Source organism: Aphis gossypii, chromosome 1 (genome assembly GCF_020184175.1).
Source record: "Aphis gossypii isolate Hap1 chromosome 1, ASM2018417v2, whole genome shotgun sequence".
Classification (NCBI taxonomy): Eukaryota; Metazoa; Arthropoda; class Insecta; order Hemiptera; family Aphididae; genus Aphis; species Aphis gossypii.
This window is the reverse complement of record NC_065530.1, coordinates 9,200,270-9,263,211: the sequence shown is the minus strand read 5'-3', so window position 1 is coordinate 9,263,211 and position 62,942 is coordinate 9,200,270. Positions and strand designations below refer to the sequence as shown.

General features: G+C 30.3%; 5 protein-coding genes across 6 annotated transcripts; 2 read left to right on the top strand and 3 right to left on the bottom strand.

Moving 5' to 3' along the window:
• Positions 1-3,331: 3,331 nt before the first annotated feature.
• LOC126555856 (uncharacterized) lies at positions 3,332-11,173 on the bottom strand. Of its 2 annotated transcripts, none has more exons than XM_050210774.1 (4): positions 11,034-11,173; positions 5,880-6,082; positions 5,034-5,261; positions 3,332-4,280 (listed from the first exon to the last, which is right to left on the bottom strand). In XM_050210774.1, the coding sequence occupies exons 1-4, from the start codon at positions 11,051-11,053 to the stop codon at positions 3,814-3,816; spliced, it is 918 nt and encodes a 305-aa protein (XP_050066731.1). In that variant the 5' UTR covers positions 11,054-11,173; the 3' UTR covers positions 3,332-3,813. The 2 variants fall into 2 exon arrangements, with proteins under 2 accessions (XP_050066731.1, XP_050066732.1); XM_050210775.1 differs by having other exon boundaries at positions 5,049-5,261.
• Positions 11,174-14,861: 3,688 nt separating this feature from the next.
• LOC114123548 (uncharacterized) lies at positions 14,862-16,708 on the top strand. Its single transcript, XM_027986563.2, has 2 exons — positions 14,862-15,480; positions 16,036-16,708. The coding sequence occupies exons 1-2, from the start codon at positions 15,174-15,176 to the stop codon at positions 16,239-16,241; spliced, it is 513 nt and encodes a 170-aa protein (XP_027842364.2). The 5' UTR covers positions 14,862-15,173; the 3' UTR covers positions 16,242-16,708.
• A 6,801-nt stretch (positions 16,709-23,509) lies between these two features.
• On the top strand, positions 23,510-24,963 carry LOC114123545 (uncharacterized). The gene is made up of 2 exons (XM_027986560.2): positions 23,510-23,981; positions 24,254-24,963. Exons 1-2 carry the CDS (start codon positions 23,645-23,647, stop codon positions 24,652-24,654), a joined length of 738 nt encoding a protein of 245 aa, XP_027842361.2. The 5' UTR covers positions 23,510-23,644; the 3' UTR covers positions 24,655-24,963.
• Positions 24,964-26,802: 1,839 nt separating this feature from the next.
• On the bottom strand, positions 26,803-36,108 carry LOC114123544 (uncharacterized). Its single transcript, XM_027986559.2, has 4 exons — positions 35,259-36,108; positions 28,818-29,012; positions 27,567-27,718; positions 26,803-27,477 (listed from the first exon to the last, which is right to left on the bottom strand). Exons 1-4 carry the CDS (start codon positions 35,620-35,622, stop codon positions 27,136-27,138), a joined length of 1,053 nt encoding a protein of 350 aa, XP_027842360.2. The 5' UTR covers positions 35,623-36,108; the 3' UTR covers positions 26,803-27,135.
• Positions 36,109-38,908: 2,800 nt separating this feature from the next.
• On the bottom strand, positions 38,909-42,586 carry LOC114123541 (uncharacterized). The gene is made up of 2 exons (XM_027986557.2): positions 41,961-42,586; positions 38,909-40,823 (listed from the first exon to the last, which is right to left on the bottom strand). Exons 1-2 carry the CDS (start codon positions 42,427-42,429, stop codon positions 40,504-40,506), a joined length of 789 nt encoding a protein of 262 aa, XP_027842358.2. The 5' UTR covers positions 42,430-42,586; the 3' UTR covers positions 38,909-40,503.
• Positions 42,587-62,942: the final 20,356 nt, after the last annotated feature.

The following is a 62,942-nucleotide window of genomic DNA, read 5'->3' as shown; positions in this document are numbered from 1 at the left end:
ATTATGATTGGATATTAATTTATAATTATAAACTATTTTACATTATTTACTCAAAAAAAAAAAAAATTTATAATGGGAAATTTGTATTGAAAATTGATTATTTAAGTATTAACTAGTCAGCTTATATTTATACGAAAACGAGTACTCAAAAACGTATTACCTAGTTAAAAATAAAAACATACAATGCTTATTTGTATTATTATGTACCTGCTTATATATTAATATATAGGTAACAATTTATCGTCGATACGAATCAATAGTCAAGAATGCAATAAGTTCAAAGTTGTGGATAATCGGTCAATTTTGATCTTAATGTACATGATTAATGAGATACAATTTTGATTTAAGCTATAATCATTTTAATAATACCAATAAACATTATAGGTTTATTGCATATTTTTGTTGTGAGTTTTTCGTTATATTTAGGAATTTAAGCATTTATTTAGAACGTACGTTTTATATTTATCTTTTTATTTTTTATTGCACCACAGCTATGGGGCAAAGCATGAACGCAATTTAACTTAGAATAGAATTTATATACATCAGTAAAATTTTTTTTGTAACATCTTTTAACAAATTTAATTTTAAATATCTACAAATAAATCATAAATTTCTCATATCGGTATAATTTATTGAATTTATATATTGTATATTATTAAATATTTTAACTTTAAGTACAAAAAATTCATGTTTTACTATAGTATGGTAAGTATACGGTGTACTTAAATAAAATAAGAATAACAAGTTACACAATGCATCTAATAATTATTACATTACTAAATTTGTTTTCATAAAATGTTTTTTTTTTTTTTTGAGCACCCAAAATTTTTTTTATCGACACTTCAAGAAAAATACTCAGACAAATTGAAAATGTCTATTGTCTATAAATAGCTCAAAAAAGGTCAAACTATTTTGAAAATTTAACCGTATATAGATAACACTAATACAAACATTTAGCAAAAATGTTAAGTATTTATAATGGTTCGTTTATAAAATATATGTAAAATTTCCCGTTTTCCGTCCCTTTTTGTTTTTAGTTTTTCCCAATTTTTTTGAAAACTAATAAGCTATATATTATAAACTATTAACGTTAGTAAGTAACATTTATTGCTCTTACCACTTATAATGCAATGATTGGCATACAATTATCATTATTTTTTTTATAATTTTTAATTGTATATATAATGTATATTATATTAAACGTATATACCATTTAAGGTTATTATTTTTTGTAGAAATTATAAGAAAGTGTGTTATGACATAATATTATACAGAACTGCACTGTTAAACAGAGATGTATTCGAAAAATAGCCTATAGTTTGGTTTTTCTTCTAATAAAACATACTCCTTATCCAAGTGAAATTCAACTAGAATTAGTGTATTCTACCTTACACAAAGGAAGTAATGCCGTGACCTTTTACAAAATTTTACATCTAAGTCCTCTAAAAAAAAAAAAAAATAATTTTTAAAACTAAAATTATTCAATTAATCAAGTCATTAATGGGTGGCTACTTAAATTATGCTTCTCATATTAAGATATATTACTTCTATAATATAAACTTATTCTGCTAATTTATTTACAATGTTTCTGCCTAAAGTTTTTTTTTCTAAAAAGTTGTGATTTAGTTTTTATATTTTTACAATGACATTTTGTATTCAATATATGCATTCAAAAATAAATTAAGTTCAAATAAACAATAAATGTTTTGACCAACTGAGACACCATTACAATATTTAATATCTAATTTCAAATATTTTTAAATGTGCGACCTGATGATTTTGAACACGTCACATCATTTATCAGTTGTTTTTAAATAACAGTTATGGCGATTTGATAATGACAGTTTTTGCCTAACACACGTGGAATATAGAAATTTATGAATCATTACTATTTAAAAATCCTAATTATATAACATTATAATACCTTAATACCTATATTCTTAAATTAATATTGCAAAATTATTATTAATAACTAATTAAAGTATAAAAGATGAATAGTACAAAATGAATCAAAAAAGAAAAGTTATAACAAATTTATGCATTTTTAGATTTTCTACAGTCTTAAAAATATAAAATAGTTAATGTACTTTCTATGGCTCATGCATACTATACTTTAACGAAAGTTAAATCAATAATATTAAAGCTATAGTGACCGATAAATTATGATACTATAAACTGGCGTATATTTTAATTATTTTGATAAATCTTTATTTGTTAAATTAAAATAATTAAACATGAATATTTTTCATCATGGGGTCCGTCATCTACAAAAGGTTAAGAACCACTGAACTAATGTATTAGGTATATTAGGTATAATATTTTATTGTACTGCCGATTATTTTATTTTATTATTTTTTCACAAATTTGCAGGTACCTAATAATTTTTATAAAAATCACATTTTTGGATAATATCATATTAAGTTCAGTAAACTTTTTATAATTATAAATTTTAAAGAAAACTGTACTGGCTGAAAATTGTGCCACCCTCAGTTGGATCATTACCTATTTTTTACCAGAGTGCAGATCAACGATTTAATTTAGGTAAAAAAAATATAATTTGACTTTTCTCCTTTTTTTTTAACCAGTGATTCGGATTACCTAGGAAAGACTTTTTATGAAAAGGTTAGAATGAAATTGGAGTCGTTTGAGAAAGCGTATGAAGATGATAATAAGGGCTTCCTCTTCTATTCCTAACCCAAATCATTATGAAGCCCCAAATAACTTTATGAAAATAATTATGAATAACTTTTATTGAAGTCTGAAATAATTTTATACCTACGTTAGGCTACGTGGCTACGTCCTACATGTTTCGTAAAAATGTGGCATTGTAGCAACTTATTTATTATTATATTTCAATACAAATATGTACATATAAACTAAAATTTATGAATGTAGGTATTGCGTTCATATTATTAAAATAATATTACTAAAAATACTAAAATAAAAAAATAACTTAAATTGTATTTAAAATATCTGTAGATATCAGTGGTGCACAATTTTTTTTGATCCACGACCCCCAAAATTATTTATTTTGATAATGTGACCCTCTTTCCTACCAACATTATGTAATTGTATAATATATATTTGTTTAATAGTCTTAAAGACTACTCTTAATGTATACAGCCTACAAACATTTTGTTCATACAAATTAAATCGTTAATTTTAAGCAACTTTAATATTTTATCTAATGAAAGACATTTATAATGCATTCGAGGATCTATATCAAATCGATTGACGGATATTAAACACGAGCAAGAGCATACACATATACGACTATTCCGATGTACAAAGTTTAAAATAATATGTCGGACCCGTTAATAACGTAAACTGGTTGGTTTTATAATTATTATTTTTTTTTTTATTATTCTTAATCTTAAATAAAATATAAAAAATATTGTACGACACAACATTGAGCACAATCAGTTATTCATAATAATAATAATAATAATAATAATAATAATAATAATTGCGATCGGAGAACGCGGTAGAGCTGCAGTAATAATAAAAATATAATATATTATACGCTTATTATACTATGTATTTAATATATAAATATATATATATATATGTATAAAAAAGGCGATAATAAAATAAATAAATAAATAGTTTATAATGATATGATGATATTATAATGTATATAGCTTTATTCAATTACGAAGTCTTAGACGGGTTCCCGGGAGACCGAAAATAATATATAATAATATCTTGGTTCATGCGATGAAGTTATATAATATAGTTGGTGGCTGCGGTGGGGTCAGCTACGGCTGCTGAGACCCGACGGGATCGGTCGGTCGGGAAACGAGCCGGGCGCGTTCAGAGCGCTTCGTCTCTGGGACCGGAATCGTGTTGCACGGCGGACGACTGTGACGAAGCTGCGGACGACATCATCGCTGGACCGCCACTCACGCCCCTGACGTGAGCCCTGTACGCGGCGAGCTGCGGGTAAGGCACGACGTCCGGTTGGGCGATGCTTCGCGCGTACGGTCCGCTGTTGTCGTAGCTGCCGAACGTGTCGGCGGCACCGGGCGCGGCGTACTGGTGCGAGTGCGTCATCACCGGCTGCTTGACGATCTCGTACGTCGTCTTGGACGATCCACCGTGACCGCCGCCGCTGAACAGCTTCTTGAACGCCACCAGAATGGCCAACGTCAGTGCGATCTTGCTCACCAACAGAGCCTTGCCGGCCAACAACGCCAGGCCTTTGTACGCCATGGCCAGCAGACCGCCTTTGAGCATCATCAGATACACTTGGCCGCCCTTGTCCTTTTTCTTCTTGCGACCTGCAAACACATCCAACGGACGACGACACATATTAAACCAAACGAAAAACGTTATTACAGGATCTTTTTTTTTTATTATTATTTTAATAAATTTTAAGACGTTTAGTTTTTTTTTTTTAATCGTTTAAGAGCCCGAGAGTTTTATTAGACGGGGCTTACGTTTGATTTGACTTGACCCGTCTAACTACTCGTAAGTACCCGTTTTTTGTAGTATGATTTATTATAATACGCGCTAATAATTTGTGTCGTTAATTGTTTGTCGCAATATTTTAGCTTTTAAATTATATTTTTAGTAATATTATTTATAGATTTCTTAAAATAAATTTATTTCCGGTGTACCTAACTCCGCATTTTGTATATTAGGTTAAAGGAAATATTAATTAATTGGATCTTGCACTTTTTAATATTTATGATTTTGATTGAAATCTTGAAATCTGTCCGATCTCTTGAATTTCGAACGTCATTTATAGAAGTAGAAAAGGTATTTACTTTAATTTGCTTATTCGCAAACAGGGCACTAGTCCAAAAACAGCAAAATCCTACATATCTTAAATTAATATACTGTTATTATTACTACATTAAAATTGCAGTATACGATAAAATTCATAGTTTACCAGCGATTATATTACACAGTTGTGGTTTTATAAACTTATTGAAATATTATAATTTATTTTATCATTATGTCTTGCAATATTTTTTAATGCACGATCTACACAATGTCAGAAGTGTATTGTATGCTGTATATTACATTACCAGTTAAGTACACACCATCATCGAGGTCCCTGCCTTCTTCGAACATCTGTGGCATGGACAGCTGGAGCGATCTTGACCTGGCGAACCTGGACAATTTTTCATACAACATCGAATCCACATGTTTACCGAAATCGGCTGAGTTCTCAGGGATCACGTTTTCAGCTACTTCGCTGTTGTCTACTTCTAACGATCTGCCGTTGTTTTCAGATTTTTTCACCAGTGATATACCTAAAATAGTAATACAGTATATTGTTATAAACGATCTCAATGTTCTTCCCACAAAATATATCGAATTACGTAAATAGGTAAGTACAACAATTTCATAGAAATTAAATCGTATATTATAAAAGTACAATCGAACTCAATGTCCACATTAGCAGACGACGTTAAGTATTTGAATAAAAGTGAAAACGCAAATGTCTTAACATGCGTGAAATTAAACAACGTTAACTGTTAAAATTCATTGGAAAAGAAAATATACATGCATCTGACATTTAAACGTATTTTCGTTTTTAAAGGGAAAACAGTGATTCATGTACAGTTCTTGAACTAAACGCATTGTCTTAGTATATAATAATACTATAATAGTGAAATAAAGTACAAACATAAGCGCTTCCGTATGTGTAACAAATCTAAAATAATTAACTATACACTATCTATGCAATACTGTTATAATTAGAACGAAAATCGATTCGACCGCATATAAATAGTATTGTATAAATATACGTCTTGATTAATAATATACTTTAAATTGAAAGTATAAAGCTTTACCATAATTCAATAACCATTTTTTTGATATAATAATAAATTTATTGTAATAACAATCTTCAATCAATTACACGTTACCGTCAGTTATTTGAATGTTTTCCATATGAATGGCTCTGTCCAGCATCCGGAGTGCCCGACTCTTCAAGCACACAACCATTTCCGGTTGGTCCGAACACTGTCTGTACGCATTAAACATCATCCGAAAACCAGAAACTTCGGGAGTCGAAGACGGTGGCCCTTCTGAACTGGCCATGCACATTGTACAGCCCAAGACTGTTAACCTGCATATGAACAAAAAAAAAAAAAAACAGACCGGTGTTAAAAATTATATAATATATTATCCTTTTAATAAAAATAGCAATTGAGCTCATTTTAGTCAATAGATATAAACCTGCATCATACGGTAAAAATTAATTTAACACATTTTACTAGAAAAAAAAATGCATTCAACATTGCAACGGACATAATAAACTTTTTTTTCATACGTTTTTAACGTGTTTCCGATATCAAGTTATTATAATATATCTATTATACAGACGTATCGTACATTTGTCTGTGATTAAACGTGTAAATTCCATTCATTTGTAAAATCATAATCGTAAAATAATATATAATAAAAATATGATGGTGCAAAAAATCTTATTGACCTACATGGGATTTCAAAAACTGAAATATTGTATAAATGGATTTTGTGCAATTCATGTATGTCAGATTAAAAAAACTGTCAGTGTTTTTTTTCTTTTTAATCAAAGCGAATAGCGTATTTATACGCTTTTTATTATCATATTTAATACTCGCCTCAATTTTTGAGCTGAGATATTTGAATTTTACGTTTTAGTTATGGATATATAAATAGTAAATACATATTATATATATTCTATATTTTTAAATGTATATTTATGCGTAGGTACTCAATAAACATAATAATTGTTTAGTAATAAACAATCACATACATAATAACATATAATAACAGAAAATTTAATTGCATATTGTCTATAGTGAGTACTGAGTAAGTATTTAAAATAAGCTAAGTGTCCATAACTTATGGATTATTATATTATTATAAAATTTTCATAAATTCATAATATATTAAGTAAGAATATATATCAAAATAATATAATTTAAACAATTCTCAGAAAATGAACTCATAAAAAAAAAATGTATGTTCATTTATTATTGTTGAATTAAGATAGAGATTATCAGACATAATATTTTGAATTACCATGACAATATTCGGATTGGACATAAAAAAATCTGTAAGAAAAAATTCTTAAAAATAAAATATAAGTGTTAATATTTGTTGTATAAGTTTATTTATTTATTTTTTTTTAACAGTGTTATAATTTACGTCATGTTAAACAACATCATATTATGGTTTTTATAGTTTTCAGTCAAATTATTAATATTGTTATTTTATTCGTAATAAAAAATATAATATAGTATTGTTAGTATACTTATCCGGGTATCTACTTATAAATTCAGTTTTGATTAAATTAAAGCCATTTATAAAACTGTTAAACTGTTACCGTAAACTTCAATAATACGAAGTATTATATTATTATTATTATAGTAAAATATTGTTCATAATATTGATAGTTAGTAACAATTATAGTTATGATCTAAGTATTATAATCCTTTCACTAGGAAAAACAATTTAATCCATTAAAAAATTCTTAACTATGCATAAATGTGCATTCACTTTCCTCAACAATGCTGGTATTATAGATTTTCACGGAAAATAAATCATTTACATGACAGTGAATTTTTTCCATCGTAATATAAAAATGCGACTCGCGTAACTGTCGACGAGTATATTGGAATTAGAAAGTATTAAAATAATATTATCATAAATACAGGACACAGCACATGGACATTTCGGAATCGCATCGATTGACGTTTAGGAAAACATTTTTCTGGACACCACATGAATACGGTTGTTTTGATCGTATTCTATTTCAAGTATGGTGGAATAAAAGCATCTATAGTTTACTACTACGCGTGTCAGGATACTGCAGTGAAAATATTGTTAGTTAAATAAAATTTGAACGTCACGTTATTTATGTCACCCCTAATGACGTTTATTCGCATGTGCGTGAGTTCGCTCATTATTATATTATAGCATGTACGATACGACGTCAATCCGTAATTATTATGAAAACAATGTCAATCGCTTTCGGGTTTAAACACCGAATCGCCAAAATATTGTGTTTACATGGTCTAATTTGTTTAGTCGACTTTTACCGCGAGCACGCGCGCAAACTCTGATGTGTCTTTGCTGCGTGCACGACGCATGAGTGTATAAGTAGGTAGACGGGCGGAACAAGTGGTATTATAATAATATTATAATAGCAGAAGTAATAATAAAGATGGGAATAATAATATGATAATAATAACGACGACGACGATAATAATGATGCGTGTATACGGTTAATTTTGCCACGGTACGGATACGCGCTTTTTCGGGTGACGAGGCAAAGTTATTGTTTATTTCCCGCCTTTTGTCTCCGGTATTAATTAATCGACGCTTTTATTTAAATTGTCATTATGCCTCACACCGCGTGAACCGCGAAGCTTGTGTGCAGACATTCCGATAGGGACGACGAGACAAACCTCAACGGTTCACTAGGCCAATACCCCGGCGGCGAAAATCTATTTACAACGAGAAGTCGCGCGCGTGCCCCGGCTCAGGTTTTCCGGCGAAAAACAGCAGTGAACACTACACCCGAAAACACGCGCCGCGTGGATTACGCACAAAAACGTGTATACAGAAAATTAGAAAACATTCTCATTAACAACTACCTGTACAGCATTCGTGTGCGATGCCTGTACAATACTGTGGCCTACAAGTATAAGACGGACGTTTCTCGACTGCACTCGGCGGTGGCGTAATGAATTTCACTATAGTGATCATCGGATGGGCCAAGAAGAGTACATGTCTAATGAATTTGTCTCACATATTTCGCTACAGTTAATCATATACATAATGTATAGGTATGTATATTCGAAATAGTGTGTCTGGCTTGAAACTGGACAATACGCGATAATATCGTGTCGGACTTCCTGTTTTTTTTTTTTCATTATCATTACTCATTATTATCTTTTACTAAGTATTTATAATACGTACAAGAGTTGTCCATCAACGAAAAAAAAATCTCTACGGATGACCTAATTTAAAATGTATATATATATAAAGTATAAATAATGTATTCAATTTGTAAAGACATCATCGTATAATACAATATATATTATCATTCACGTGGATACAAGGAATTTGTTTATTGTGCACACGCTCGGCTCGTCGTTTGCGCATTGATACCACCGTAACGTAGAGTTTAAATCGACCGAAATGGCCACAGTTGTTTAGTTTATTGTAAATGAAAAAAAAATATACTTTTCAATCAAATATGTTTGTTAGTAGTAACATATTTTGAGTGCATGGTTGGGAATAAACAAAATCAAAAAAAAAAAAAAAAAAAATACAATTCGTAATAATTATTAGTATCTTAATAAAAATGTATCGTTTCAATTGAATATGTGACTAGATTGTCACAGAAGAAATAAAATATGTATAATCAATAATTTAAGTATAAAAGAGTATAATGAAAAAATAAATAATAATCATCGTAATATTTCCGGGAAAAATAAAACTAAAAATTATTCACATAATATCCAAGATAAAAAATAAAAATAAATATGTTTTTAACCTATTGTTTTGATTTAATACAATTTTGTTATCCCTTGTAATGTATATTAATTGATAACCTTTATAAAATACTTTTATATTATACGAAAGTAAAACAACATAAAAATTGTAGTTTTATTAAATAACATATAATGGAACTTAAATAAAACAAAATATGTATACATGTCTTTTAGTTTTTTTTACATGTATTTCATAAATAATTAATAACCTAATTGTACAAGATACATAACGCACTCGTATATGTACCTAATTATATTCAAAAAAAAAAAAAAATTTTAGTACCTATATTATTACTATTTAAATTTGTTTACTTATAGTTTTTTAAGAATACATCTAAATTATCTTCAAAACAAAATAAAAAGAAGTATATTATGCAAAAACGAAAAAGATGTAATTATTTTAATTTATTACGAGTATATTACATTTTGAAACAAATATTTGAAAAACACGTATTCGTGTTAATAATGATAATTGAAATTGCCTTTCAAATTAAAACACTTTTAATTAATTATGAAATATCTCCTACTTTAAGATAATTTTCGATATTATATTGATTCTTTGTATAATTGTAAAAGCACATGGTCAAAAAGGATCTGATATATTAATTTACCTACGATAACACTATCGTATTAAAATTTACCAAAGTCTAAAACACAATTTTTATTTATAGTGTAGAAATATTAGTTTTATTATTCAAAGATAGATCATCAAATTATAATTAAGAACTTAGAACAATTTAAAAATTAAAATTAAGGTAAATTTACAATATTTTTGCTGAGTTCAAACATTTCCAATCCAAAGTCAACGTATCCATATACTACTAACAAATTGAATATACTAAGATGATCTAATGATAAGTTTTCAAGTAATTTACTAAATCATAAATTTAAATTTAAATAACACACTTATAACCAAAATCTGACACTGTAGATGGTGGCAGTTTAAAGGTCTTCATAAGTTAGAGTTGTATGCAATTCTTATAAACATTACCTATATTAAAAACAATATGAATATCTGAATACTTTTAATACTTGGCGTAGGTTAGTAGCGTTTTAATCACGTGTGTACTTATAAAATGTCTATAAAATAATATTTTAGAGATTTATTAGAGTAACGGTAACTTTAAAGTGTCTACGATAACTTAGGCCATGAGATGAAGCCGCAAATAAATACTTATTTTAAAAAGGGTTAAAAATCATAAAAATATCTAGTATTGTCGTTTCGCGTATCTCTTTTACACTGTTTTACGATTATCCCAATCTAAGATTTGACTTTATACTAAATTGAGCGTGAGAACATAATGTATATAAATAAAATATTTGCGATTTAATATATTCTAATATCAATTTTACGATTTTTAGATGATCATAAATAAGCAGTTTACCGTTGCGAGGATCGAATAAATTTAGTGTGATTTTTGAACCTAATGAAATAAGACTCGTGCCGGCCTCAGAGTTATAAGTCGTAACACGTTTCTAAAATTCACGATATAGCTATATCTATATTATAATAATATTGTAATGATTTACCATAGCAGCGACGTATCCATGTCTGCGGACGGAAACGGTGGCGTTGTCCTATTTTAATCGATCCAAAAATACAATAACCGCGGCGGTTGGTCGGTATCGACTGAACGACGGTCGGCCGGCGGTGGCTCGTTTTATTCGACCAGAATTGACGCCGTCCGCTGTGTACGCCGTCCAGCGGGGAGGGGTCTAGACGTGACGGGACGTGGGGAAATCTGATGGAACGCGGGTAGGCAAACGCGATGAGTCGGTCGCCACCGCGGTGGAAAGGCGCGTGCGCTTGTAGGTCCATATGGGCGGGTGAGTGCCAAGTATACGCGACGGATGGGGAAGGTCGTAACAGAACGTAAAACATAATGAAAAGCGCGTACTACTTGAGGTTTCCCCGAACATTACACGGGTTCCATCCATCCTGGCGGCCTTGTGCGACGGCGGGTGGGGGAGATCTCTATGTGTAGCGAAAATCTTTCACGAAAAACGACGACACCGCCGCCGCCGCCGCCGTGTGCATATTATTATATTACCATTGTATACCTACTGTGGTACACGCACGTCTAATATTATATCATTATCGTTGTAATTATAAATATAATACAATATATTATACATGTTCGTGTGCCTATACACGTGCACGATGATTGGTATAGGTACATCGCGTGCCATGTACGGTTAGGAGAGGAGTGTGCTTTTTTTTTTTTTAAATATTTTCATTATTATTGTTATTATTTTGATTTCTTTTGTCACCGGCTGGCTGATCCCAAAATAACTTCGATCTGCCCACCGGTACTTCTTAATCGTTCGCTTTACCGTCATTGACGTTTTCAGGCTTTACAAAAAAAAATATATGTAACTCGACCAACAACTCGACCCGCTCTGTTCATTTTATAATATTATTAATATATATCATTATACTTATGTTGTTTTATCGCATTATTTTTGATAAATATATAAAATGTATTTTACCTTTTTGGTCAAAATTCATGTTAATTTTTTTTTAATTTAATTCAGTTAATATATTTTATAATGTGTGATACATACGACGAGTAAACGTATCAGATATTTTTAAACTTAAAAACTCTAGTTTTTTAACTATGTATATTGTAGTAAGTATTAGTATATGCGTGAATTACGACTAGCAAATTTTAACAAATATTTTGAAAAATATATAACACATGTCTTTCATTTAACAATTTAAATTATTAATTAGCAAATATAAGATAATAGATAATTTTTTTAAGTATATATTATATGCATGTATAATAAGTCGGCGATTTTTTTTTTTTTTTAAATTAACATAAAGGCTTCAATCACAAAAATTATTAGCCTATAAAATTACTTAGTGTTAATTTTATTTATTTATGAATTCATAAATTTATAATATTAACAATTATTATTAAAGGATTATAATAATAATAATAGTGAGTAGTTGATAAAAATATAATTCATAATCATGGTTCTCTAATATTGAACATGTGTGTGTGTGTATCTCATAGCATAAGCTAGACTTAGCTGCTCTCATCTGGTCCCCCAATAATTCCATAATTCTTACTCAAAACCTGGTAGATATCTATCGAAAACTCTTTCTTACGAGTTTTTCCATTCAAATTTAAAGTACAAAGACAACTTCTCACTGATTATAATAGAGTCCTAAGATTTTTTAATACAACTTTCTTAAAAACTGAAGAAAATATCTAAATTTAAATTTTTTGTTCAAACCACTCAATGATAAAATACATTTTAGATCTTTATTAGAGAAACTCAATTTTAAAACCAACCCAAAATACACCAAAAACAATAAACTATTTTTATTAAATAACATACATTCAAATTATTCAATAAATTCATTAGCAAAATATATGCTAATATCATTAAGTAATTCGACCAATCAAGGTCTATTTTATTGTAGTGTTAGTGGTATTAAATAAATTTGTAATTTGATTTAATCCTATAATGCAGCGGTTTCTAACCCATGTGTCGCGAGCAACATCGTACTGGGCCGTGAACCATATAATATTAAATATATATTATATGAATATGATTACGTATATATATGTGCTATTAGTGGGCTTCAAAGATTTTTTTTTACGAAATTGGTGATTCGCACAACTAAAAATATCGGGCACCGCTGCTATAATATGATCAATTTATATACTATGTACCTGTGATAGATTGCCTACCTCTAATATAATACTAATTGCATTATCATAAAAGTCTCCCGTGAACGCCAACCGGAATGGTTATAATATAACCTAAATCTTAACTAACTTACTGACTGGTAAACATAGTGACAGAAAAATGATAGATCAAGGCTTGCAATTTACACAGTAAGTTAAGTTAGGTACCACACATTTAGTGAAAAATAAGAAAGCATTTTACAAAATTCTAAAGTGTTGCTTGGCGCTTGCACAATGTTTTGAGATTCAAATTGGTTAGTGAAAATGTTTAAATTTTGAACACTGTTAAACCGAATATGAAAAAACAAATTAAATAAAGTTTAAATCATATTATAGGATTTTTATTATTAATGGGCAAAGAAGTGTACGTGGTTAGCAATAATTATATATCATTTTAAAACAGAATTAATCTAATGACATTATTTAATTTGTCACAGACAACGCTATGCGGGATCAGCTAGTTATTCATATTATTTTCTTGTATTCTAAATAAAATTATTATTATATTGTATTTACATATTTATGATTTATTTTATACCAAGAACTGTTATATTTATACTTATGTGTTTTTTGAAAATAGAATTTATTTTCCATAAATAAATAAATATTATACAAATATGAAAAATAAAAACAATAAACAAAGTAAAAATTAATTAATATTTAATATCTCTGTAATGTTAGGTAGAGGTTTTAATCAAAAATTAATATTTTTTTGGTTTCAAAACAATATTAAAAAATTCTAAGGTCTTCGTATATAAACGGGCATTAGTTAAAAATAATAATGATGTAGACATTGTAATTTGTTCGGTATAGGAGAGCCGTAGAAATTACTCAGTGTACCTTAACATAATTGCATATACCTAGTTTAAAATGAAAACTGAAAGCGTTATTTTTTTACCCCGAAAAACTCTCCAACCTATGGAACATCATAGAAGACAAGCCACGCACGTACACATTGTCTAAGACGTCCGGAATTTGTTTAATGGCTAGAGTTTTTGGCGTGAGCAACAATGGCATGCAAAGTCAATAAACGGGCCGTTATTATTCGTTATTATGAAAAGTGTTTAAGCATTGTTACAAAAGTGTGTCGAGATGATCCTGATTGCCGTTGATTAAATACCTCTGGGCTTTTATATCCTCTACAGCGGAATCTATAACAATAAATATGCGAAAAAAACACGTATGGGCCTGGAGTGGTGTTGTATCCAAGTAGTATGAAGGTAAACTAACCTATCCGGAGATATCTTTGGAATAATTAATGTAGATCAACGTAGTTGTTCGATTTTCCTACCATGGCTATATATATAATAAATAATAATATATATGTGTATATTGGAGTGGTTCGGTGTAATGTATTCGTTCAAAAATAACAATGATCACTTTATTAAGATTGAATGCAAACCATTACTATTACTGTATTAATGAGCGTGTATTAGATAATATTGTATTAAAAAAATAAAATATATGATCCCTACACGACGATTAACGTAAACTATTTATTAATAAATAACATTTTAAAAATAATAGAAAAATTTTATCGTGTAAAATTTAACTTTAATTTAGATAAAGTATCCTTTTTTCGTTAGTATATTATGTTTATAACATGTTCGTTTTTTTTCTATCATTTTACTATTCAATTTAGTGAAACAATACAGTCGTTATACGCTCAAATGCAATCATCACTCAAATTTTAAGTATAATTCGTGTCCAATATGTATGTCATATAAGTAGAACGATCGTTTAAAGCAGCCGAAAGACTAATATGATAATTATTAACGAGCAAAATATTATTATAGACATTACTGTTGGTTGAAATGTTTACGGTCAATTCTTGTCGTAATAATACGTCTTTGCAATTGAACTGCGTGTATTTATATATAATATGTATATTGACATCACGGAGTTATAAAAAGCGTATGCAATTGAAGACAACTGGCCAGTTTAGGTAAGTCAATCGTAATTTGTCAACATGCGATTCGAAATAAATATTTGTCTTCTATTGGTAATGTCAATTATTGCCAAGATATCCAATTCAAGTTCGTCTACAACAAACAGTCCACAAATCAAGGACTTAGATCGTTTGGTAATAACAGATAATTTGGAAGCCACGAAGAGTTCGGATTCAACGATCGGAAGGATTTCGAAAGTTTTGGAGTGTTTTGTAAATCCATCTAACGAAAGCACCAATACTACGTGGAACGAATGTCATGACGTATTTTCATCGATTTGGATTTCAGCACGACACGTGCTGCTCAGCGACGATAACGAAATTGAAGGTATTCATACAACTAGTAATGCTTAATTCTCCTCAATACCTCCAACTAAAAATTGATAGGTATATTTTGTTTTGTGCGTTTCCGATGTTTTATAATAATGGTTTGTACATATTTCCTTCGCATAACTAATAATGAACTCCCTAATTTAAGTAACATACAATTTGCATACATATTTTATTAGTATATAGTATACATGAAATAAGCATTTAAAAAAAAAACTGAAAATAATCAGGTATAAGCTTGAATAAATTTATTTTTTAAAAATACACTGAGTATTGGATCTCAATATTGACATAAAAATAAAATTTGCATGGAGTATAGATTATCGAAATCAACATTCCTTCATCATACCTATTCGTAATCGTTTGACCGTTTCGTAAACCTTTGATGTATTGCAATAGTCTTGGATTATTATAAAATAGTATAATATAATAATATTATAATATCACATTATCACACAATATTCAGATTTAATTTAACCAACTTTCGATAGAACGTTTGTTTTTTTTTCAAAAAATCTCGTCATACTTTTAACATTATTTTTTATTTTTTCAGAAAGTAAAAAATCGAAGAAAAAACAATGGGACCTACAGACTCTAATGCTTGGTGCAGGAGTGAAGTTGATTTTGTTCCTACCAGTTTTGGCAGTCCTGACGGGAAAAGCCATTTCGCTAAGTTTGACATCACTGTTGATCACGTCTTTGGGTTTCCTCTACAGAAACCAATTAGAATCGTTTACCAAACGTAGCGATTTCATATGATATATTAATTAATTCGATAAAGGAATCCAAGTTTGACATACCACTATGTTATAATATTGTAATATTTACCCCACGAGGGTAAACATTATGACATTATTCGTTGTATAAATACAACAAAATAGTTATGTTAACTATTGTAAAATTATTATAACATTACTATGAATAGGTATGCAAAAAATGAATTTGATATGGTTATAAAGTATTTATAAGCCTTATATTCAATTAAATGTTGATTGATTTAATTTTTCATCAGGCAAATGCACCAATTTTGAGATCACTCATACTTCCTGTTAGAAATAAGTATTCACCTTTCCTGTGATATTTTGGTATCTACTATTTAGTGTAATTCATTATTATTTATTTTTAGATTGACTACCTATGTACTTTTTAGATTCGCGATGTATAATATATCTATTTATATCTTATATCTATAATATAATATGTACTAACATTGCGCAGATAATATTTGAACGCAAAGAAATAATATTATTTAAATTTTAAACTATTTAAGCTTATATAATTTATATAGATTATAGTTATAGAAGTTTTACTATGAAAATCAAGTTTGCGATCAATTTTTGTGTATTTATTAAAAATTTAAGAAAAAAAACTGTATCAATCAATAAGTAGTTACTAATCACATAAATTATTGGTTTTAATATTCTATTATAATAATACTTACAATTATACAACTTATTATTTTTAAACTGTAAGATTTGTGTTTTATACATTATTATGTATTTGTAATTTGGGAATTTCTAGCTATAGTCAAATAACTCCGCTGTGTTATATATTTTAACAGTTTAACACATAAACTGCTGGTTTTTTAAATATGTCGTATCACTGTACATAACTTACCTATAATATTATGATATTATATTATTAATATGTATGTTTTATGTGAAACTATTTAACAATCTACGCTGATCATCGTACAACAATATATTTTGACTCAAAAATCTGTAGAGTGCAGGTTTAACAAAGATATTTTGATTTATAGTTTCATATTCCGCAAAAGAGAAACGTCGATTCTAAGATCAACGTTTTGACGTGTCATGGTCATAATGACAGCTTGATTTTACACTGGATATGTGCATAAAATCGTTTATTATTCGAATAAATTTCTCACGTTTAAAGTCATTTATGTCGCTTTTATTCAAAATTTTTTTTTCTTTTAATATGTGGAAATCACCCGGCTAGAATACCTAATTATTTTGTTCACATTAAATTACATATTCCGTTAGCAAAAATGTCCTTATTAAACAATAATAAACCTATAACACACATCGCTATAAATTGTCTGTTTACGAACCATCAGCTGTCCAAATATAACATAAATAAACTATTTTCATTTTTTTTCTGCTCGAATTTACACCAATGGTACCATTTACTATTATGAGAATTTTAACAATACCAAAATGTCCAAAATACACCATGCATATGTACCTACCGGATAAAACTTACGAAAATGCTTGGGGCCTGATCTAAATAACAATACAATAATATCTAAGTATATAACAATTAGTATTACTTTTCTTAAGACAGGACTGCATACCCGACGATGTAAAACGGTAGGTAGTATACAAAACTATACAACACAGTAGAGAGCCTACATAATAGGTATATATATTATTATATAGGCTATCTGCAATAGAGGTCCGCGTCATAGACTATAATATATCACATATATTATTATTATTATTGTATTATATTATACCTCTATGGGTCGCGTATATAATAATAAAATACATAGAAGCACAGTAAATTGTTTAGGTAAAAAACAAATCTTCATAAAATGCAACTATGCATATTAATATAGCTTAACACGTGATAAGAAACGCTTGTATTGTATAAATTCTTATATACGTCGATGAATGCCATTTAGACGTTTATTGTTTAGGTGAAATAAAAAATAATCTTATGCTCGAGACACATATTTTAATACTATTTGGATACAGGATGCATTCAATCGTATATACTCATTATTTTTACAATTATAAGTTTCATTTTTTTCTCGAATCATATCTGAACAGATCTTGGGATGCTGTGAATATTTTTAGTTTATTGGAGATTTTTCGACATTTTAAACAATCAAAAATAAATAAATGAATAAAAATTAAATCGCATACCTAAATAATATTATTGAATATACACCATAGTATAATGTACCAAATAAATATTTTACTTCTTCTTACTAAAATATATTATGGTATAGTCTATATAGGTAATTAATAAATCAATTAATTTTATCATAATATCGCAATATCTAGCAGAAATATAGTTGAAATTAAATTTAATATAATTATATAATATAATATTATATGAATTTTAGGTTAAACATTATGCATTTTATCGTAGTAATTACACGCTGTAGTCGCAATAATAATTTTGAATCTATATACCTAATACTATACCATAACATTTTATTACAGTAACCTTATTTGTTACTAAATAAGTTAACTGATGTGGTTTTCAAATTAGTTTTAATATAAAGTCACCAGGAATTATAACTATAAATTCTGGAGGAAGGTAGCTTGAAGAGCTCAATTCACCTAAAAGTTCTCCTAACTCACTTAATTTTAACTGTTTGGGTAATTAAAATATTGATAATGACATAAATATTCGCTGAAAATATTAAAAGTGTATTCTATTTTATATTTTTGGTATAGAAAATAGAATTTGAATAGAGACAAGTGTTTAAAATATTTATGCTTCTACAGTAGTTACATATAATTTGATACAGAAATAATAGCATCACTAAATACTACTATTTATACAATCATGTATAAAATTATACTATAAAGTTTAATTTGATCTCAATCCTGAGATAAAATTTTCTATAGAACCCGGAGTGATTCATCAGTGTTATAATTAATAATAATACATATTTTATCTGTGGCTAAATGTTGTCCAATTTTATTTTTATATTAATTTTATTTAAAACTAGAATTGGTAAAAACGTTGGATATTATAATATAAATTATGACTATTACCTGCAGTTATAATACTATACAAATAATAGATTAAAATAATTATGATTTCTCTAAAGTTCTTTATAATATCATTATTTGTTCGTACCTAATCATATTATGTTGTGGTGCCGTCTAATAAATGTATACAAATTACCGTTCAGTATCTATATACTTATACACGGTAATGTTATGCGCACAAAGTCCCGTTGGAAGAGCATACCTATAAGTTATAAGTTATAACATAATGTGATTTGTTCATTGATATATTAGCTGCGTAAAGGCAGGTTACGACGCGCATTCAGCAATTATGTTTCATGACCCCCTCGTGACAATAGCTGCGTCCTGCGTGCGCTAAACAATAATATAATATTTAGACACCATTCGATAGAATAATTACAGTAATATTGTACGGAAATCACATCTGCATCATAGGTACGTGGTACTTGGCCATCTATAGAATACGACAGTCGGCACTGTTATTATACATTAGTATAATATTATTAAAGTTTATATACCTACAACGTTAAAGAATTTACCGTCACAGTTGATCGTGCCATGTTTTGTCCATCTAAACTTATGAATGTTTTTTTGTATTTTTTACATTATATTGTAATTGTTGTTGTTTTTCAAACATGTATATTATGTTAACAATTTATTTCAATACTTACGAAATTATAAAGTAAAACATTGATATAATGAAATAACGATTAATCGATAAAACAGATTACCAATTATCTTTGTTATTATTTAGTTACCATCATGATTTAAGATAGTATTGTTGCCGGACGAATTATTGTGCACGTACACGGAAACGGTCCAGTGGAAACCCACCTTTATACCAAGTTTGTGGTTAATACCAGGTATACGATAGCAACATGGTATGTGGTTATAACCGGATATGTGTTTCTAACTAAATATGTGATTATAACCTGGTATCTGTGACCTTGTATATGGTTACTACCAGGTATATGATAGTGACCTGTTAAACAGTTTTAACTATATATGTGATTATAACCTGGTAACTGTTTGTAACCTTGTATGTGGTTATATCCTGGTATATGGTTGTAACCAGGTTCGTTTTTATACTAAGTATGTAGTTTTACCATTTATAAGCATATTCTATAACATAAAACATTTTAACTTACGAACGCCAATTTTTTAAAAAATTTTAAAGTATATGTATATACTAATTATGATAGGAAAGATTTAGGTAGTTTTAGTATGGAAGGGTTGAAATTTAACTTTAAAATTGGTTTTATAATTGAATTTAGATTTTCTGAAAAATATGAGGTACTGCATATCCCGAAATTGGCGTTATAATAGTTTATACCATAAAGTTTGGTTAGGTGGAATGTAGTTGTAATTAATCGTGGAGTTATAATTTATTTATAACTTATAATATTATATTAATACTAATATTAATTAATTAATATGTTAAATGCTAATAATAATGAGTGACGAGTTTTTAATATATTATAATATACTAAAATTAAAAATGATACCGAATTTATAAAATATTAATCTGAGAATTTCAGTGTTATTTAAATTATATTATACAAAATATAGTATTATAATAATATGATCTGTACCAAATACCAATGATAAATGCTATATCATTCATAAAATAATCATCAAGTCTGTGGTAAAAGACGAGTGGATCAACCTCCACCTCCTTTACCAAAAATTTATACATTTTGTGTTTTTAAATTTTGATTGATTTTAATAAATAGTAAGCATTTTATTACCGTATTAATTGTAGTAATGCAAGACACAATAATGTCATAAATGATATACAATTATTGTAGACTATAAAGCATAAACTATAGTTACTATCGTCACGTTTATCGTTTATTGATCTAATTAATACTATTAACTAATTATTGATGTAGGTATCTATTTTATACATATTTCAACCCTATATAAGCCTATATAAGATAAAGTTAAAAGGACACCCGCATATGTTGTATCCTCTTTTCAAACGTATTACCTACAATCTACATATTTGTTCATTCACAAAAATCTATTATTAAATTAGATTGAATTTACTGTTCAATTTGAAATTAAGATTATCTTGGACATATTATTGAAGAAGTTTATAATTATTTTAATTAATAATTCATTAAAATTATAACCATTTTGTAACTGCACATTTATTTTAAATTGTAAAAATATGTTCATAACTCGTGTAAAATCTACTATGTTGTATAACTGTCAAATAAAGACGAGGCTTATAGGTACGACATAATTTTAACATCAATTAGTTATAATTTAAATAATACCTGTGGTTTACAAAATATTATAATATTACACTGACTGCGCAATGTATATAACGTTATATTATGACTCGTGACAATTTTTACTATAATAGTATTAAATAATTATTTAAGTAGCTTATTTAATTTTTTTTATAATTTAACATAATAATATACTCGTATACATTTTATACTCTAAATATTCCACAAAATAAAATGAGATACTTTTTAATAAAATTACTTGATATATTGTACTTGGGTACTCATATTAAATTCACAGTAATAATTATAAGTAGGCACAGCATGAATTTTATAATTTTAAAATCTAGTGACTGAAATTATTATAGCTAGAAAATAAATTTAAATATGAATCTAAATAATAAGAATATTTTAAAACTTTATTTCGTTTTACAATACTTAGTAAGTTCCTGTTACTTGCTAGCTATGTATTTTGTACAATAATAATATATCCCACGAAAAAAGTTAATCCCTTTATATTATACAAGCAAAATGGAAAATATTCTCAGGTTTATGGTAGAGATTTTGGTGTCAGCGCTTTTCTAATTTTCCTATATACATGTATTCGAAAATACCGAAAAAAAGAATATGTATTCTATATTATATTTTATTTAAAATCGAAATAATTTTAGTCAAATCTGGTAAAAAAAAAAAAATAAAAAAATAGGATTAGTCAATCTTTCACTGGTGCGATGGACAAAACGCATAGATGCTTTTTATACGAAAAATCCAAAGCGCTTTGTACTGTCAAACAATATAATATTTATGTATATATATATATATATATATATTATATCCATTGACATACACCTGAATGAATATAATATTATAGATATAGATATCTACATAATATAGCCATGTAGGCATACACGAGAGGCCTATTTTTTTTAACCGAAAATCACTCGCACGCACATACTATACAATATTAAATTCGTTTATCACGTGCATGACTACAATATTATGACCTGTTATCGCCATAGTAATGCTCTGAAACTAAATACACCGATGCACAATGTATTATACACGTGGTCATATGTAGTGTTTATCTCGCAAAGTCCTCGAATATTCGTCACATAACGATCAGCTAATCGCAAATGATCGTCCGTTAAAATAACGTTTATAGAAGTATAAAAAAGTATATAAGTATACTCAAAGTCTTTATATTTAAAACAATAAGTTATTTACTGCATTTTTTTTTTCTTTAAATTTAGCATAATATAAAGTGATTAAAGAAAATAATTGGAGTCATAAATGTTATGCAGATGCCGCTTTATTAAGAAATACTAAACAAGAGTTTTAATGAAAAAAACTTATAACTGCGAAAAAGGTTGCATTGTGTATCAACCAAAAAACAAAAAATCAGAATTTACGCTAAGCAGATAGGAGAGATAAATAAAATATAAAAATATTATACAATCAACGAAAGTGGTAGGAAATAATATATTTTAAAAGGTAACATAATTCTAATGCTTGGATTGTCTTCGTAATACATAAGATAATGACCTAAAAATGATATTCAGCAGAGAATAAAAATGGTCGATAAGGACAGTTGGAAACAAGTTTGCTTGGCAATTGGTCTAAACGATCGAAAAAATTAATGAAGAAACAGAGAAGATTATTTAGTTTCCGCTTGCTTTAATTCTTCGTAACAATAATGTTTGTTAATACTTCACAGCAATTCAACGTTTACGTTTTCGTAAACGTATAAGTCTATATGCTATTGTTATGTTAATCTACTCTTATTAATATTAATTTTCGGAATTCGTATTGCCGCTCTATCATATCCTAATAAATTATATGGGTATCTACGGTCGACTGATCCGTTACAACCGACACCCTACGTAGTTTTATCTTGACAACATATTATATAGCATAATATTGTATCATATTTAGATAAATAGCGAGTCCACTGACGACATATATTTTATAATAATAATATCGTGGCACTTATCGCGTAGTCGATCTAAACACTCGCGTCGTTACCGTGTTCACGTCCGTGCATGTTACATTTTTATTCGTCGTCGTACTTGACGATACTGTGATGCATAATGATTATGATGATGATGACGATGACGGAGATCATTTAAAATGAGCAGACAACCAAATCGGTATATAAAAACAAGGGGTTTGCTAGCGTCTGAGTTAATGCCACTAGTACATCATGAGTGTGCAGTACGCGTTTTTCATATTGGCTGCTTCAGCGGCTATCGCCCGGGCTGACGGATATCTCAACGCCTTGTCTAGCGTGTACGATTGCGGGTCGGCGGACTTAGACACGTGTCTCAACAGCCAATTGGGACGATCCATCGATGAACTATTGAACAGGAACGAGACTTATAGGCTAAACCAATATCTGACCGTTACCACAGTCGGTAACCGTCGACAATCGCCATCATCAAGCGAGGACTTAGGTTCAAAGTTTTTGGACTTTTTCAACGCACTACAAATACAATACCAACCTGAAGAAGATGACGAATTAATTGATGACGTTTTTGAAGGTATCTACTCACTTCAGCTATCATATTATTGTTCTAAAATTATACTTATATAGATAAAGAAATGTTATAAAACATACACCATATAGTACGGGGATCTATTATTAAGGTTTAGTACATGTTTATTGTTTATATTACATTTTATTGTACGTTTGTATGATTAAAATAACTGCATTATCCCTCCCCCTTCAACTTTAGACAGATAATGCTAACCTATGTTGAATTATACATACTAATCGTAATGATAATCACTTAATATAACCTCGGAAAATCAGTTACAGGTCGTAAGAAAAAAAGAGGTAAAAACAAAAAACACAAAATGGGTATGATGATGGGATTCATGGCGATAGGCATGACTATTGTCGGAGGTCTATTTAATAAAATGATGATGGGTGGTGCGATATCAATTGCCCTGAAAGCGCTAATCATAGCCAAAATTGCTCTGGTTCTGGCCGGCACCATGGCGATAAAAAAGCTATTGAATAGTGGTGGCGGTGGTGGTCAAGTCAGCATTCATCCATCGTGGTCCGGTGGCGGTGGCGGGGGCGGTGGACATGAACAACATGGCGGGTACCGCAGGAGTTACGCGGATCTGCATCCAAGTATGACTACCGCAGATACGCTGGCTTACGGAGGTCAAATCGATTCCTATAGCAATTCCCATTATTCCAGGTAGTTCACAGCAACACAAATGTCTTATTAATCACGTATCGTTAAGTATATATTACATTATAATCGGTAAAAGATAGAAAAACACTATGACGACAGTCTCTGATGGTGTACACATATTTTTTTCATATAGATAAAATCAACTGATAAAAATATGTGGACAAAATCGTTGTTTTTAAACTTTTCTTTCTTTTTTTTTTTTTTTTTTGGTTTTGGGAATTCAATAAGCAACAAAATTATTTGGTTATATAATTATTAAGATTTGTTTGCATATTTAAGTTAAAATTATTAGATTTATTATATTATTATGTACATATTTTTTGCTATTTTTCTTTTATAACCTAATCTGTTTCCTATATGTTCCCTATATATATATATGAATACACTCTAAAATTAAAATACGAATTTTAGTTTGAAATAGCTGTAAAATTATAACTGTACGGTACTTCCTAGAACAGATTTAGTCGTGTCGCATTGCCTTAGCTCTGTTTCGCACTGATAGCGATCACACTACACGATACTATAAAACACAACGGTGACATCATAATATTATATTTGATAATTTGATAGGAATATATATGATGATTTTACAATAAAATTATTTTATTTTAAAAATTAAAACTAAGCCTAATTTCTTGACAAGAAATAATACATACAAACAACAAATTCATACTATTTATTTAAAAAAAACATGTATCAGTGACACTTAATATATTAAAATATTGTAATAAAATAGTGATTAGAATTTAGTAACCATACACTAAATACGTCAGTTTGTATTAAGCATATTCGATACAGACTGTTTCTACCATTGTCCAATACACAGAAACATAGAAATTTACACTATTTTACCAAATGTACCGATTATACGACCATATTGACCATCTGCCGAATCCCTACTGCAACGACACAGTGATGGTTATAATATTATTTTAATGATCTAATATTCTAATGTGTAATGAGTGGTTTAATATAAGTTCATTATAATATTTCAAACAATAAAAATATTCTTTTAAGTGTATAAAATAAATTGAGTGTGTTTTTAATTAATATTAAATTATAACTATATCGATCTTATCCCTTGCCCATTGGACCAATTAACGATTGGTAAACCTTTAATTGGATATGGGTAAGTAAATTTATTACTTATTTAAATCTTCATATATACATGTATATGCATATGTGAGTATACATGTATATGTCGTATACGGAAAATTATTTTTTTTTTGTGAAAACTGAAAATACTAGGCTCTTTGCAATGGGGTAGCCCGTTTGCGAACTACTTATTATTTTTCCAAACAGCCTGATGTTTTCCAGGCTCATTACATACAGACTAATAGCAGTTAGGCCTTTTAAGAACAACAATAATTTTATGGTAATAACCATTTTATTTTATTTTATCAAAAATAGATCATAGTAATAAGACACTAAAAATATAATATTGACAAGGTTGTAGAAGAAAAAAAAATATAGGTACCTATAAGCTATAATACAAAAAACATCGTGCAAAACAAGTAGATGCGCCTGGCTGAAAATTTTCTACTAAGCTGTTATAAAATAAATTATCTTTAAAATAAAATAATTAAAATGGTTATTACCATAAAATTATTGTTGTTCTTAAAAGGCCTAACTGCTGTTAGTTTGTATGTAATGAACCTGAAAAACATCAAGCTGTTAGGAAAAATAATAACTAGTTCGCAAACTGACTACCTAATTGCAAGTCTTTTCGCAAAAATCTAATTTTACAAATGGCCTACGAAATATATATGAGAACGTAGTAATAAATGAGGGTGTGTGCATGGTATGCCCTATATATACTATATATAATATATCTGTATTAAGATAATAGATTATATATAATTAAAAATAATAGATAAATATGTATACTACGCATGAGCTCTATTTTTGCATTATTAGACATGTATTTAACAGTAACAATTTATTTTATAATACTATAAATTTTAGTCTATAATATTATATGAAGCTGAAGACTTAAAAGGTATTTAAAAGTAATAAACATAAACGCTTTTTTTTATAAATATTGTTGTTATACATTTTGAGTAGTACCTATTCTTATTTATTTGTAATAATGCATAGAGCGTTTTATTTCTTAAAATATATAAGTACGAACATTTTATTAATTGTATATTTTACGTAAATAGGTAAATAAATATTTTATATTTCATAAACATAACGTCAAATATAAATATTATATATAGGAACTATAAATATTCGCTACAATCATTTTTTCAAAAAACCATGAAAGATTAAATAATATTTAACATTTTTAGGAATTAATACAATAATATCATAATTGTATTATGCTTCTAATATAATACTATTAAAATTAAAATATACATTAATCAAAACAACAAAAATGCGTTTAAGAGTTTAACAGTGATACTTATCTATTTAATAGTAAACATTTGCATTTTAGTAAATGATAACATTGTGCAAAGACCATTTTATTGGTGCTATGTGCATACGTTTATTCCGTTTCTTTTTTATTTCTGTCTGCCGATTCTGTATACTTTGTATGATCGTCTTCTTGTGGAAAATAATTCACTCCCCGAAACAGCGACGACGGTTTGGACGAAGAAATCTTTTGAAACCCATTTAGGTTTGAGTAAAACTTGTCACCCCTAATGTCACCAATGAACGCGTTGTGATGTCCACCGATCGGTTGATGGTGATGATGATGATGACTGCCAACTGGACTATGATATAAACCACCAAACGGATTTTGACCATCGAACGGCTGATAAATTCCCAACGAATGGCCTGCAATTGGCTTCTTGGTGTGGTGTAGAAACAATGAACCGTAGCCCACCTATACAAATTAAAAGATTAATTTGATTAATATTTATGGTGTTTATCGAAATCATAAAAATAAAATATATACTCCCGTTAAGTACTCACCACACTGGTGACGACTAATGCAATCTTTGACAAAATAAAAGCTTTTTTAGTCAGAAAATATATCGCTGCAAACATGATCGGAATCACGGAAGCGATACTTATTTGCGTAGCCAACACGTTCGGCAACAATGATCTTTTGAATATCATGTGTCCTGAAAAATACAATTTACATAAAAATATTAGGTACTTTTTATTAAAGATATTATAGATTACTCGTTGAGCAAATTTTTGATGGCGTAAACCAAACCACTATTCTATCTAAATTAATGATATTATTTTGTAATACGTCATAGTAAATTTTTTTATTAAAAAACATTATAATAGTTAATAATGTATAAAATTATAATAAATATAATGGAAATTACTGATGTCATAAGTTGCTGCTAGATATTGATTATTGATGAATAATAATACAATTATTATAATTAATTATATTATAATATTATAATTATCATATTATTATTGAACCTATCTATATGTATATATACGTATATTATACGATAGGTATACGCATACATATTCTATATTCTATACGTATTTAATACCAGAATCATAAGCTAAGCTGGTCTATGTTCATTATTGGTATAAACAAATTATTATTGAGTCATATATCATAATATACAAATATAATAACCGGAGAAAATTATGTATATTAGTTGTATTGTGAAAACAATTAAAATAAAAAAATATCAAAATGATATTTTATTTTTAAGACATAAAGCGAGATCTAGTGGTTCGACATAACTTCATGATTTTGATTGATTCTCTTGAATAGAACTAGAGGAGCCTCAGTAGATGGTTCACTTAATTTTAAATTCAGCTACAAACATTAAACATAATAGAGTATTATTCATATTGAATAAACTATCAATATAAAAATTAATTTATTAAATAATATAAATTTCATAAAACGTAAAATATTTGGTCATTTTAATATATTCACTAATATTAATTTTGTTCATTTACGTAAATATCAACAAAGATGATGTAAATAATAAAAATGTTGACTTGTTATTAAATTTGTAAAAACATTTACAAAAGCATCGGAAATAATAAACGATTTTCAAGATAATACTTTTAATAGGTACGTTTTATTTTTTTAAAATATATATTATTTATATTTTCCGTTTTAAAGACGACCGAGTCAATATTATTTTCATAATAACGCATAATACATCAGTTATAAATATCGTGATTATACTTATGTAAATTATAGGATAATATAGTGAATAAAATAATGCAAATACAAACCGAAACCCAAACTTCGTTCATCAGATTTACGTCTGGGGTCCATAATAAAATCGATTATTCCTCTACCGGTAAACGTTGGGCCGATTCGCATCTGCAGTCCTGGATATAAGAGACTCAAGTCCCAACAAAACGTTCGCCTGGAAAGCAATGAGGACGCAGCTTCGATGACTGCACCGACGTTGTATGGGTTATCGCCTGTACAAAATACAAGGAACACGATTACGACCAACATTAAAATAATAATTGTGAGCCTTGATAGATAATAAATAATTATTATTATAACAACGAACTGATAATACTTTAATTATAAATTGTTGACTAATACGTCATAGTTAAAGCTTACACAGTATCTATTTTTATTATACGGTACACTTTAATAAATCAAACTTTGATCGAGTAGCGAGTCAAATTCATTTTTGTTTCGCGTTCTTAATTGATTATCATGATCTCAGCGTAATAATATAGTGTAGTGTATAATAATAGCCTAAATAATTAATATATGATTGCACTTTAAACCATTTAATATTATGGACAATACCAATCGATTTAATATACGATTTTTGATGAACATCTCATAATACTAGTAAATAATATAATGTTACTATCGTAATATTAATTACAAATTTTATAATGTATTATTATTTAGCGTAGTATTTTTCAGAATCTAACAGCTTAACACAATAGTGGTAGTACAATATTGAATTAATTATGTCCCGTTGTAAGCCACAGCCTCCAATAAGGTCAACTATGTGCATAATTACTAAGTAAATTAATGAAAAAAACATGTTTCGCGTATACTTATTCAATAAAATCTTTCAATGCATTTATAGAATAGTGTGCTATTATAACAACATAATTATTGTTATTAAAACGCTAACGAACATAATTGTGCGGTGTGAAATTTAGTTATGAATACTACAGATTTCAACATATAATCTTACTTTGCGTATAAGTTATAATAATATTTATAGGCTACTGGTTAGGAATTTGGACAGATCGCTCGAGCTAATGCGTGTTCGAGTTGCATCGTAATTTGTAATTTTAAACTTGAAATCGATGCTAGTTTCCCGTATTGCAATATTACTATTATTATTCCATGTGTACGGGAAGCGCATATTTTTTCACGTACAATTTTATGAATAGAGGACGAATAACCGTTTTGAATTTTTTTTAAGGTAGGGCAAATATCAAATACACATTGTATTTTAATAAATATACAGGGTGATTTTTTCACAAACAACACTCATTATTTCAAAAAGTATGACTTTTTTTCCAACTTTTTTTTTCAAATTTGTAGATACATGTTTTTATACAACTGTATACAATTTTAATTTTTTTCACTTTTATATTTAACAGATAAAAATTATCAACTTTTAATTTTAAAATGGCAACCTATATAAATAATTTCATAAATTAATAAAGCCATTTTTTTCATGAATTTTCATGTTAAAATTTTTAACTTTCGTTGAGCCGTCGACGAGTTATAGCTGCTCAAAGTTGGCTAGATTTAGAGGGTTTTTACATCAATACTAATTAGAACCGTCATATCTAGGATTTTTATTTGTAAAATCCAGTACCTATAATAGTACCTAATGAACTCGATATCGTCGACCCCATGGTGTAGAGGAGAGTGGTGATAATATTTGTACCTGTTACTACCAGCCCCATATAACTTATTATTAATTTTCATATAATTATAATTAATTTGAATAATATTATTAATTACTAATTATATTACGATTTATAAGACATTTACACTCAATAAACACTACCTAAAACTACCCAATTTGAGAAGCTATATCTCACCAACAGATTAACAAAAAATGACAATTTCAATTTGATAATTCATAAAAAAAATAACCATATTAATTTATGAAATTTTAAGTATAGGTTGTCATTTGAAAATCAAAAGTTGATAATGGTTTACCTAATAAATATAAGGGTGAAAATAGGGAAGAGTTCTACAATTCTAGAACAGTATGGGTCTTACATTTTGAGAAAAAAAAATTTGAAAAAGTCAATACTTTTTGATATGATTAGTGTTATTTAATAAAAAAAAAAAATCACCCTGTATATTATCTAAAATACATCGACCTGTTATTTTTAAAATTGGATAGTTATTTAATGATAAAATATTAAATTATTAAATTTGCATACTAGATACAAATATTTGGTATTTACTCGACTCTCTTGGCAGAAAACTCTAGTAGTATAGACGTATAGTGTACTATTATTTTAGATTTGAACGATGTAAAATTGCTCATCCCGAGTCTAGTGTATTATTAACCTCGGATTTATAATTAATTTAAGTACTTATAAATTTTATCAAAATAAAATCGAATGACCGGATACGTATGCATTTCTATCAGTATTATATGAGTAGCGCCATACTCGTATAGTTAAAGATTTATAAAGATTTGTAGATTTAATTTGCTTTTAATATTTTTTTTCAAAATGTTCACGATAACTATTATTTTTATTTTTTGTTTAAACTTTCGCACTTAGTCATCTTTATTTAAACATTTTAAACAGACTGAGGTACTTATAATTGCAATATATATCAGTTTAATAATTGATGATCAGTAAATAATATAACGATAACTGTTAAGAAAAATATTATAGAATTATTTCAAGTTAAACTTTTCATGATAATCCAGTTCCCAAAAATACTCCGTCAGAACTCTAATAATTTAAGATAAATGTAGGAATTATGCATAACATTGTATAGATAATAATATACTTTACTTCTCATGTACGTATAATTATAAATTACTCATCTATTTCGACATGATAAGTATGTCAAAATTATATTTTATAATATATATGAATGTATTATTATATATTTGGTGTGCTGTAAGTCATAAAATATATCTTAAATATTTTAAAAGTAGACTGATACTAATATTTTTACATTGTAACGAGTAATTTTTTAAATTAGTTTGATTAGTATATTTATTTTTTCAAAAAATTTGATCAAATCGTAATTATTACAACTTTAAACATACATTATTTAAACAGTTACAAATATTAACTATTGGAATATTATAATTTATTTAGATCAATGATCATTTTGATACTTAAATAGTACCTATAATATGTACAGTTTTATTTTGAATTTCATCAGTATTCATTATCTGTAGACTGTAATATTTCGTACACGTATGCCGTTATATTTATTAACAAATTGTCATACGAGCCGATTTAACTAAGTTTGAAATAATAATCATTCAGCTATCAATCGAGAAAGGATATTACTAATTACTATAATTGTTATCAGTGACATGATATTTTAACGGTGTGTTTTTTTTTTGGCGGGGGAGAGAAATTTACAGGGTTGATGTTTTAAAATGTAATTACATTAATATATGAACATAAACAAAACAATTGATAGGCTTATAAACAGTAGCTTATTATTATTACCTATAGATAGTAAAACTTATTATGGTGCTATAATATACAAGTAATAATATGTAAAAATGTATAATACAAATAAAAAATATAATTGTTTTAAGTTAAAAGAAGTTCTAGTCTAGAACGTTAATAACTAAAGTGATAGAAAAATTATTTTCTCGTTTATTTTTAAGTATTAATAAAAAAAAAAAAAAATGTATAATATTACAGACAGTTTGATTACGTTATTTTTAATTTTATTTGTCACAATTTATTATGATTGAGCAGTTACTTTTTGTAAACATCATTATGTTAATTATTATTATAAATAAAAGTCTGTATTTTTGATCTTTCAACTATTGGTAGTTGGTACTGATATACAAGAGAGGTATTCATATCAGCACAAATCGATAAAATCTTTCAAACTGCTATTTATCAAAAAACATAAAAGAAAAGATAAGATTGTATGAAAAATCCAAAAAGTGTACATTGTATGAGAAAAATATTTCTATGCTTATAGGTATAACACTGGTGAAAATATCATCATAATCATCGGATAAAATATAAATTAATAATCAGGCCATATTTAACCTATATATCAGGCATGTCAAACACGCGGCCCGCAGGCCGCATGCAACCCTTAGCTCATTTTTTTGCGGCCCACGGCTACCAATTTTAATTGGTTAAAAAAATAAAAGTTAAATTAACTTAATAAAATGTCGAAATTTAAAATGATTTAAATTTAAAAAACAAATTTAATGAGGGGTGTACCTGATTTTTACAAATTTCTATCAGTACGATATGTAGAAACTTTTAAATTCGCAAGTAAAATGATTTCTATGTTTAGTAGTACTTATCGATGTGTGATTGTGAGCAACTATTTTCATTAATGATCAGTAATTAATAACCCGTTAGATCCAGATTAACTGACACAAATCTAAATTCAGTATTAAAAGTGACTCTGTCTAATAATATTTTTCTTGAAATTGAAAAGTTGATGGGAGAAAAGAGATGTAAAATATAGTCACCTTACTCTTAATCAAATAAAATGGTTTTTTTTAATGTTAGTGTAAATTTTTTTGTAGGTAGTTGTTTTTTTTGTTTTTTTTTTTGTACCTCCTGTTTTTTTAAACGTAAAGAATAAAATAGAAAAATGTTGTATAAAATATTCTTTTTTCGTTAATTTTTATGTGCGGCATTCGTAGTAAACTATCCAGTATATTTGGCCCACTTGATACTTTGAGTTTGACATGCCTGCTATACATAAACACCTAGCAAACGAGTAAAAACATATTATTATGGTGGCTTTAATGAATTTCGTTGTAATGTAAAATGTTCACTATAATATGAATCTGCACAAAGACACTTCGCATCGTACAGCATACGACAATAAGTAATAAAACGACCTATTGATATTTTTGGTGATGATCTCTGACATCTAGCACGCATTATACGCTTATTGTTGAGATTTTATTAACTAGTACGTATTCAAAATAACAGTAGTAGTCAGCAGGTACATATTTAATATTTATATACGATTGTTATTCAACGATAAATTGCGTTGAACGTATCCATAGGCATAATTCAGGTACAAAGTCTGAGAATCGTCGCCAAAACGGTTAACTTAAAAAAACGCCATTATTCCCTCGCCCTAGCTCTCTACTTACTTCACCAAACAATTTACTATTTTAGATTTCGAGCGAAGCTCATTCATCATACATCAATGATTTTACAATGATGTATTGATGTATTTTCATTATTATTAGACACTATTGTGTACAACATGAACTACTATACACAGTAGTTCATGATGTACAAAACAATAATCGGAATTTTATAAATGGTCTACATAAAATTATGCCCCCACATTAATATCTACAACTAGGGTATTCCAAGAAAATGAAATACAAACATTTGATTTTAATAAGATAGTATTATGAAAGAAATATTATAATGCTTTTACTGAGAATAATGAAAGATAAAATCCATTATATCGATCTGAAATAAGACCAGTAAATTATAAATAATAATACATAGCCGATTACAGGTTCATGAAACGTAATAACTGATGCCAGTTAAAAAAATGGTAGTCACGAGTCACGACAGCTCTAATAAAAAGTAATAAATTCTACAACAAATAAATTTAAACATAATATGAGCCTCGTAAAATATGTATTTTGGAAAACATTAAAACGGTAAAAATAGCCCTATTACTGACATGGGTTTCTAAAGCACTACAGCGTGCCTACGTAAATTAATAACTATCGTAACAACTTATTCGAACCTTCAAAACGTTCATCGTAATCACGTCCCGAAGACGTAGTTCGTAGATACAATATCTATAAAATATTGTTACCCGTCGACAATTTTCGTTTGTAATCGCCTCAAAATGACAAACTGTGTGCTTAACACATAACGTGTGATACTGTGATTGAAAACGTTTTAAAATCTACGTATTTCTATGTATTATAATAATACGTAAAAAATATAATGAAATCAAAATACTAATTTATTACTTTTGAGTTTTTCTTAAATTAAACTGATAAATATATTAAAACAAAATCTTTATTAAGATTTTAATAACTATGAAAGTATAAATGTGACACCTATAATCTATATAATATACGTGTACATAAAACACTCCGTATTATTTTTGTAATAATGCAATCGTTTAGAATTTGGAATCCGATGAAATAGATAAATCGGATAAAATATTATTACACGCGGGTGGTTTTATTGATCTATAGAATATTGAGTATGAGTGAATTGAACTTGGTGATATGATTTTTGGTATTGTACCTATACACAACCTTTAAACAAACACGAATAATATCGTGAAACGATATTCATCTAACATGCATTCTAAACATTATAAAACCAAAGGAAATTGGTCTTTTTGATAGCTCTCGATAAAATCGATTTTAAACGTATTCAATATTGCAGAATAAAATCAAGTGATTTATCATCCCTAAGACTCAGTTCTCTCACCACGGGGATGATTGAAGAGATTCTACAAACGAGATACATTGCGGTGTAGTAGGTATAGCTTACCCAACGAATAAACTCCTCGGGGAGCGGCGAACGCTTCTACGTCCGGACGTCTGGAAATCTCCAGCCCCGAATCCAGGAGCACCGAGTCCATGTTTTCCGTCTGCTCGATAACGGCCATGGCGTGCTCGTTGATACAAGGCAAGAACGGATCGGCTCCCGCAAGGCAACTTTTAATCGCCGTGCTGACCATCGGAGTGTGGTGTTGGTCGTTGTTTTCGCTACTTCCGTCGTCATCGTCGACGTTGACTCCAACGCGACCGCCTTCGACATCCGAGCCGGAGGTCTGTCTGTCGGAGAACAGGACACATTGTGTGCAGTTGACAAAAATCATTAGCAGGACAAGGTGAACGCTGAATACGAACATCGCGGCCGACGATGTTTGAAAGGGTTATCCGATTTCAATAAAAGTACAAAAATATTAACTAGTGGGTGGTATGTTTTACTAATAAAAATATACCGACGGTACTATAATATTATGTGGGTGTAATGATCATTTGGACGTAATTTCTAGCTTCGGGCTGTATATTATTGTCATTACTTCAATACCGAACGACGGACGATGCAGAGATGTCTGTTAGCGTTATACGACTACGGCCGCGACTACACACCGTTGTGTAGTGGGCAGTAAGCCAGCGATTCGCGTAAGTACGATACGTCATACCGATATTATAATATTATTACCGTGTTGCCACAGATATAATAATAATATATAATACTATAACCATCATTTAAGCTGTAATAACATGCACCGCCTCCGCCACCGCCGATTTAACGGATATGACGACGGTAATGCCGGCAAAGAAAGTTTCCGAGTTTTTCCTTTCAAACGCATCCGACTGTTTCGCTTTTACCCGATCATAACTGCTGTACAAGTGCCCACGCGATATTGCGTGTATTTATATATTATGGTGCACTGCACTAAAAGCGAGGGACGAGAGATGTACAATATAGGCTTGCAATGATGGTATAATATATTTATTGTTCAATTTTCTAATATCCTATGCGATATCCTACAGACGTTATCGTTATATTATTATGTACCTATATAGTGAAGCGTTTTGTTACGAATTGCCGGACCGGAGCTATCGCGATTCGACCGCGCTTTCCAGATGACCGGAAGTACAAACAAATACGTAACGTGAAAGATCAAAACCGCAACTAATAGATATGGTTTAAGTGTATAAAAATGAAAACACTTTAAACCCAACAATGATTTATTTAAAACGCAATAACATCGGTATCGGTTGTATTGTTTGCAGTATATTAGCATGTTCTAACTATTAAATATTATATTGTTACAATGATCTGATCATCGCACTACACTACTATGTATACCAACAAATCGTTTGCCGTTTTTTTCCTGATTGGAAATAACTTTTTTGTAAAATTGTTTTTTTCGGAGATATTATTTTTATTCCTTCCCATCACACAATTATCGATCCAAAACATAAATTGTATGAGTATGATCTATGGTAAATGGTAATAACAATAATATTACCGTTGCGGGCGTAATAATATTGTCAGAACCTCGTAAAATAGAATATAATTTTTACCTACACGCCAGGCGTTTGTACAACAACATTATTGTACAAGACTTACTATAAGATATTTGGTTGATACATACAGGATAGGAGGAGGATATTATAATTATTATACGGCATTCGATAGCACTTTACGCATAATATACCTATATTATTATTTATTATATAAAAAATGTTGTGTCGCGTAACGCATACGCTGTATATATAAATAGATACGAGTATAATATGTTATTATTATTTTTCTCGGTATCGTAGTTAAAAGACGCCGCTGGCTTTATAATAATATTATTTCGGGCGAGTATTTTGGGGTCTCGGACAGGTTTTGATTTTATTTCCTCTCCTAAACGTATGCGTGTGTGCATCAATGGTTTACCGTATCGGACTAAACTCAGCCTTATATCGGTAATCGGTGTTCGTATGAACAGATTATAAGTCTGATCTAATATTAATCTTTGCCACACCGTGACGTACAGTACAAAGTTGAGGTTAACGGCTTTACATACCACATATATATTATTATTATCATCTACTAACCTACGCACGTATCCCCTCCCGGCTGTTATTGTCGAATGATTTAGATTTTTCTTCTCGTAATAATTAGATTGATCGCGCACTTTCTAAATTGCGGGGTCTGTAATTAACTCCGAAGCAATCAAAACGGTGCTCAGAAATTGTAGCTTTATATAGGACGACTATTACTTATTGTACGAGTTTGAACTTACATGTGTCAAATCAACTGTACAAAAGTCGTGCTTCAAAAAAAAATTATAGTATATTTAGATGATCGAGTAAAAAATATCAATCTGAAATAAATCTGGCTTGAATTTACTTTGGAAATCTACAGTTTCTATGCTTCGCTGAGAAAACACTTATTTAACACGACGAAAGTTCTCTTCTAATAATATAAAATATAAACGATATTGTATTGTTTTTATTTAATAAGCATATCGAACATTTTCGAACGCGAGAATCGGGTATACTGTTTAATTGACCAGCACAGTAATATTTTATTTACTACCTAGTCTAATAAAACGAATAAATTAATGTAGGCAATAGGCATCCATAGTGTTCGTGCAAGTTTAATGTTAACTTTAAATTTATTGTCCGTGACAGTATTCATTATTTTGTTACACGAATTAACGAACTGATATAATCTTAAATCGTGGGATGTTATTATTTAAAAATTATAATAAATCGGTGCATTGTTCTTTGGTCAATTTATTTATAAAAGTCTGTACATTTCTTAGAAATGAGAAGTTTACTTCTAACGCCTACATCAATATAACCGTATTATTAATATGCTTGACTCGTTTACAATTAAAATTTAAAAGATTTTTTTTTTATAAAACTTGAAATATTCTGTCACATAAATTAAAATCCAATAGCAATTAAAACTTCAACAACAAAAAGTGAAGAGTCACGTTATATTCAATAGAAAATATTACAATCTATAATTGTAGTGCACACGACTCTTATCTAAACTTTTACGTTTTATGCTAAACTCATACTAATGTGGTTAAATAAACAAAAAATCGTGTAGTATCTCGTCAACGAATAAGCTGTGATTCACACGATGAATTTATCAAAACACGACCGTAATCTTTTTGTGTAAGTGTGCGTGTACTGCGTAAGTGTAAGCAAGTACACTAAAACACGATTTTATTTTTCACTCGCCGCAATCAGATTTCTTTTTTTATATGTGGGAAAGGAACTATATAGCCAGAAGCCCCAAATATTTATATATAATTTATATTATATTACATAAACAGTGTAGCTAAAGTTTCACTTATATATATATCAATTAGTGTTGATACTCATAGTGATTTGTGTTGACCATTGATAAAAAAATAAAATTATTTGTTTCTGAATTCATTAACATCGTATGGAACACTAAACCGATTTTTGGAAACAAATCAAGTGTACTTACGCATATATTTATCACACTTATTCGACACACCAAGGTTTTTTTTTTTCCATTAACGATCTTAAAATTGTACAATCTATCTAAATCATATTTGTTTATTTAATACGTGTAGTCTTAAATACCTTAGCAGTTTGATAGGAGTTATTGTAATACAATGGATGTGAAAAAAATAAATAAAAAAAACGTTTTAAAAATGAATCTCTGATAAGTTTATTTCATTAAATAAAAAACAAATAAATAATAATATTTGAAAGTTGCATAAATTAATAACAGTCGGTATAATATATGTATTTCTTTAGGTGGATAACAAGAAAAATTATTATTATATATTATTTGAGAGGAGGTGGACGATGGCACATTCGAGTAAGTAATGTCAAGTCTGGTGAAGTCAAATAGAGTCAAGTCAAGGCGAGTCAAACTGAGTTTAGAAAAAAATAGTGGATTTATTACAAACAAATCGGTTTTATTTAAGTACGTAATAAATAGATAAGTCTTCGATGTACAAACAATAAGTATAACATAATAATGGTATAAAAAATGACACAACATAACAACATATAATAAAAATAAACCATGTAATAAAATATTATAGTTTGGGATCAACAATGTTTCCGGTCAAGTGAAAAGTAGTCTTTAGCCAACGGTCGGTTTTATATTGGTATGTACGGGTTTTGTATGATCGGGAAGAGCCACAGCAGCCGAGTAAGTCATCGTGCCAGTTTTCAGTGAGTGTGAGTGTGTGTGTATGTGAGTATAATAATAATAATAATAATAATATTATTTTACACACACAGGAAGAAGTAAATACTAGTCCTAAGCGTATGGTCACTTGTGTAGTCGTTGGTCGGTGTCTCGTATAGATAAGGTCAAAGTTTTGATGCTGTAGCCAGTGTATGTGATCGTGGTTATCGTTAGTGATGGCGGAAGGTTGTGGTGATCGTGATTAATATAGAAAGAATAGATTTCTAACAATTTCTATTCGTATTTATTATAGACAAAACCAGTTTTGGAAATAGTTGTTTTTTTTTTTTTTTTGTAATAATTCTTCTTCTCTCCTCCGGCCGACCTATATCTCCACACGAGCGGCGAACACACTCTCACATGCACACACACACACGCGCGAGAGTGTATGTGTGTGTGTATATGTGTGTGTGTCACTAGGTTAACTTCTGTATTTTTAACCGACCGCCCGGGGTAAATAATAATCGTATATATATAAATAGTTGTGTATATGGTAGTAAAACGTTTTGTTATATGTGTTGTGTGCGATCATTGTCCCGAAGTGATTAAGCAGAACCCGTTATTGACCGCCGTCGTATAGTTTAGTCGCCTCCAGTGTACGGATGTCGTATAATGATATTACACGTAGCTGTGGCTATGTATACACACACACATATATATATATAATTGTATATATTATACGCGTAGTATAATAATATAATATATATATATTTATGTACAAGTTCACGAGAAAATCGATTTGTAAACGCAGGCGGACAAGTACGTTTATCAATGACGGTGAGAGTAAGATAGAGAAAAGAAAAATTGAATTGCACAGTAGAATACGATCAGATGTATAAATATATAAATATATTATAAAAAAAAATTAATATTAAAATAAATTATTTCGTTCCTATGGGGGGGAATATTATTTTTCAAACTATTTACAAATAAATATCTCCCCGTTGGGTAATGGCAACGTGGAGCAAAGGGGGCAAGGGTGATATTAACTAAGGGGGAGCACGCTATAGAGGGGGATGGTTTTTTGGCGATGGTGGCATTAGTGTTGACCACGGTATGCCATGTCTTGGGCGTTTTGTCCTTCTAGGGATCGTCTGTATCCACCGTGGTGTCCGTGTTCCTCGGTGTAGTGTGGGTGAGACACTACTTCGTAGGATTGTTGGCTCTTGCTGTTGGCCAACAATTTTTGGATTCCGATGATGACGGCCAAGACAAGGGCGAGCTTACCGACGACGAGAGCCTTGAATGCCAACAAAGCAAGAGCACCAATAGCCAATGGGACAAGGGCGATAGCTTTCATCTTCAAGAGCATCAACAATGGCATCAACATCTTTTGGTGCTTCTTCTTCTTGCCACGGGCTGTGAAAAAAAAATTAATCGTAAATATAAATATTAGAGTTAATTTACAGTCGAATAGAATATGGTCGTCTGAATATGGACCTAGAGATAAAAAAAAAACAGCTGTCCGAAAACGGTCGGAACTTTTAAGTCTCAAGCCCGCTGGGTGATATAATATTATCTGAACGATATTCCAGTGAAAGGATCAAACGGCTTTCTCCGGCTGCGATGACACCGTCACGCCCACCGAGGGCCCCCCTAGCGGCGCACTATTTGGGTTTTCGGGCCATCGGCGACCGTGTGGCCGCGCCCGACGGGTCCGTAACACACATATTTATATTCGCGTTATTATATTGTATTACGACGCTGGGCAATGGTGTGCGACCCGAACGGATTTAGCGTTTCATTATTATTATTTTTATGTGCACCTGTCGACGGGTATGTAATTTGTATATAATATCGTATTATACGCCACGGTTATAGTCAGGCCCGAGGCAAAAATCTTGGCCCGATGACAGACAGAAAACTTGGAACGCGTGCTCGGTACCGCGGGGTCCACATATTGTGACGTGTATAATACACCGCGTATATTATACCAAACGACGGTGACCGTAAGGTTAAGTTAACGTTAGCCAGCAATCTATATGTTCGTCGTCAGACACAGATAGACAGAGAAAAAAGGCAGATAGATACAAAAACAGGACGAAAAATAAAAAAAAATTGTGTTTAAGTTTACAATACTATATGAACGTTAGAACGGTAAAAACAAACTAGTTTTTAAGGGAAAAAAAATTTAAATCGAATTTTTAAATTATTGAGTAAGTTTATAACTGAGATGGACGTATAGTCGAAAATTGTGTTAACGTACATGCGTAAATTATATAATAACCTACATTTTCTTAAACACATCGTCATAAAAGCATAGAATAGTAAATAATAGAACATAATTTCGGAAAAATTTGATGTTTAAAAAGAAATCGTTAAATTAAAATATGATTTTAGATTAACGAGAGTTACTATAATACGTATGGCGTGTTTACGTTGAGATAAATCCATTGTAAAATCTGGTTAAGTGACCTTTCTGATCAAGGTTAACCAGTATACAATGGTAAAATACTTATCTATAACGGTAAACGAAAAGAAATAAATGTTTTTTACCTTCATCGAGGGATCTCCTCATGCCAGAGATGGACGATTCTGGGACCTTGAGTTGAAGGGTGTGGCTTTCCAAGAAACGGGCGACGCGATCCAACAAGAGGTTCTCGACTTGGGTATCTTTCTCGTCATCGTCCTTGGGCTGTGCTTCTTCGAGTTCGGATTCGGCGAGCGATCGGCCGTTCAAGCCTCGGCTGGACTCGACGGGTTCGGATTTAACCAAAGAAATGCCTTCGAAGACATCGATGCTGTCGCTCTTGCGCAACGCCCGGTCGACGTATTGCAAAGCTCGCATTTTCAAGCACGTGGCCATGTTCTTTTCGGAGCAATCTTGCATTACCTTGTACACCTTTTCCAGACCGGATGCCTCGTCGGCAACGGGGGCGGCTGGAGTGTCATCGGCGGTCGGGTGTCCGTACACGGCTTGCGCTGCCACCAAGAACAGGCATGCGACTGCAAATTTGCTCATCATTTTGTACGTCGAGTGTTTGAGTACGAAATATTAATATTAATTTTTTTTATCGCTACTATTGCGATAATTTGATGTGATGTGCGAGTGTTGTACTACTGTGTACCTCTTCACCACTGAACAAAAGCGACTACACTGATCTATCGTTTGCAGAGTCAGTTGTCTTTTATTCGAATGCGTTTCCGCCTGTTATTCGATCGGCGCGCCACCGCCACCGCCGAGTTGGTGGGGTGCCGGCCAGCCGCCGCCGCCGCCGAGTGATCGGACCGAGTCAGTGACGGAGACTTCGGCGGGGGTAAACGTACACCACTATACGATGGGCCGTCTGGACTCGTCGGCCGGACTGTGTCAACCTTGGCCGATATAGGGTTCGTGTTCAGAAACGGATGTACAACGACGGCAATGATGATAATAATAATAATAATAATATAAGCTTCGTGTGTCTTTCTTTCCGTATGCTTTTCGTTTTCCTATCTATTTTTCTCGTCTTTCTCTTTTATCCCGTACACGCGCAGCAAACACGAGTCTATGACCGCGCGCCGGACGGCATGCTCGAGTCCGCGGGTCTGTATCTCTACGACATTTTCGTTTCGTTTTTCTTTTCTTCGGTTTTATTTTTCGGTTTTGATTTTTTTTCTTCGATCATAAGCTCGGGCACTCGGCGTGAAAGATCTACGCGTGGCTAGAATCTACGCACAGCTGGTGTAGCGGACGGATCAATAAACGGTGCAGCAGTTAAATCGCAGTGTGTGTTCATGTATACCTATCACATAATAATAATACCTATTTGTCTACAGTTAGTTCGGTTTTGTTTTTATTTTTTCACGTCGAATTATTGTCGGTTCGATCGCATAGTAACGATAATATAATATCATATTGTGCATAATTTAATAACCCTGTAATTCTAAGCATATAATATTTGAATCGAATTACTAAACATAGCTATAATATAACACATTACATTATTATATTATACTACCGTATTCGGAATCAACATAGTATCTTATTATAAACATAGTGTGTAAGGTGTCATTTAGTTTTTATCTAGAAAATAATACTTAACCAAATTATTAATGTTATACTAAAAAATTAAAATATTATAAATGTATAATTATTTTTTGTTTTTAAAACCTCTGTTTAACATCGACATAAGAGTTAACACAATTATTGAAATATTAATTTTAATTTTAACACAATTCCAATACTAGTGTTTGTCTTTTAAGAACTATTTAAATTCACCAAAATTAATTATGTCTACATTTTTTTTTTTTGCATTAACTTGAAAATATAATTATAACTATATAACTACATGTTATATTATAATAAATAAATATTATAACGATAGCAATATAATTACAAAGCGTCAGCTTTAAGGATTACTCAAATAAAAATATTTCTAATTTTTAATAAATTAAAACATAATATTATTTGAAAATTGAAATTTCAGCTGCATTATAGTTTTAAAATAAAATTTAAATTAGTTAACCGTAAAATATTTTAAAATATAATTAAGATAATTTAGCCACTCATTAAATTACCATAATCATAGATTGTATAAATTACAATCGTCCAGTAAATAGTAACCATTGGTTAAATACTTATAAAATATCTAATATTTGTAAATCTAATTAATCAATTAATAATTTTTAGTTTATCGTAACTAAAATAGTTGTTTTTCTAATTTTTTTTCAATGAAATTTTAAGTTTTCCATAATACATTTTCAATTTCTTTGAGACACATATTTAAGTCATTTTTTAATAATGAACCATATACAATTAAGCAGTTTTTATAAGAGTTGATTTAACTATTAATATCATGCCAACATATTATAATACCACAATATTATATTTGCTATTGTATATCCCACTTACCATCATCAGTATTCAAAAGTCAATTAATTTCCAACAGTGTATTTCATTACAGTGTCAGCTAAATGAAAATTGTCAATTCATTCGAGTCATTTAAATCTATTTTATTTGTTTAACATCGAAAAGGGTAAGTGTCACGACAGGATAATATGACAATAATAATTTAACTGTCGCTGTCTTTTATTATAATAATTGTCGTAAATATTATTATATTACAGCCGGTTATCGCTTTCTGGTGCAACACCAAACCATTATCTACCAACCTGAAAGCATTAGTTCATTAATATATTTTTCATTTAGTATTTGAATCGATATAAGTATATGAAGTATCAAAGTCAAATAGTCATAATGGAATAGTAGATGAGTATGATAAAAAAAGATTTCGATACCAATAAAAACGATTATATTTTTTACCATCATAAATATTTCATATTTTATTATATTTTGTCGTCGAATACACTATCGCTACAACCTACAACCGTTTTACAAATTGAAAACTGAGAAATTTGTGATATGGTACTGACAATCCAGTTTCATTCACAACACCGTATGTACTATGTACATGTACTATATGACTACTCTAGTATATAGTGTTATTTACTAATTATCACTTAAAAACTGATCGATAGATATTTTCTAGATTTCTCCGTTTAAAGACGAAGACTAATATACTAGTATACAACCTACACGCATAACAACGAATCCACTGTTCTGTCATAGCAACGCGTCTAGATTTCTCGCAAAAATATTTTCCGTCCATTCAATTATAACCGACTCGCTGATATTACTGTAAAAATGTAGGCATTGAAATAATAATGATAATAAAAATAATCGTCTATTCACACACGAAACGTTTTTTATTCGCGCCTATTCGTAATACGCCATCATGTTTTCCATTCAAGTGAAAAAAATCAATTTATATACTTTACTTACGTGATGTACTACATATAATATACAATATAATATTATGTTATAACAATAATAATAGTAATAACAATAATAATAATAATAATACAATGATTATGAATAATATTTGCATGTTAACAAAGCAATTGTACAGTTACAATAATTTAAATAAATCAAACTATAGCCAATAATGTGCGTTGACCTATCGACATGATATTGAGATCATTTTAATTTCCTACTACCATTCACCTAAATAACAAGATAATCAATGTAACTTTACTATGTATATAATATTTCCAGGATAAAGTATTTTTTTTTTTTTTTAGTAAGTTGAAAATAACCGAATTTCAATTTTTTTATTTTCAATTCAAGATTCATTTTCAGACGCCGGACGCTTAGTAATATGATTAAAAATGATTTGTTATAGCACTAAAATAATCAATATTTTCTAACAATTCAAATTTTTCTTTTACTGACGATATTATAGTGTAGGTACCGTATAAAAATATCAATAATTTAAAATAAAGAAAGTGCGTCATTATTCTTGAATAAAATTAAAGATATGATCGTTAGTCCTCGTTTTTTTCTGTCAAGATAATGATCGGTTAGTAAGGTAAGCCATGACCATATTATTATATTATAGTCATCCACTCTTTATTTACAATGTGTTTATTTAAATTAGTTTATGATCAGAAACACAGAATAGCCAAATTATTAATAGATAGTGCATGAATAATATAAGGAAAAATAGATACAGAACTCAGTAAAGAAATTAAGTTATATGATATAATTATAAATATAAAATTATTTTCGATTAAAAAAAAATAAAAATAATAATTTTTTGGAAATTAATTTAACAATATATTTATCTAAAGTACATTTTAATCGATATCTGTCTGCTATAATTTTTTTCTAATTAAATAATATTAATTAGATAAATTCACGAGCACGAGTTTAAATTATCATAAATTTATAACTCATGAAAAGTATAAAAATGTCTTTAAAACATTCCAGGTGTGGGTACTTGGTACTTAAGTGAGCGAATATTAATAAAAAAAGTAAATAATAAACATATAATTATTTAGAAATAAAACAGAAAATTCATATTTTAAATCAGACATTTGAGTCAGGACTTAGAATTGAAAAATAGTATGACGTATAAAAATAAAATACGTACAGTGGCGGATTTAAGGAGGGGGCCAGAGGGGCTTGGCCCTCCCATGGCCCACAAGATGTGTAAGAATATAACTGTGATGTAAAACCTATAATTACGAACAATTTAGGTTTCTGATTTTGTACTAATGTAAAAAATATTGGGCTCCATCCAAAACAAAATCCCAGATCCGCCACTGAATATGTACAATACGAGTAAGTCGGACAACTGACATTCCAAGAAAAGACGTCTGAGCAGTGTTTTATGATAACCTTTAAAACTTAAATTTCATTATGAACCAGTTTGATGTTGAGTTTTATTTGACCAAATATTAACGTACAATTATTATTAATGAATATATCTTCGGTTCAAAAAATTTCTATTTGGATTTCTGTAGTCTTTTCTATTTTTTATAATTCTTGTAGACGTCTACGTAAAATAATATCATGATGCGCATTATGCACTAAACCGCGTACTGAAATATATATGATTTCGTAGGCACTCAAACAAGGCACAGTGTTATTATTTAACTACACAGTGACAACTTCCTTTCCGTTTGTGATTTAGTACTGTAGCGATGTCACGTAAATGTAAAACCGGAAAATCGTGATAAAAATAACATTCTTAGAACATTAAAATACTATTTTATACACTCACACACACTCCGTGTTGCTCGAGATGATACTACAGCCTCATCTGAATAATAAACTATAATAATACACTAGTAAGTATTATAAATATATTTACTTCTATTTATATAGGAATAATTAATTCAATATCTCCGACAGCATATACATTATATAGTATACATATAATATAACATAAATAAATAATAATACATATTTTCGATTATAGTTATTTTTTTCTATAAAGATAATAATTTGTAAAAATGTTTACTCTATACGGGTATAATAATATTAGGAAAATGTGACTATAAAATTCATTGAATAATAAATTAGTAACAATCGTAACATCATGTTATAATGGAAAAAATGTAACTCGTTATACCTATTATGTTATATTATTTAGTTAAAAGTAATTTATCTCGGACTCAGGTATACGGTATACGTATATGTATAATATGTATGCGTGTATGTATATATAAGCGTTTTATTTTACGATTATAATAATTATTATGATTAGGTCGTCTAAGTTTTCGAGTACTAACAATTATTAAAATACCTTCGGTTTGGATACCTATAGCTGGTACCTTTATACCTACCGTACCTAGTGCACGGTATTCACGTGTGTCCGTCGTCGAGTACCCACATAATATTATGATACACGCCTATAGTATAACTGGAAAAACGTCGAAATAAATAATAACGCAAGTACGCAACGTATAATAATATAATTGGACGGTCAGCCGACGACGAGCAACTCGACGATCAGGACAACGGACTATGAATAATAATATTTAGACTAATAACCCGCGCGGGGCGAACCAGAGGGTATCACCACAAATTAATGTTCATCACGTCCTCGCCCAAGTTGTCTGGCCCACATATCGCATGTGTGTAAAACGCAGTTGGCTACGATATCTAGGCGATCCGTGTGAAAAATGATTTCCGATGCAGTTACACAAAACGGTCATCGCTTTCGCCGAAAATCTTTCATCATTGTGGGTAGTGAAGTATTTAGGGGGGTAATAGAAGGGGCGATCGCCCCTGGCGGCATTTTTATAGGGGTGGCATTAGATTTTTACACAACCCATCTTCTGTTAATAAAAATTAAAAATAACATAAATTGGTTACCTAGTATCTTTTTTACTTTTGTTCTAAAAAGGATAACGATAAAGAGTGGTCACCGAAAAGTAAGCTTCTATGTGCTCATTATGTAGTGGCACTTGAACGACAAATTTCTGAATACGTCTCTGATTGTGAGTACCTATATGGCTATATTATTGTCAAGTCGACGAATGGAAACGATAATATTATGCAACACAACCCCGAACGGTCAATTCCGAAACGTTGAATATCATTAAAGGTAATTCGTCTGGTGACTGCAAACGTATATACGGTCGGTATTCCGTTTACTACACTATAACAGTTAGAGTCGTTAAACCAAACCGTAGTACAACCAAAAAAAAAAAAAAATAATAATAATAATAAAAATAATAAATAGATAAATACTACGAGCACATGTAAAGTAGTTAAGATAATAATGTACGAGTGTTGTAATCGCCGTCGGTCACCGAGTCGGAGGCGCCGAAGTTATCTACCACGCTAATCGGTTATGAAATATATCACATTATACATAGGTATATAAGGTATATAATAATAGTGTAATAATAACATTGTCGCCGCCACTTCCGCCGCAACTGTCCGCGTAGAAATAGTGTACGCGCGGGCGGCGATCCTGACCTTCGCTCGTCCGGAGACCGTGACCCATAACCAGGTCAAGGTTTCGAACGTCGGTTTCACGCGACCACCACACTGTACAGTGACTGCAAATACATTCGATATCATACGAAAGCTCTCAGAAAACAAAACTGCTACACATACACATACGCGTAGAATATGTGCGTAGAATATTACACCGCGACTTGTGCAACACGACGTACAGCCCGCTGCTCGCTGTAGACTTTCCCGAGCGGTCGTCTTTCCGATCGGACTTTCTCGTGGACCCCGGTCGTATCGATGTACTCGGCGTTACGCAACGACAGTAGTAGTAGTTGTAATAACGGCTTGAATGGAGATCGTATAACGCCGCGATAATCATATATTATATTATGCATAATTGGGCGGGTTTTCTTTTTTTGTTTCTTTCGTTTAAACGTTACAGGCGGCGGTTTCAACGTCCGGTTCGCGAGTCCGTCGAACTCATCGCCGAGCCCATCGCCGGAGCTAAATATCCAGGAGACCGTCCTGCTCCGCTGTTCTCATCACCGTGGTATTTTACCCACATCCGTTTTGTCGGCGGAGAAAGTAAAACGGACCGATCGTAGAAGTGATTAGATTATTTTATTCACATTATTATATAGGCGCACGTCGGCGATCGGATATCTAGTTTCTATGAGGCCGCGCAGCGTTAAGCCCAAGTGCTTTGCCGGGACAAGTGTGTATATATGGAGATAGCCGACGAGAATAGGATAATGTACAGACAGGTATACAGGCGGGAGGGCGTGCAGGTTCATACTGTACGCATTATAGAAAACGTATAGCTGCACACTGACCAATAATGACGATGGATGGGTATACATTATTATATTATACGTACGTAGTATTACAGACATTGTGTGTAGGTACTGTGTTTTCTTTTTACCTTTCTGCAATGTGAATATCGAAAGTATTTCCGAGACGCATATGCGTAAATAATGTTGTATTAGATGCTGCAGGGCTAGTCGTACGTTCATGCGCTGAAAATTATCACCTATTAATATGCTCATTCGTTTTAGCATAAAAAAATGACTAGTCAAGTACTATGTAGGTATACTAAATAAAAAAAAAAATGAATTTTAAATTATGAAGAATTATGAATTAATTACGACAACAAAGTAGTATAATTAAACGAACGTTTAGCTGAATTCAAATGGTCGATAGACATAAGCTACAAGTCAGTACTTAATAACTAACCGCGATAAAATCAAACTAATAATGAGACGACAAAGTTCAACAATAAATATAAATTATTTATTCGATAACGTTTTTTTTCTTAAAAAAATAAGCTGTAACATCATTTTATTTTATATATTTTTACAGACTGAGCCCTTTTTTACATACTTAGATATAATATACATTTATATAATACTTTTTTCGGCTTACTCTTTAGTCTTTAGATGTTTCATGTTTCATCAGAGCTCATGGCAGATAATTTGCTGTGTTCCTATGTCTGGTTGATCTTACAATGTTTGATTTTTTTAATGACCTTTCAAATAATTTCAATTAATTTATGTTTATTGACAGATAAGATATCCAGAGATGTGATAGTTCAGTTGTATATGGTACAAATCTCATCTTATATTTTTGTTTTTTATCTATATTTTTTAGGCACCGCGGCAGACCTCTATTATATTATATACCATGCAATTCTGTTCGTTGCTAAGGACATTAAAAACGAATGGATTGGGTTAATTTTTTTAAAAAAAAACGTAGGTACATATATCTTGGCAGCATTTTGTTAGAACCCTATATAGCAAATAATAATTAATTCTCGCGAGTTGCAACTCTTCGAGACGCATACTGTGTAGCGTAGTGTTTTAATTACCCCATAATTTAATAGTGTTTAATCTTTTACCGTGAATTTCTATCGGATGAGGAAGTAATAATAGAGCAATGATATATCATTTTTATATGTATAGCATGCGAACTGATTCTCACGCATTAACGAGAGTTCACCACCGCCGAATAGACGAGAAATTCTATTAGAAGACGCCCGCGCACGCATAGGTACCGACAATAATAATAATACGATTGCCGTTGGAAAGTGTTATTTACGCAGCGCCCGTCATTAAAGCCATCATAATGGGTGTACGGTCGTCGAACGCGTTGTATAGTTTTACGGATACGGCTATAAAAAAATAAAAATATATATAACTATATTATATATCCTTTAAGGTAGCGCACATGATCAGGATAATAATAATAGGACGACGAGTGCAGCGCCAAGTCATGACCTTTAAAACGAGTGCCAACGTCCATGGCCGTATCTGTACGAATAAAGAATCCGATTCGCGTATAATATTTTCTATAGATATATATATATATATACGTGGTGCGGTCATTGGCAAAAAGGCAAAAATCAAATTTAAAAAAAATATATACAAAATTTAAATCTGAATTATTTCTATAATCTATTATGGTAATAGCATACACAACACTAACATAATATTCAGATATATACGGACTATGATTATCGGTCGATTGAACCCATGGTAGGCGGTCCTCGCATGGTTTTAGGATGTCGTTATTATTATAGTGAAAATCTTTGTGGCCACGAGTTATATTTTATACTTAAGTACAGCACTCATACGCTACAATCCTTTGACCGGGGCGATCCACGAAATTAATTTCGATTATCTAGGTAAGTATCTACTTTCGTGCGAATAAATCAAGAAAACCGATTATCTACTATATAGGTACATACGATTTTCGAATAGATTTTTCGTTTCGCGATAAACACACGAGTCGCCCACGATACGATATCATTGCAGTAATACACGGGGAAAATTGTCGTCACGAATAATACGACCGTGCTTGCCTGTGAACACCACGCACTAAATAGTAAAAAAACCACCCTGAGGAGATACGATCGATGAGGGGGAAATGGGGATGAAATATAAAATTCCGTAAAAATTTCAATTTCTGAAGCGTATACGCACCATTCATGATCACGGAAATTCATATATTCATAATGTATAAACGCAATAAATACAAGTATTGCATCACGGTGTGCAGTTGGAAAGTGCGCCGAGGACCGAGAGAAAGGCGCATATAGATGGATATAGATACACAGTAGGTACACCGCGCCGCCGTCTATAACACACGGTCGCTTATATATATATATATATTACCATTATACGTATATATATATATATAATATATAATAATATGATCACCGATACGCACATACCGGAGGAGTGAGCGTCTAGTCGCCACCGTAGAGTTTACCCAAGTCTCTCACACGCACGTACACGCACCCGCTCGTGATATGTGCACACACGTGAGTAATATATGTTATTATATTATATTTTATATTGTATAGGTATACGCGAGCCGCCAGAGTGAAAGCCGAGTGCAGATATATATATACACACACACACACCATCGCACACCCTTTTGTACAAACAAATATCGTTCTGCCTAGTTTGGCAACGATATTATCATTGTTTGGACAGCGTCGTGAGCGCGGAAGAAAGTCATAGCTATATCGTCCATATATATTATATTATTTAGGTACCCACACGTTAATATTATTATTATAACCGCAATAATATTATTGTGTGCATTTACCGAGGTAGGTATATCATATCATATCATAGTCGTAAAAACGACTCGCTTTAATTTCGTTAATATCATGGTCTCTACTGCTCGTCGGTATTCGATTACCTTTTTTTGTTTCGTATTTTTTTTATTTTTTTATTGTTACCTATTTCATTTTCCCGTCTCTTTTCATCGCCAATCGCTTTTCCGACACATAACACTGCGAGAACGGAATGCGGAGGTAATGATTATAAGACGGAAATAAGAAGAAAAAAAAGTCGAAATCATAATCGACGACGTCCGCCCGTTCGTCCTGCACGTCTATCGTCGCCGACTAATCCGTTTGTTTTCCCTTTCGTTCTGCCCGTGCGCACGAATATAATCGTATAACTATTATCATTTTATTATACATTATTATTATTCGCACGACACGACGAAACAATATTTGACCGTTTACGATAGACAACGACGATGATTACGACAACAGTATACGTAGTGTATATACGATGCATGAACTGTCGAGACACATCACGTTTGACGAAACCACGTCCTCAGAGTCTCCCATGTCGGCCGCGAGACCATACGTTTTTATATTTTATATGAATACATTATCATCGTAATATTATTACTTGATTGTTAACAATACGAGTATATAGATGTCGTATAATAATTGTATCAGCTTAGTAGACTCGGAAGGATGCTTAGACGAAAAACTTTTTTTTTTACTCCTTTATAAATATAAATCTATTTATCATCAACGAGTACCTAAATTGTTTGTTTTAGGACAATTTAATATTCGATAATATCATCAAAGTTTTCTTTTGACTTGGTATGAAAAATTCTACAAGACGAGACTTTGAAGAAATATTATATGCGGACAATCAGTCATGTATAGCATAATGGTTTAAGTCCGTTCTAATTATTGGTTATCCAACAACCAACTAATTTGTAACCATATTTAAATTCTATATTAGCTTAACAGCCGTTCTCAATAGTGCATCATATAATGATAAAAATAATATATCGTACAGGTACTCTTGCCGAGTTAGTGTTAGTATGTACCTATGCGTATAATATTATATAGGAATAGGATTGATGGTTTACAACAGAATAAAAAAAAATTATAGTCGCGTGGCGGCAACCGTCAAAGCGATTTAAACGGAAATCGCAAATAGAAAACGAGATACTAACGACGATGACCCGAAGTGGAATAACTCACTGTCGACACATCGCTGTAATGTTTATAAACGTTTTACGAATATGACCCACAGACACGCGTGCGGTCGTTTCGTTAAGTCGGTTAACGCGACGAGTATCACTTAAATAATAAATAAAAAATATGCTTTACTGCGGCTTGCACGTTTAGAAGCATTTACCACATAATCCATACTTAGGATACGACTGATATATACAAGCTGATATTATATTCATATAATATTATTATATTTATTAAGTAAAATGTCAATTATATTTATTGTAAAGTACTAACGTTTTTATTTCAACAAATATAATTATTACCATGTTAAAAAAGTTGACAGTATGAATATTGAAATATTTATTTTCAATTTTCAAGTTCCTTATTAATTTATCATAATATATGTGGCCAAATTTAAGGGACGATTTTAAAGCGAACAGTGTAGTACATAGCCTTCTAGTAAAAAATTATAATAATACATTGAAATCGGTTTCGTTACTCGCCGCCACCTTTACCAACATCTGTGCCAACGTGTTTGATAATAACTCGTTCTGCAAGATGCTGCTGAAACGCGGACAACCGTCTATAATATTATTATAATGTGTTATAATAGTTCTCGCAGAATCGCGGAAACGGATTCCATCGAATTTGGCAGATCGAACGAATACTTATATGCGTTTCGTTATTTGAAACGACGTTTTCTCCTGACCTTTCCCCGCATGCGTGTCTACATAGTACTAAATTATAATATTAGTTGTCCCGTGCCTACTTTTTGTGAGATCCGTCGGTATGCGAATAGCCGACAATTGGAATTTCCATACATTTTAATATTATTATAAGTAGTATGGCAGAAGTAACAAAATTAAAACGATTATTCTCTTGAAAATAATCAAGATATGACATTATCAAATCATAATCGTACTTAAATGCAATATGAACTTCTTCTCCCTAACATCATATATAAATTGTAACGAATAAACCAAATTTTTTTATAATAATACAGTTCTTTATTATTATAATTAAATGTTGCATACAGGTAAGACATTAATGCAAATGGGAAAAATCTAACAGCACTCTACGCTTATGTGAAACCTCTTAGCAGAGTGTAATAGTAGATACTAAATAGTATTGTCTAAAACTTACAAAACCTATTTATAATAATTAGAAATATAAATAAAAATGAATATAAAAAGAAAAAAATTGTATGGGTAGGTTAAAAACAATATAATATAATAATATGAAAAAACTTATTAGGTATAAAAAGATTAGAATTATTTTATGAGGAATATGAAAATTTATTTTTCATTCTTATAATTTATAAATATCAGTGTGAAAGAAATTATTTGATTTATATTTAAAGTAGGAGTAACTAATACAATTAATTCTCTCCTCTCTTTCTCTCTTTAAGATTTATTTAATCATAACACAGTTTTGGGATAAACTATCCTACATATACAAACGCACCATAATATTACTTTACAGCTAATAATCACAGGTGCCCCACGTTAATTTGTCAGCAATAAAGCTCTATGTAAAGACCTAAGCACCACAGCTATTAAACAACAGACTATAACGACTACCCGTTAGTTATTACAAACGTTTTCACGCACAATTAAATTCACACGCAAACTCATATTTATGAAAAATATGTTTTCTTATAATCGAAAACCTTAAGCAATGTCTTAAAAGTAACTAATTTCGTAACCTCCTACTAATTCAAATATTTTTATCTGGAGTATCTATAGATATATTTAAACATTATACTTTTGAGAGACGAGGATGTTGCCAATGGACTTCTTTCTTTAATGATATTATTCTATAGATATATTCTATATTTATATAGATTCTTATAGATCCCCTATATTGATATATTTTTAAATGGATTGAAAATAATTGTCTCACAATCATAAAATAATATTCTTTTAGAATTCGTGAGTCCTACCTTACAAAAGGAACAAAACCGAATATTGCGTGGTAGTACCACTTATACACAAGCAGCGACTATGGTAACGTTTTTTTTTTTTTTTTTTTAATGAAAAAGACACGTTAAACAATGGAAAACAAATTTGTATACGCTAACGCATAAGCCAATTCGCTTATCATTCCATCTGAAACCGTGTATTAACGAGGTGTTATTTTTCAGAAACAAAATATTATTCTCTATTGTGTCAGGCGCGTGCGAATATTTCAGTGCAAATAAAAACAAATCGACCGAATCTAACCCGACCTAACCGAGAACGGTGTATCATTATTCGAGTAAACGCGGCGGCGGCGATGATGTTAATAACAATCATTATTAGTTGTTATTATAACAATTATTATAATCGTCCATCGCCGTATTAGCCGTTCGGGTCAAAACGTACACCGGTTAATCGAGTCGCTACATATTAAATCTATATACATATATATTATATATGTATATATGTATCGTCTAATAACGACGGACGAGACTTAATACCTCGCAACAATGTTATAAGACGAAAACGTCTGTGTATCGGGCGCCACGACGGCTGCGCGCGAAAACTCGTTATCTTATACCTGCGGACCACGTCGTGTATGGCACTGTCTATTATACCTAATACATGCGTGTGAAACGACCGAAAAAAAGTTTATTATAAGTTATAATCGTATCGATGGTCACGAAGATGGCGGCCCATCGGAAAAATTTTATAATATAATATATAGTGGGTGGCGTGAGAAAAGTATTTGTGTATAGTTCCAAATGCGACGAATATCTGAAATCTACTACAGTATACGACGTACACTGCAGTTCGGTCTGTACACTGTATTAGATATTATTATTATTTTCTGGTCGAGAAAAAAAAATAAATATCGTCGACTCATCTTCGGAATAGGAGTGTGCGGCGGTTGTACAATTGTCGATGACTTTCGAAGCGATCACGTTTTAAACTCGGACCCATGGCAGCTATCGCGTGAACAATATAATATATACTATACGCGTCAGTATAATCGGTATATTATGATAAATTATTATTACGATATGGGTGCACAGTACAAATTTATATATTATATACACTTGCAGACACCGTAATAATTGTAGAATTGTTATGGGTTTGCGTCGTAGCTTTCGCAAACGGTTTTTCGATGTCGATATAATATAATGTGCTGAGTGCGTAAAATGATATTAATAATGTGTGCGCTGTGCGGTGAAAATCCAAATGTCAACGACGACGGTCGTTCGAGGTGTGGCGAATAAGCACGCGCCTACAATGTCCACGGGAGACGAGACGATGTTTTCCCGTCTTTCTTTTAACCGGAACTCGCGGGGCGACAATTTTCGGGGGTAGAGGGGATGGGAGGTGCTGCGTGTGAGCGTGTGTGTGTGTGTGTGAAGAAAGCATTGCTATCTCGGCCCGTTCACTTTCACCCGGCCGTGACCTCCAACAGCGCTACGAAATGGACTCGACTTGACCACCGAACGTGCGTGATGTAAAGGTTTCCCTTTGGATTCTGCATTCGTCTCTTTCGGTTTTCTTATCGGAGAATTCTGAAATACTATATTCGGGAAAACGTCACGACCGCAGACAGACGACCGTAATATATAATAATATAATATTATGTGTGTGTTTTCTCCACCTCGCGCACGTCTGTTATTATTTTTGTAATATTATTATTATATCAGAACAGAAAAATAGATTTTTTTTCTTCTTGTATATTATGTCTCCGGCGATTTCCGGAACACAATCGCGGTGTGACAGCTATAGTGCGTATAATATCATAATATCGCATATATGCAGTGTATTGTATATCGCTTCCGCCTTCACACAATGCAGACGGAAGAAAGTAAAAATTATACTCATCGAACGTGTTATATTATTTATTTTTACCATACTTAAGCATTGCACGTCTATAGAATTATTACATGTTCATCGTCTGATATCATCATCGTTTTAACCGATATGATTTTAGAATTCGTCTAAAGACAGTCGGAAATAATCGACACGCGAGTCGTAGGCGTTATAGGTATAGGTAATTTATAAGTATAATTTGCACTCGAATTCCGACACGTTTTGTCTATTTAAATTTGTCGTTCGATTTTTTTTTTTTTTTTTTGATTAGCAACTGAGATTCAACGGGGTCACTGATGAACGGCATCGACTATACATACCTATCATTAAAAATACCTAAATATTATGGGTGCAGCGTTAAGCGGATGGCGATTCCAGAGAAAATATTATTATTATTATTATTATCGGCTCGCTGACTTACAAACGCGACCGGATACATAGTCATCTAGCCAATATAATATGCAAACGTCAAACAGTTATACATTTTTGTTCATATTAACCCTATGCTCATGTATGTAGATCGACAAAACGTATTATGGTTTTCGTGTTAACGCATTAAAATCTTAAGTATCTAGTCCCGTATTTATAGAAATAATATCTAATAATATTTTATATTTTTTTGCAGTATGTTTGACTCTTAACGAGTCAGCTGGTAATCAACAATTTAAGAGCATTTATATACCTATAAAAAATTCTCACATTTGTTTTCATAATAATAAATAGCGTATTCAACCTTGTATACATACTTGTATACTGTAGTTCATGACTATAATACAGCTCGTACATGCCACCTATTCAAAATCAAAACGTTTAATTTTAAATGCAAAATATGTTTGGTATTATTCTTAAACGTATGCAACATTGTTTTAGTTTAAAGCCATAATTATAGTTACATTATTTACTTTCAACACACAATAGCTTAATTATAATAATATAATCAAATCCATTTCTTTATTTATACGTCATGCTTATTAATTTTTTAATTTAAACATTTCTTGACCGCAATATCGCTGTTACATATAATAATATGTCGGTAACGGTTAAATTATTTTATTATTTTTGAAGATGAACATAGGAAATAACAAAATATGTTTATACTTTTTACAACATTTTAAGTCGTTTTCCTTATTAATATACAAAATACAAAAATGTAAGGTTTCTCATTGTTATGAACCATATATTTTTAAAACACCAAAATATAGTTTGTTACTATAAAACATGAAACACTTTTATCAGTTTAGTATAAAAAATAATCCGAATAAAATTAATTAGCCATGACGTGTATACCTACATTTTACATATAGTAATTATTACTATATTTTTGAGTATTTCTCCACTGGCGATTTGATTATAATATCTCAGCGCATAAGGGTAATTCGATTTTAATAATAATTATGACGTGCGCAATGTATGTATTATTATAATTTAGATACCTATATATTATATTATACATAGAGTGGCTTACGGTTGATAACTGTAGATCATAATATCTTTACATTGGTAGGATGCCAACTATTGAAAGTGGAAAGAATTTTGCATATTGAATAATGACTGTGATGTCCAGTAGGTCGATTGCGTGTAAGAGTTGAACGTAATAAATAAATGTATAAACGACTGTTACAATATAATATTTTATAACGCGTACACATACAACATTGTGTTATTTGTATTATTATCATAACATTATCGTACACGATTCATTCAAATGTGCTACAGACTCCGTTTTTACGGCAATTGTTCGGCTTTATAGCTGTGCAGCGTGCACTGTTCGCCTACTGAAGAAAATAAATCAATATTTTATATGAGAAAATCGTGAAACGTCCATAAATTAAAATTGTTTGTTTTTGTTTATTTTTTATTCTACGTTGGATAGTCCGGAACCACTGATCGTATATTACAAAGTGATTAGTGGGTGTTTAGATCATAAATATACATATTATTTATTATAGTTATAGTAGAATATCATATTATTTACTAAGTATATACCTAAGAGTGGAGCGTTTTCGTCGTATGCGTCTGCTAACAGGCATGTAATTATGGACCGATTATATTATTGTAAAGTTCATGACGTACAAGACAATAATATAATTATTAACGGTGGATGATATGCAAACGAGACACTGATTTTTAAGACAGTGCTAATATGTAATAAAAACATTTGAATACGACAAAATATTTTAGTTTTGTAGGATAAAGGTAGGTATATAATGTATTGTAATATACCTATTATTTTGATTTTGAACACATTTTTTATACAAATAATGACGGCATCATAATAACATCTCGTTTTTATATTTTTTTATTTTTATGTATACAAACATTTAAATTATGCATTTTGTTTACACAATAAAAATAATGTGTTATTAGATACCTATAATTTAAAGATAATTTAATTTAAGAAATATGCGTGTACGCTGTACAAGTGAAGAGAAAAAGTCCCTATAGAGAACTCTTGAAGTTGTATACATCATTATTGTTAATAATACATTATACTATTGAGTAATATTTTAGATTATAATAGATTTCTACAACAATTTATATTGACATGGCAAGATTATGTTGAATACAATGCATAAGATCAGTGAATTTGCATGATTTTAAGTCAATTTATCGATCTTTTATTTTTAATTTATACATTATGATTTATGACATTATATTGATGAGTCGAAAATGTATAAAAAATTATATTAAGAATTTCTAAGTATACTTCTTAGAAATCAATCATAAATTTATTGTGAACCTATTAAGTTAGTAAAAGTGTATTAAATTAAATTAAATAAAAAATCACAATTTGTCAACAATATTGTAGTGAATAATATAACCTAAGGCTTTACGACCACCTGCATAGACATTTTAATTTTTAACCTTCCGAAATTCTTTAAAATTGTCTCACATTCGTGTAAATGTGTAATAAAAGCGTAAAAGACGATAAGAATTTAAAAATCACGTCCCGCGTATGATTATCATTGGTTTTCGGCACGATGGCGTGGAGATTTGAGATCGGCAGAGCGAAACGGAAGGCAGCACGCGAGTACCCGTTCAACTGTTGCTGTCTATAATATAAATAATAATTGGCGCCTGTAGGTATTTCACTACTTACGTATAAGACAACCGAAAACAAGCTGCACATAATAATAAAATAATAACAATAACAATAATATGTAATATAATATAATATTATTATCGATTCATATAGATGACTGTAATTTTTTGCGCCTATCGGTCGTTAGTTAGAAAGTTATAATATCGTTTCGCCTTCGTATTATGCTAGTTTGTTTACATTTGTGTGTGTGTTTGTAGAGTAGTCGCGTTTTCACGTTTTCATTTCACTTTTTGCGTTTATGGAAGGCCCCCATGTACTTACATATTATTATCGTACAGGCGTATGCATACCCGTGATGATAAAGCCGCACTCGCATTTCCGACATCTCAGGAGCAGGAGGCATTATATTAGTCATCACGGATCTACAATGACGCCGACGAAGTTTTTTTCGCCACCCGCGGCGTTCATTGACCCAGCCGTTTATACATCGCAGTGCATTAGAACTATTAAATATCATACCAGTCGTAATACATATTATTAATAATTACTGTCCTGCTTACAACTGGAGGTTGTAATCACGAAATTATGTATTTGTATTATTGTGTTTTCCCCCGTGGTCGAGAAAAACGACAAGCATATAATATTTTTATAGTAAAACCTATGCAACAGGTATAAGTATTGTACGTTAAATTTAGTTTTAAGACCTGAAGTGCTGATACTTGTACTGTCGGTGTCGTCGTTTAAAGGAAATATTACGAATTGTATAATTTAGTTTTTTTTTTTTCGTACAAATGTATTTGAAAATTAACTCGTTTACGAACAAATTTCTCCAGACACTTTATTTCGCACTTTCGAATCGTCGTCGACGGTTTTCATCAGATATTGTGCACGATATGTAATAGAATCGAAATTCAATATAATTATATTGCGATATACCAATTCCAAGAAATATATATGTAGAAATTGAATAGGTAATATTGTAATACATTGAGGTACAGTACTATATAATGCTAAAAGTTGAAATCCGACACAAATCACGAAAAGCTATTAAATGGTTATGAATATTAATTTTTTTTAAATATGCACAGCACTGTCGATATCAGCTAACGCTTAATCAAATCGAATGGACATCATTACAATAAATAGTTTATCATACAATGATATGCAAGTTTTATATATTGTACTTCTAATTTATCGGTCTAAATTATTATAGAATATTGATTTGCTCTCCGCGTTTAATAATAACATAATAATATTGTATACAATAGGTATCTAAAACGACATACCTACGTATAAACCCTAAGGTAATTTTTATATAACTATGAAAAAACTATTATTAGAGTTCATTTGAATATATTAAATTTGCTTTATGTATAATAATAATAATAAGTCTACCATTTTACAGTTGAATCACTTGGAATAAAATATATTTATTACGGACAAGTTTTATACGAAATCGGGTTTTTGCACTTTCACGAATTTTATCGACACAATTAAAAATACAGTCGTAATAATATTTACATACATATTGAATGTAGGTGCCTATAAAGTTCAAACATATTATTTTAATCGAGTACTAATATTGTTCGTTTTAAACACGAAGACCGGTTATTTAATGTAGTCTTAAATGCAATATTTAGGTTCACAAATATTTGTTGTTTCTAATTCATTGCGATCACACGTCGCAAAATTATGATACACAATATACATTTTTCGGGCCATCGTCATTTTCATTAAAAAAAAACGCTAAAATCATTCATATAATATGAAAAGATCATATTAAGTTATATTTTTTTCAGAAAGTTACTCTTTTTATTTATAAAAAAAAAATATCTTGTCTACCTATAGGAATAGACCGTGCATATTTGAAATAAATCAAATTCATATAATAAATTATGGAAATTTAAACATTTAATGAATGACTTATGTTAAAAGCTAGTAGGTACAGTTTTTACAATTTCCATGTAAGTTTACTTTTTGATGTGAACCCATTTCAATCTAATTATAAACAGTGTATGCGCGTAGGTATGTATATGCTCTAAAACGTTTTTGACATAAATTTAATAGTTTTCTCCATAGTTTTAACGATAACCGATTAGTTTAGACACGAATACTCGATTTTACATACGCTCAGCTTTACGAGTCGATTGACTTTCCTAAACGGAGCGTGCACATGGACAGCATGGTTACTATACATTTCCCAGGATTAGTTGAATTTTAACTGCTATTAATCTGATTTTATTGTTCATCAAAAGACCTCACGAACAACTTTCTAATTATAATTTAGAAATATTGTAATTATTTAAAAACAAAATAATCTTATTACGGCGTCTTATCGTATAGTATCACGATCGACGAGTGACGACAACTGATTAACATCGTTACCTAATTTTCGACTGAAAATTTACTAACGATAAAATTATTTCATCACGGCAAATGACAATAATCTCTGGCGATTGGCATATAATATTATAATATTATTATTATTTCATGACTTTGGTAAAGTAGACGTTTAATAATTAAATTCCATTTGTGCGTGCGCTCACCGCTCACGCAAATATACGAGTACGCACCAAAAATATATGTGGAAAGTTTTATTCTAAGTACATTAAGCTAAAGG

Coding starts and splice junctions, on each gene's coding strand:
- LOC126555856 (XM_050210774.1), bottom strand. CDS start 11,053: ATGGATACGTCGCTGCTATG. Junction 6,083..11,033: donor ATGGATACGTCGCTGCTATG/GTAAATCATTAC, acceptor GTTCATATGCAG/GTTAACAGTCTTGGGCTGTA. Junction 4,281..5,033: donor TGATGGTGTGTACTTAACTG/GTAATGTAATAT, acceptor ATGTGTTTGCAG/GTCGCAAGAAGAAAAAGGAC.
- LOC114123548 (XM_027986563.2), top strand. CDS start 15,174: ATGCGATTCGAAATAAATATTTGTCTTCTATTGGTAATGTCAATTATT. Junction 15,481..16,035: donor CGACGATAACGAAATTGAAG/GTATTCATACAA, acceptor TTATTTTTTCAG/AAAGTAAAAAATCGAAGAAA.
- LOC114123545 (XM_027986560.2), top strand. CDS start 23,645: ATGAGTGTGCAGTACGCGTTTTTCATATTGGCTGCTTCAGCGGCTATC. Junction 23,982..24,253: donor AATTGATGACGTTTTTGAAG/GTATCTACTCAC, acceptor TCGGAAAATCAG/TTACAGGTCGTAAGAAAAAA.
- LOC114123544 (XM_027986559.2), bottom strand. CDS start 35,622: ATGTTCGTATTCAGCGTTCACCTTGTCCTGCTAATGATTTTTGTCAAC. Junction 29,013..35,258: donor CCGAGGAGTTTATTCGTTGG/GTAAGCTATACC, acceptor TATTTTGTACAG/GCGATAACCCATACAACGTC. Junction 27,478..27,566: donor CATTAGTCGTCACCAGTGTG/GTGAGTACTTAA, acceptor TAATTTGTATAG/GTGGGCTACGGTTCATTGTT.
- LOC114123541 (XM_027986557.2), bottom strand. CDS start 42,429: ATGATGAGCAAATTTGCAGTCGCATGCCTGTTCTTGGTGGCAGCGCAA. Junction 40,824..41,960: donor GAGGAGATCCCTCGATGAAG/GTAAAAAACATT, acceptor TTTTTTTCACAG/CCCGTGGCAAGAAGAAGAAG.